Source organism: Amphiura filiformis, chromosome 6 (genome assembly GCF_039555335.1).
Source record: "Amphiura filiformis chromosome 6, Afil_fr2py, whole genome shotgun sequence".
Taxonomy (NCBI): domain Eukaryota; kingdom Metazoa; phylum Echinodermata; class Ophiuroidea; order Amphilepidida; family Amphiuridae; genus Amphiura; species Amphiura filiformis.
In genome coordinates this window covers 44,004,182-44,070,002 of record NC_092633.1, presented here as the reverse complement: position 1 = coordinate 44,070,002, position 65,821 = coordinate 44,004,182, and the positions used below count along the sequence as shown (strand labels likewise).

The window sequence follows — 65,821 nt, the reverse complement described above, 5'->3', positions numbered from 1 at the left end:
AGTCAGTGAGTCAGACAAACGTAAAGGACCCAAGACATGCCAAGTGTCTTGAAGGTCTATGTGTGTGAGTGAGTCAGTGAGTCAGACAAACGTAAAGGACCCAAGACATGCGAAGTGTCTTGAAGGTCTATGTGTGTGAGTGAGTCAGTGAGTCAGACAAACGTAAAGGACCCAAGACATGCCAAGTGTCTTGAAGGTCTATGTGTGTGAGTGAGTCAGTGAGTCAGACAAACGTAAAGGACCCAAGACATGCGAAGTGTCTTAAAGGTCTATGTGTGTGAGTGAGTCAGTGAGTCAGACAAACGTAAAGGACCCAAGACATGCCAAGTGTCTTGAAGGTCTGTGTGTGTGAGTGAGTCAGTGAGTCAGACAAACGTAAAGGACCCAAGACATGCGAAGTCTCTTGAAGGTCTGTGTGTGTCTGAGTCAGTCAGTGAGTCGGTCAAAGAGAGAGGTTTTTTTCGTCAAAAATGATGACTGTCGCCCCTGACATACTATGAGACGACAGCGGCTAAAACAGTACCTTTATTCTCATTCTTAAACACTCCAATTCAAATGACAATATTAATCATAAAATAATATTAAAAATTATAACGAAATTAAATTAAAAGATTTATCTACCGTGTCGTATAACATGGCTAAGAACCATAAGGAATACGGGGACTTTCTCAAGAGAACATAATATAGAACAATGTGAAGAAATTCTTAAATGTGAAGAAATGATTAAATGTGTACTTCCAATAACAGGCTCACTGGGCTACAAAGCATTGAGCTTTGAAACAGTGGCGTGCGCAGCAAATTGAATGTGTGGGGGCAGGTTGTTCGGATGACTGATTTCTCCCGAATGACCAACAAAAGTGGGGGCCGTGCCCCCCTGCCCCCCCTTTGCGCATGCCATTGCTTTGAAATACATATTTCACTGCGATATTTGCCATCTATAGGCATATTGTTATCAGCAAATACAACGTATCCTTTAAAACGTTTCTAAATGATTTTATTTAAACAAATTTAAAACGTTTCAATTAAAAACAACGCTTATGTCAAAAACAATTAAATGTAAAAATGTTATATTGTAAAATATTTGTTTGCGTTTAAAATCATTTTGTCTATACTTAAATAACATTATGTTGCAATGTTTTGAGGCAACTTTTCACAATGATTGAAAAACGGTTGTTTCTGGTAAAACAAAACAAAAGTTGTATTGCCCTTAAAGTATATTGTAATGTTTCTATAAAAATAGAGTTGTATGCATTTTCCACAGAATGTTAGTTTTTACTGTCAGATATGCCCCTTTTAATTGTTAGCCAAACAAATAAAGGTAAACTTATGTTTTCAAAGGGTGTACTAAACCCGGGTACTAAAGAGGGCGGGAATATGGTCTGGATTCCACAGGGAGGGTACCTGTAACCTGTAAGAGACACAGCCGTCGAAAAGGACTAGCTCGGATCGCGCGCCAATACGCGGATTTAGGATCTCTCTACCAAAAGTCAATTTGTGCCGAAATTCCTTCTCACAATGCAATATGCGTATTGCATAACAAAGAATATTGATTAACCTCCGAACTGTATCTATTATTATGCAAAACGCTTATTGCATTGTGGGAAGGAATTTTGGCACAAATTGACTTCCGGTAGAGAAACCCTAAATCCACGAATTAAGTTAGCAGTTCGGAAATAGGAATATTTTTTCCCAGCCTCAAAAAAAATAGGCAGAGATGGGAATCGAACCCGAGACCTACCGGTTAAGAAACAATGTATTACTACTAAGCCAACTAACTATTAGCTGTATGAAGTGTGGTAGTAATCCTTGATACATATGGAAAGGTTTCTATAGACGAATCCAAATCCACGCATTCCTACACCGGACTAGCAGCCTTTAGTTGGGTAGCCGTCGGCTACAATGCACCCAAAATGTGAAATGATTCGGCCTTGGCGGAAATTTTTAACTGCATTCCATCACCCGTTTTACACCTTCCGCGAAAACACAGGTAGACAAAAGAATGATTTAATAAAGTTTATAACACAATAGGCCCTATAGTTCCCATCGGCAAAACACACAGCTTCTACATGGTCTATTCGCTGTTGAAGTGACATAATAATCGGATTAACTACACCATATCAAACGCTACAAATGGATGTAGGCCTACTTGCGAACAAAAGGACTATGTATGAATAGATGCGCGGGATTACCTGCGGAATTAACCCTCCTCGTCCTTGCATCTTCTGTAGGTGTTAGGCGGCTTTTATTTGCACAATGGGGCGCTCAAAACACCAGGTTGGTGCTAGCGGCTACCCAAAGATGGCCGACCAAATCCTGACCATGACTTAGCTCGTTGGATTCGTCTATACAAACACGATTCTCTTATAAACCATCATGCGCACAGTTTCCACCTCGATACACCTGAGCACACATTTTCGTCCCAAGAGCTTCCAAGCAGAGAACAACAAGCAGCGAATGTCTCCGCCACAGTCTTTGATTACACTACACGGTTGAGTGCATAGCAATGTAGGAGCTGTGAAGCTTCTAGCTAAAAAATAACTTAAGAACTAATAACTGTTTTCACAATATTTCAACATAGAAAGTAGGATGATTTATTTACGCGCAATTTGACCAATTCTACCCAACAAAAAGCAATACTTACGTCATTTATCTGATCTCTACAAATAGTCGTCAGATTATCATCAAATCAATTGTAAAGTTAAACGTCCGTCACTAGGTCAAAGGTCATAAAGATCAACTTCACTGACTACGAGCTGTGCTCTGTGAGCACAATGTCTAGTTCTTTCTTCTACCAATCGTATAATGAGCCATCGTAGCCATATTCGTTTATCAATTTTGACCAAATTTGGTTACTAGGACCACTTTGCTGTCATTTGAAAAAAGTTACTCGCCCTTGTAGTACACTTCTCTTATACAGTGGCGGCGCCAGGAATTTTCGGGGGCAAAGTGAATTTCAGGGGGGTAAATTGGACAATTTTGCGCAAAATTGCTACAAAAAGTGGAAATTTACGTGATTTGGGGGTTTTGCCTCAAAAGTGGGGGGGGGGGGGGGGCAAGAAAAATATTTGGGGGGAAAATGCCCCCCCCCCCCGTAGCGCCGCCACTGCTCTTATACTGAACCTGCTTTTTATAAGGAGTATATCTGAACAATAGACTTACGAAAACTGAAAAGATAAAAAGACCCTTAGTATCGGAACGTGGACTTGGTGGAGCTTGGTTGTCAGTGCAACCACGCACGCACAGCACATGACGAACGGGAATTCCCGGCGGGAATTACGGCACATGTTAAATTGTTGTTTGCCTGCCCAGAATGCAGTTCACGCATACCAAGGTATTGGATTGCAAATTTTGCTATTTGTTCACATTTACGCTGAAATTGCATTCGTTTTTTCACAAACCTGCATAAAGGGGACGATATTTGATATTATATGTACTTTTAAAGACAATCCATATCCAAAACTAATAAGGTTACCCCTCCCCCCTTTAAAGTATACTTATTTGTAGTAATATTAGGTAAACAATCTTCACAAAGCCTTTCAAGGACAAATCTGTATTTTCCTTATTTGGCTAAGGGCCTCTTTCTGTCAGGTTCTCGATCCTTTTCTTCTTCTATCAATCGTTGAGTGAGCCATCAGTAGTCAGGTAGGATTTCCCGCCTCTTATTTCACGCACCCTTCGCTGACAGAAGATCTGTTGAAGGGTCCATATAAACAATGTTCGTATAAAGTTCACAATTTTACACTTTTTATCATCGATAACATTTTGAGTGATTTTTATCCATAAAACGATACAGGAATTATAATAGGCCTAATTACTGCAATACGGTTCATAGGATGAAGATTTGATTCTGCTATCAACATGTTCAATGCACTCACAACCAAATATATTGTGCTGTACTCAGTGGGGTCAAAACCGATAAATCGGCAATAGTTTGAATAGTTTGCTCTACGGAGCAGTTTTATACACATAGGCCTAATCGTGCATAACTCGCAAACACAAAATCGAAATCAACTAAATTTTGGGAATCAGCTTTTTTCGTGGATATCTACTGAAAATGTCATAAAAAGAGGATGCTAGGATCACAAAATCCTCCTTTAACTTCCCATTGTTAATTTCTTTTGTATAATCAAACAACCAGACTACACTCCGAAATTTGGTAATATTTTTGCCATGGTAGTGGCACTCATCTTACTCATGTGGAATTTGCACTTAAAATATAGGCCACTTGGGTGCTATGTGGGTCTCTTATCTTATCTCTTAAGGTTACGGAGGGTGAAAATTCCACTCAACTTGTCTTTTGTTTTTTAATTTTTATTTATGAAGTATATGTATATATTAAACATCTCAGAGATGTAGATTGAAAAATTGTATCAACAAAGTATTTTTTAAATTATTTTTGTGTATCAATATTTGCTCTAGATATCCCACAGCACTAATTCTTTTTTAAAGACAGTTCTTGTTTTAAGGGGACACTACACTAAATCCTTCCGCATTTGGTGTAACTCATGGAAGAAAGAGAAGGTGTGAGGGGCTATCATTTTCTTTGGAAGGGGGAATCCCAAATATACATGGGGGCCCGTGGGTTAGATTTTAAAAGGTATGCCAACATTTCCTGTCATCCTCCCCTGGCCCTGCTCTCGGCCAGCCTAATTTTGCCAATGTGGAAACTTTAAATGGCCTAGATATTATGATGCAGATTTGAATGTTTCTGTAGTGTTTCCTAAGCCTTATAAAGATGCACTGTAAATGTTTGCCAAAAACTGCTCCCCCCCCCATTCTACCCTCCCCAGGACTCATAATTATTATGCACCTAGTTACTTTATTGTATTTTCACATGTATTTCAATGGGACATTTATTTAGTGATGTGCCCCTTATAGTGATTATTATTCCAGTGCATGAACTGGCAACCCTATCATTTTCATTTGATTGCTAAAATCACTGAAGCATATGCACAGTGGAGCATGAGTATTCAACCAGCACTATACTAGACAAAATCAATAAAATAAGTACTATCACCTTGGCCCTGGTAACACTAACTAGCATTGTAAACAAGTTAGCACATGGTTTGAACATGATAATAGATAGTGTGGAAGTTTTGGCAGAAATTTGTCAATTTCTGCAAGTTTTGTGAAAATCAATTGATACTTCCCATGCAGTAAGGATTATCAGTAGTAATACAGGAGCACTGCACCTGGAATATTATGGGATTGTGAATTGATACTGTGAAATAGCAGAAAATGTGAGTACTTGAAACTAAATGTGTGGATATCTCAGAACTCCATTTTGGACCATTTGGCCTGATATGCTGAGATGAAATAAATTATTTTTAATGTTTCCTGTAGCTGATTCATAAAATTTTGATATGCATGTGTTAGCTGATACTTCAAAGAAATAATGTAGGGAATAATTGTGTCAATATATTGGCACACTAAATTAATATTGTTGTTGCAAAAAAGACGGCATTTACCCCATCATTTTCATTGACATTCTGTGAACATGTAAGCTTACTGTTTTAAATCAGGAGGACCTATCGAAAGAATAAATAGGTACATTATTTCATTGGTTTGTTTGTAACACATATGCAAAATCGCAATGAAATCGGACCCTCTCCCCATATTTTCCTGGCCTCTTTCCCAAAAAACCTCATGCTCATGAAATTGAACACAAATTGAAACACTTACAAAGTACATTTGTGTATGAGCTATGACGTTAAAAGTATTACAATAATAATCATTAGAGTGTCAACTTTAAGATGAAGTATGATTTTTAGGCCTGCCATGTTTATTTTTTGAAAAACAAAATATTTTAGGTGGCTACGTGCAGCCAATTTGCCTACACAAAAGTTCAAAATCCTGTATAACCTTAATTGCTTTATTCATTACACCCAATGTTGGCGGAATTTATGTCTAATAACATCTTTTTGGGCTCATACTGCTATTGTTGCCAGATTCATGGCAGATTGGCATGGGAATGTGCTTAATTTGCATATGCATGAAATTGGGTTTGTCATGATAGTTGACAAGCTTGGCACGTACATGTTTGTGCCTATGCTTCGTCCTGAATTCTATTCAAGTTCATTCATGCACGCCAAGCCATGGGATTCGCTGACTAGTCTGCTAGAATGCATGATAACCATGAGAAATAAATGATTTTCGCCAGCAGTTTTGTGAAGATTAGAGTAGGCCTAGGCCTATAGTAGCGGTGACTTTGTTTATTTCATGATGCAGTCATGTCTACAGTAGAATTCAACTCGACCTTTGCAGGACTTAAACCCCATTAAAAGCTATTAAACCAAGATAACACTCATTGAAAACAGCTCAACTGATTAAATCATATTTTCTCTGGTTAAATACAAACAAAAACTACAAAAACGAGTTGTTAGGACGTGCACAAATTCTTTGTGGCTCGCCCACACTGACCCACTTTTCCACCAATTAAATGCCCTTAAGATCCATGACATTTTCAAATTTCAAACAGCATTTTTTATGCATAAATTTCATTACAAAATGCTACCAAATGAAATGACCTCTACGACAACTTCTTTACTACTAATGACGACATCCATACACACGATACCAGACATTCTAAAGACTTTCACATCCAATTATTTAATACGGTTTTTGCTAGCAACACCATCAAAACACATGGTGCTCTCCTCTGGAATGATCTTGACCAATCCCTTAAACTCACCCCGTCTCCTACAGTATTTAAAAAAACCATTTAAACAAAACCTCATCAATGGATATTTACATGATGATGTTTAAAGTGCTTTCTCCTGCATGATGGATTTACATGCGCTGCTTTAGTTCGCATTTTATGCTTCATTGATTTTTCGGACTTTATGTTGTCTGTCTATGGCATTCATAGAATTTGTAACCTTATAAATATCGAATATTGTATTTAAGCTATAGACTTGTCTGTAACCTTCAAATGGGTGCCACAACTTTACACGCTTTGCGTTTCTGTGGCATCCACATCTCTCATACCACATATTAAAATATTATTTTGTAATATTAATATTGGTATCTCAATTATAAATTATTTGGCATTGCATTGTTACTAATTTATTACAAAATGTTTTTTTCTATATCATGTTATTTATATGTATGTGTGTTGAGATGAAAATAAAACTGAACTGAACTGAACATAATGTGTCTGCTTTACACGTACAATGGAACAATGAGCTGGGATTATACTTTCAGTTGGGTGAACGATTATAAAGCGAGCGCTAGAGAACAATTGTGTGTGGTCTTTGTTTACGAAATGAGACAATACGTGCTTATTGTTAACCAGCGTTCTTGAAAATGAGAAACATGGTGGTTTGCAGACTTAACACGGTTTGGAAATAATTTCTTCATGTTTTTTGGTGTTATCTGTCGTTTACATATTCTTCCTAAAACACCAAAGTACGCATATTTCCAAACATCTAAATTAGCTAAAAATTTAGGACATGTTACAAAACTATATTGTCTAGAATTTAAGAAGAGTACCGTACTTTTAATATTGGCCGGTTATTTTTCACACAGCGACGTTAACTAGGCAATGTACTATTACCTATAACATTAACTAAAACACCAAAGTAGGCCCTACGCATATTTCCAAAAATCTAAATTAGCTAAAAATTTAGGACATGTTACAAAACTATATTTTCTAGAACTTTAGAAGAGTACTTTTAATATTGGCCGGTTATTTTTCACACAGCGACGTTAACTAGGCATATCCCCATACTTTTAACGTAGGCTATTTGTAGAGGTCACGCGTCAATGGGAAAGAGCACTGTGTATTGTGTATAGGAAAACGGACAGTAACTGCAGTATGTTACTAGAAGAATTTAGGCAGATATGAAATGTTCTGGATATGTTCTTTAGTTTGTGGATGAATTTTGCTAAATCTGGTGCATGACTCAATTTCAGTCCTGATTGACACCAAACACGTTCAAATTAGTGTTAACATTTTAATGAAAATATGATATTTTCTTTGAAGTAATGTTTGCACGGTATTTTTTTTCCTCCTGTCAACAATAGCAATGTTATGTAATATTTTAGTAGTCGGTAGTATCCTTCTTTAATGCAAGACCACTAAGCAATCAGCAATGATCACAACATAGGGCCGTGCTCTGTGAGCAGCACAATGTCTAATAGTTATTGTACTCTATCGATTCTTCTGTCCACGACAGGTGGTGGCCGCATTGCATTCTCTAAATTCAGTAAATTTTCATCGTCAACCGTGTAATTGAATGGGATTATTTTGAAATTTTAAAACGCTTGAAATATCACAAACATTTTACAAATAGGCCTATGTTGATAAATAATATAAATACAAGCTAAAACCGTTGGGGTTCGATAATGAACTCCCAAAACTAACCGACTATATTGGAAAATGCCATACGGCCGGGCGGTTTCACAAGTTGCCGGCTCGATAATGTCATCCGCCGCCTGGTCCACGAAACACGGTCATGACGTCACATCATTAATATTAATAACCTGCTCTACATTGTGACATGATTGTGCCGATGACAGACAGCTAGCCACCATATCGCCCGTAAACATGGTAAGCTTAAGATTAAAAATGATACATTGGATAAACAGGTAATTGAACGCAATTGCCACGAAAATTATTTGAAAATTAACATTGTTTATTTGATGATTTGAGCGAATTGATATGACTCAGTATATCATGGTATATAGTACAACAATTACAAGTCATAGTCTAGATATTTTCTCAATTTGAATTTTGTCCACCCAAAAAACAAAATCATCGATCGTGCGTATAGATCCCTGTAGTAGCCTACAATGTACTATAGTAAGAATTCAAATTGAATGAACGCAGCTTTTAACAGCTGCATTCGATCCAACCGCGATCGTATTGCGCATTTCAAACTACAACGCGAACGCACGACCTTGGATACAATGAATGCTATCCAATCACAAGTGCGTTGGCATGGTTGAGTTCACTTCCGCGTTACATGCACTGCCACAGTCGCACACGCTGGCGTACATCGCGCAGTGTACGCAAAAATTTGTCACGCTGTTGAAAGCTGCATTCATTCAATTGGAATTCCCACTATAAAAAAGACTCATTGACTCAGTTCCAATATTAAATTGAAACTCCGACCGGGAGTTCCAACAGGTGCTGTGTATGTGTCATGTGTCTGTATACATGTGTTTAATGTGCATTCACGTTTGATCGAGAAATCTATCTAGACTATCCACGACGACACGATAGTTACTGTGTGGATAGAACTATAAAAGATAGAGGGTGCTAGTACTAGTAGTATAACACGGTCAGTCATCATATCGTCTTCAGTTTTTTAAACGCATTAAAAAAAAAATTTAGATTGTCCAATTTGGCTTCAATTTAGCTTTTTTTATAGCTAACATTTATATATGTATCTACTCTAGGCTATAGCTGAAGTGTTTGCTTACTTTTAGCTGGAAACACAGGCGCTGAAGTACAAATTCCGACCATATTATGAGTCTGTTTAATTCTGCAACCTTGCTTGATCAAAGTTGTTTTGGCAACTATCAACTCCGGCCGGTGATTAAAGATTTGAGAAAATACAGTGCTGGGCAAATGATCTCAAATCGATCCATCTCCCGATTTGCAAAGGTTGACTTGTCATTGCAAACTGATGGTGATACCCTTCCGGTTCTTGAACATGTGAGCCCAGCACTACACGTGTTGATCATCTATTACAATGGGGGACTGTGTGATGTCTGGCGATCACTCGAGAAAAATTGACACAAAATGACGTTTTTCGTGAGTAAAGTCATGGTGAATTGACGAAGGAATATAGCACATGTGTCACTAATATGTCAAGAACAATTCGTAGTGTCCACTCACAAATGAGGGTCAAACGTTAAAGTACGCCCAATTGGGCTTAAACATGGTAAAAAAGAATTCTCAATATGATGGGAACATAGTCAAAAGGATCATCAGGGGTCAAACTATATCGCTATCATGCTGCTGGTACTGTAGGCTACTCTCATGGCTACAGGAGTCTTCCCAGCTACAGGTGCACTAGTTTAAACACACTATGTTCCTGTGTTGTATTTGTATTACACAGGCTTTGGATGTCGACATTTTCCCATATGCACTGCATATTTTGACCTCTCCCCAACAAACGCTGGAGGCGCAGCGTACAGTAAACGTTCGCCTAATGGTGCACCTGGACTCCTTTGCCTTGAGGTAAATTTCATGTACAAATCGAGCTCCCTCCTCTAAAAATCCCAACACGAATTAAGGGTATGTGCCCTTATTTACTGGGAGGCCACTTTTAGTTTGTGTCTAAAATTCCAGTTATGTCAAGGTAGCCCATAGCGCCATTGGGCGAACGTTTACGGTATTATGAATCAACCGAATTGATGCTTCCAATTAAACTTGAATATATATTTTTCTTTTCACTAATTTCAGGATATTCCAGGCAAGAGGAGAAGTTTACCACCCTTAAACAATAGTGATGGAGGTGATTATAATTTGTGTACACCCATATCAAAATGATGCACTTGTCGGCTGCTACATGTGTCTCATTTCATATAATACATGTAGCTAGGACTAAACACCAGACTCATATCAAGTGTAGATCACTTCAAATCATCCCCAAGTCAAATTGTATAATATAAGGAATGTTCTGTGTATTCCTAAACCATGTGACTTGGAATGATTTGAGTGACCTCGACTTCGGAAATGAGTGTGGTATTTGTTCCTAGCTATTATGTGAAATGAGACACATGTAGCAGCCGACAAGTGCATCGTTTTGATATGAATGTACACATTTATCATTTAGCAAGTTCGATATTTCATTGGGTCAGGTTTAAATTTCATAGGCCTATTAGTTACAATTAATTGCGATTTTCAAGTTTATTGTCAATAGAGTTTTGATATCTTATCTAAAGACCATGTGGACTTAGTTCCGATGGCAGAGCACTGCCTTTTTTTAAAAAGAATGTTGCATTTAAAGAACTTAACAAATTTAAAGTTATGAACATTTAAAGTTATATTTCAAGCTTTACTTTTTAAGATTCCTTACAAGTTCCTTATGTGGGCCCCACTCAGATGGGGGAGTTCTGTCAATTTTTTCAAGACAGCTTTATCGTAAAGAACTCTATCTCATGATACAGTAAGTATGTGTCTCAGTTTTCAAGTTATGAGCTTTTGAAGTTGAAACTTTTACATTCAATCTTTTCATGTCATGCATTTTGTTTTAAAAGAAACAAAAATAGCTTGTTTGGGCACTTAAAAAAGAATGCCCTAAAATCCATGAATACCACCAGGGGCCCTAAGGTGGGTCGGTCCCTGGACCCCACCCGCAAGGACTCGCTTGCTCGAAAAATCCTCCCTGATTTCAAAATTCAAATGTGGAATAGCCCACTGAGGCACAGAGCTAAGTACTTTTAAAGCTTAAGAACATGTCTTTTAATGTTTACAGATTTGCCATCACCAACAAAGAAGAAGACAAGGAAGAAAAGAACGCCAACGGGTAAGGGTGAAGTTATTAACTTTTTCACACGGATCTCGACTGCAGACGACAAGTTTCAATTTCTTTTTTAATTAAAAAAATTTCTTATTATTTGGATTCAGCATGAAAAATTCATTAAGGGGGTACTACACCCCTGCCCAAATTTGTGCCTATTTTTGCATTTTTCTCAAAAATTATAGTAAGATATGTATATTATAGGGTCAATGACTACAACTACTGCACTGGAAATTTTTTTTCAAGTCAACACAGACAACAGTTGTGGAGTTGCAGTCAAAAATGAGGGAAAACCAATATTTGATCAATAAATCAATAACTACTTGCCTTGAGTTGCCGTATTTTCAGTGCAGTAGTTGCAGTCCTTGCCCCTATAAGATGCATATCTTATTTGTCACTAATGCGCTATAATTTTTGAGAAAAATGCAAAAATAGGCACAAAATTGGCCAGGGGTGTACATGTAGTACCCCCTTAAACTTAGTACAAACAAGCCCTGTATTGGTTCAGTAGTTCTTAAGATAACTTTCCTTATATTTTGAGTGACAATCTTAGACTTAGACTTTGTATGTTGAAGTCTATGGCTAGCATGGAGAGCAGGGAGACATAAGGAGCAACAGTGAGTTATTGGTTCATTAAAAATCAGTGGAAAAAATTAAAATCGGTCAACAATTGTCAAAAAAGTTTAAAATACCACAATAATGATGTTGTAGTCACGCCACAGGCTGTCATTGAACATTCTTTGCTGTAGGAAATTCCATTTCATGATGAACCACCGACCGTATATTATATTGTTATTTTAGCCTAAGTTCCTGGGCCATCATCACGCAGCAATATAGCAGAGCAGTGTCTTAGCTAGCCACCCGTCTGGCCGTCATTTTAGACGGGAGTTTGCTCTTGGGACGGGGAAAATTAATGCCTTTGACAGATGTGCTATATAATTGTAGGTGTTGAGAAAGGCTATTGACTTTTTTAGTAGACTAGATTAGCAAAACAAGGTTATAGCAGCACATATTTGAACTCTTTGAGCCCCCAATGGGCTGTAGGAGTCTGATAAATGTTTTGAAGGTCAAATTAGGACGGGCTATTCTATTCAAATGACGGGCAACCCTCAATTTCTAGCTAAGACCCTGTAGCAGAGACAGTGTGCGTAGTGCCTACTGCTGTTTGCGTATTATTCACCAAAGTATTAGGGGTCCTGCTATTGCTCAATTGCAACAACCCTCCCGGTCCGGTTTGAAAATAGAATGTAACCCAAATTTGGTATTGTCACCGAAACACAAATCACGATCGATTACGCTAAATTTTGATTATGAAAATTGGAATTTATTATACCAGTACTGATGTAGCCAATGCATGTCACTCCATCGGTTATGCTACTGCTAGGTCCTTTGATGTGTGTATAACCATGTATGCTACTGCTAGGTCCTTTGATGTGTGTATAACCATGTATACGTATGTACTGTGTTATGAACATTCTGTATGCGTCTAATAGTTAAATAATTAAACTTTATTCAATCTTTGATTTTGACAAAACTACAGCACCTAAAGTCTTGATTTTTGCAGAGTATATAATAAGTAGTTTAATAAAGTAGACAATCATGTAAAAAAACAGGATTTTAAAAATATTGAGGGCTTCCTCCTCTGCAAATGTTACAATATGGCTTTAAATTAAAAGTGTCCCATGGCTTAGCAAATGAATTATGGTCACATTAAATTATATGTACTGCTAGGCTAATTTGATCATGATATATACATGTATAGACATACCAGCCCATCCTTTGGATGGAGTAGGTTTTGTCTTTTCTTGAGTTCAGATTTGTTATGCCATGTAGTATAATTTTGTTTGTGTGTGGGAGGCTCATGGATGTGTTTACATCGATGAGTCTCTCACACACTCTACACTGGCATCTCCATCTTTGGATAGAGATACATGTAGTTGTGTATGCATTTGGTTTCAGTGTGCTTTTTGTTATATGAGATTATTAGTGTCATTTTTATTATGTAAAACTGTATTTTTATCTTGCTGTATGTTGATGTATTGATGATGCCGGTGTGAGGTGCACCGACAGTCCCCCTTGGGGATTTTGTCTGTGGGCTTCTCACTGGTATTACTCTTGGCATTCTAAAGTTGTTTGCTTGCAGCTGGTCTGCTATTTTATGCATAGTATTGTTTGTATAATTCTTAAGTTAAAATCATATATTGTAAATTAAGTTTGTTAGTTTTTAAATCTGTAAAGCGCATTGAGGAATCTGAGATTCACAATGCGCTATATAAATACTGTTTTATTATTATTATTATTATTATTATTATTATTATTATTATTATTATTATATGTGTATACAGGTACAACTGATGCCAGTGATTCTCAGCAGTCTGGTGGAGTTGGTAAGCATCAAAATATGGATGGTATGAATGGCAGAGGAATAAATGGAAGCACAGAGAATCTAGTTCCAGATAAGATGCTGCAAACGAAGAAAACCAAGAAGAAAAAACGCAAAAGTGCTGCTCTTACAATTGAAAATGGAGGTGATGGTAAGATATAGCTCTTAAAGGAGTATTTCATGACATTTTTCAGTAGATATCCACGATAAAAGCTTATTCCCAAAATTTCAGTTGATTCCGATTTTGCGTTTGCGAGTTATGCATGATTATGTGTATTACACTGCTCCATAGACAATGTGTTGTAATTTCGTTCTGGTATACCAGAACCACAGTTATGCATGATTATGTGTATTACACTTCTCCATAGACAATGTGTTGTAATTTTGTTCTGGTATACCAGAACGAAATTCAAATTTCACGATATCTTTGCAAAACGAATTAATCTGCAAGAAATTTTTGTACATTAACATTGTAGCCAGAGGTTTCCAGTGATATAAAAATCTCAACTTTTTTTGAGAAAAGTGGGGGGATGAGGCTGTGGATCACGAAATGCTCTTTTAATCAGAGCCTTTGTGATTTGATGTAAGTCCAGCCTAGTGACTAGGGACAAGCCATGCACAAACCCTCTGATCACCACAGCCCCTGAGACTGCACCTCCCCTCTGATCACCAAATATTTAGTGACCGCTGCCAGCCGAGGCACTGGCACATCTAGAGTCAGCGCAGAGAGGGTAGGTCATGGGTTTTTTAATTTTGTTTTTTTAACTTAACAAATTTATTGACTTATCAAGGCTCAGAAGCTGGGCTAGGTAAGATATACCATTATTGATTTAAGCCAAAATGTACAATAGATCTTTTTTTTTTTTTTTTTTGGGTTATTTGTAGTGTTTACACATGCCCCAAATTACACCTACATACATGTATGGAATCATCCAAATTCATTGTTTTCTAAGTCAACAGAGCAATTCTGATTTCAATATCATACTTGCGATATTAAATCACCCCATAGAGCTCTACGTTAAACAGCATGTTATCATCATCATCATCATCACCCCTTCCCGATAATTATTACTAGCATTATTTCAGCATTTTGAGCATATAATAAAAAATTTAAAATTTGAAGGAAATCCTACATTTAAGGCTTTAATAGAGACTTGATTTTGTACCATCCATAATTAGATACAGCAGTAGATGGTGATGCAGAAGGGGAGGGTGCCAGTGTTGCTAACCGAAAACCATCGCCAGGTGTTACTAGAAGAAAACGAGGTAAGTAACTCTGAATTTATTAATTGACCTTTTTGTTAAATCCCATAATTCTTAGCATTTAGACCTGTGATGTTGTCACGCCAATGCGTTCATTGTTAATGCACACTTCATGGCTTTCAAATCTGAAGCAACAATGTTCGCTAAACGACGTGCACATCAGAGTGACATCAAATGATGACATCTAAGGTCTAAACCGCAAAGAATTATGGGATTTACCATGAAAATGTCAATCAAACATTTTGCATGAGGCATTGATTGTACATGGTCAATGGGATCCAATGCTAGAATTTTGAGAATCAATCTTGATTCTTCAAAAGGAATTTTGCAGGAATCAGTTGAAAATAATATTGCTTTTGAAAATTTATGAGATTCAGTTTTGATTCCGGCAATTATTTTAGCAAGAATCTTTGCTGAGAATTATGTATTTGCTACCAAATTATTTTAACCCTATGACCCATGTTGTTGATTTGTCACATTTATTACTGGCATTTGAACTAAAATTTCATCATATCGGGGGTTGAGAGCAAAGGCTGCCAGGTGTTATATATATGGAATGCAGAAATGAGTCGATAGTGACGAGATGTACCTCAGTGAACAGAGCACATCCAGATCTTCGAAAATATATTTGTTTCTTGACTATCAACCCATGTTTAGCCAGTCTATTGTCAACATGAAAACAAAGGAAACCTATACAAATGTAATGAGAGTGTCATTTAATAGAATGAGGGGATGGATGATGTTGCAAAGGATTCTGGGAAGGGTATGATATCTTCTCTGGTGGTCCTATAAGAGCTAACAGTGAGCCTGATAAACTCAACTTATGTTTGCAGTGGATTCATTTGATTTAACATTCCACATGTTTTCAGTTCTGTTCTCAAAGATTGCTGTGTTGTGAGTTTTCTGTTTGATCGTTTAGATCATTTTCATCTTTTGTAATAATAATTAATCTTTCATTATATTCATTTAGGTAATTGAAATGGTTATTCATGTCATAGAAGTGGATTTGTCTTCAATTTATTGAATTTAAATCCAACTGGATTTTATCTACTTTTTACATAATTTTCCACTGGGATATGTGCAGGGGGTGTACAGACTTTAATTGGAATAGCCCAATGCTGGCACCTTAACCCCCTGAGCACTACTTGTCGATCGAACATTGCCTCTGATTGGTCAATTACATGATATCTTCACTTTAATTACCAATCAAAATGGAGCTTTGCAAATAATTCACCCCAATTTTTTTGTGTGGTGAAATTATTCTACCAATGTTGCTGATTGGTCCAATTGATAATAAAAACTTCTTTTTGGCCAATCGGCAGGTAGTTCTCATGGGGTTAATAAGGGAATAGAATTGTGACTGTAACTGTTGATGTGTTTGCTGCACGCTGTCTACTAATCCATTCTTGCACAGAGCACAGACAATCTAGAATACCCCGTTCTATAAGCGATGAGGTCTTGCAGAACTTAGAACCGCCACCGCTACCGCCGCCGCAATCCCTTAATACTACATCTGCAAAGAAAAAGGGGCGACGACCGCAATCCAAAATGTATGCTGGTAAGTGACATGGAGCTAATTGGTGGGTGGTGGAAGTAGTAAGTGTTTGTAGGTTGAGGCAGTTTGTGGCCATACACTACAAATGAGCCGTAAAGTCTGCACATTGTATTCTGAATTACAGTGTAAAATGGTACCTCAATTTGGTGCGACATGATTCTCATTTGATAGCACGAATCAATCTTCTACCTATTTCTATAGAATCCTTATATAGCTCTAGTCTTTGTTTGCTTTGGCTAAATCCTGTTCAAGTGGTGGATTACAAAGCATTACATTTTGTCTAGGTATGTATAACCAACAATTAACAATGAGAGGACATTGGGACATTCCTGAACCTCATTGACTTGGGGATGATTTGAAATGACTGCCAATTATGACTGTTTGATATTTATTACCAGCAGTGTGGAAAAAGAGATACATGTAGAACTGAAAAAGGTACCATTTTATTTGTTGAAGGAGCAGAGTTCAACAAACCATAACCTCGCTTCTGGATATCGTTTGAAGTCAAATGACATATACCATTTTAAAGCTTATGATATGTATTTTCTAAACACGAAATAAAACAAAATTGACGGGGCCAACTTTACGGCTGATTTGTGGTGTACGATCACATTTGAAGAAGTGCTCCCTATCCTAACCTTGATTTGATCACAAACAAGATTTTCACAGCATCCCAGAATACACCATGTGTTGTACATGCAGATCTGCAAACTGTCCCTCATCATTTTGAGGGACAGTCCCTCATTTGGGATTTACCAAAGTGAAAAAGAGGGACAGTCCTGCTCTCTGAAAATTTCAGTGATGACAAATTTATATGTAAGAACAGTAGAAAATTATACAAATTTCACTTTAAAATTTTGTTAGTATTCTCTTTAGTCTATTGTGATAAATTCAGACCTGCAAAACCTTCTCTGAATTCTGAAAGTATTGCACATCTCAAGTCTTTGAATTTGTCGGTACCTGCTGGTTGGTGTATAAGGTTTTGGTCTCAATGTCCCTCTTTCTGACTTTGGTAGGTTGGCAGGTCTGTACATGTCACTTTTGTGGAATTTGAACTTTTTCAGTCAGAACAAACATGACATATTTTGTCTTTTGCAAAAGCATGGTGCATTGTGGTGATGTGGTGATAATCTTCTTTGATCCTACTCCTAAATATTCCTGCTGATCTGATCCTATCCTACCTGTAATCAATCATAACCATCTAGTAGAGTTTTGGAATTAAATCTAATACTGGAACTTACTTTTTGCAACTATTGCGATGTTGCCTCTGGAACCACCAGACTTAATCAGGCAACTGACCCGCTGGGCTTGTCACGTGATAGACGGCTAGGTATCGTCCCGATGGCCCGGTCCCATGCATGAGATAAGTTAATGGTTGCTCAATGCATTCCCAAATGGCTTCTTTTATGCCTCTCCTATGCCATTTTTCCTCCTGATCAAGAATAACGACTTCCTCGTTCTTATTTGAGTGTTCAGTGCCCTTTAAATCATGTGACTAGTCAAGCGGGTCAGTTGTCTGATGAAGTCTGGTGGTTCCAGACGCAAAGTCGCAATAGTCGCAAAAAGTATTAAAGTTCCAGTATTAGATTTAATTCCAAAATTCTGTTTGAAACTACTGGATGACTAAGAACATTCACTCATAACCATCTAGTCTTAAAGGAAGTCTCTGGCAATCACAACATTATACTTTATATGTAAGAAAAAAAATTATCAAGCACAAATCACATGGTTTTATTCAAAACAAGCTCATAGTAACCATAAAAACAAATAAAAACATACGTCTCTCAAAATTCCCGGGTGCCGAAATTGTCGAGTGCAATGACGTCCCAGAATACAATGAAGGCTGACAACAATTGAGCACAAATAAATTTCGGCATGGTCTCCCTGGAAGACCAGTTAAAGAGTTTCCAAAACAAGAGGAAATATTTTCTTTGTTTGGCTATATCTTAAAATCAATATTTCCAACTTCTGACTGATTTTGCTTGATCACATCACATTCGAGGGGGTATCAAAAAGTTTTTCAAATCACCCAGAAGTGAAGGGGTTATATAGATGAAATTTTGTCAGTGTAATCACTGATCCTTATGTACATTATGGTCCAAAAATGGTCTCATTAGTATGTTTACTTTTGTTACAGGTGGCGCTAGATGGGCGGTAAGCGCATGACCTGCAAGATGGAGAAAAATGAGGCACACAGCAAGGGTTAGGCCTACAATGTCGTAAAGTCAATGATGAAATGAATGTTGTCTACGGTGATGATTGCCCATCATATGGCACTGTTGCTTTTTGAAAAAGGAATTTCCAAACTGGCCTCATGTCCCTCACAGAAAAGCCAAGAAGTGGATGTCCATCACTTCGAGATAATGCGGCCACAGTGAAGAAATAGGAGGATCTTTACTTTTAAGGTTATGCGCTTACCGCCCATCTAGCGCCACCTGTAACAAAAGTAAACATACTTATGAGATCATTTTTGGACCATAATGTACATAAGGATCAGTGATTACACTGACAAAATTTCATTGCTATAGCTCCTTCACTTCTGGGGGATTTCAAAAACTTTTTGATGCCCCCTCGTATATGTAAAAAAAGACATGTACCCACACCCCACACACATGTATATATGCAGTCAGGGAAACATTATCATATATTTCTTAAGTAATGTATTTAATGTGATTTGTTGTCCTTTAGATGATGGTATGGAAGGAGATGGACCACTTGGAAGACCACCCCCAGGAAGCGGAAGACAGAGGAAGAAGAAAAAGATGGCAAGGTATTTCAACAGATTTGCCCTTTTTTGCCAACAGAATATTAAAGGAGACCCTGTGACCTTATAATATATAAAACCTACTCCCAGAGGCGTAGCTAGCTTTTTTGGTCGGGGGGGGGGGCAAAATAAATTTCGGGGGCACAGACAAAAAAAAATTAGTTGCATCATACAATACAAAGGCTTTATTGGGACGATGTGCACATGTAGCGCGCAAAAATTTGGTATTTAACACTATGTTCGCCCATTATCAGGATGGAAAGGGCTTTATCTTTACGATGTTCTTAATTAACTGCATAATTACTTACTTCTTTACTTAGGCACTCATATTGGCCTGTAATGCATAACAAAAAAATCAACTTTGCAATTTTGCACAGCATAAATCTTAAGTGTGTGGAGAACATGAGACAAATGATTAAATTCCTTTGACCTTAAGGATACTCAAATGTGTATAATTATGTTTCTCTCACCACTAAGGGCTATAATAAATACATGCTGTTAATTTCTCTTCCATAGGATGCCAACTTCTGGTGATGAGAATTATCATGCGGATGGTGAAGGTAAGTACCTACTGTGTCCTGAAATATATTTGAATTGTTTGTTTATTAATCTGTTGTTTGTAGTATATGTACAAAACTGGAGCACCCTGTGTTCTTTTGATAAAACAAATACTGCTTTTATATTGAGGTTCTAGTTAAAACTATGGGTCCGAGGTGAGATCAATATACGCATAGTTTTAACCTGAACCTCAAATATTAGAGTTTGGTGATTATGGCTTGGGTTGGGAATATCATAATGGTTGTAAGTGGTGATCAATATGCTAAATATTTTTGCTTTTTTTCCCTCTTTATAGCTCAATTGATAAGGCGTTCAAACTATAGTGCGAAAGGTTGCGGGTTCAAACCAGTGGTTTAATATGCTCTTGTGGAAAAATTGAGTCAGCTTGATATTCCCCTGATCAATTGTCTTCTTGTAACCGGTATGAAACTCAGGGAGCTGATCCTGGCAGTGTAGGTCAATTCTCGCGTTTCACAATACAATGCGACTCCAGCGGTCGCTGGGTCGAGGCCAAAATAAGCAGTGCATCATGGGAAAATGAGTCGACATCCAAACCCCGCGTAATACGAATACAATACAGGAACATGCATCATTGTGGGACATTATAATGACATTTAAAAATGTCATTATAATGATGTTACATGCAAATGCACACTAAAACAACAATTTACAATATCCATTTTATATCTATTGATCACAGGGAATCCTTCGTGGAGCTGTTTTCAACATATTTATTATCACACTCGCGTGAAAATTCAATAGTAGCTAGAAACGGCGATGTCGACTCTGGAGTCGAGAATTTGACTACCAGAAGCATCCGCTGGCGGCGCATCATATTGTGAAGCGTGAGAATTGTGGAATGTCTAGGGTGCGCAATCGTAAGCTGCAAAGTCCCAGATTTGTTGTTTATGTGGTTTATGGAATGATATGGGGCTGCTAGTACGGTAGTGGTCAGCGACAACCTATAACATGTGCTGAGGCTTGTGGATCAACATCTAGGCATTGTGCCTGTGCGTAGCGCACTATAAATCACTATGCTCTTTATTTTTATTTCTAGCTATGTCAGTAGACATGATGCTAGCAGCAGAAGATATCATTACTGGTGATAAACAAGCTGATGAAGACGAAGAGACTCAGCAGCAACAGCAACAAGCATCTCAGGTAACAGTGTTACCAAGCCAACCTGTGGAAAGACTATTTATGGAAAGAAAGAGTGAGTAGAGCCTTATAACGGGGCACTCCACACGGATAATGTGCATCAATGTGTACTTGCGTGGCCTGTATAAATACTGAATGGGCATAACGTGATGTGCATGGTGAATGCTTAAATGTTATATATCTCGACTTTACTTTTGCATTTATACGAGGGGGTATCCAAAAGTTTTTGACATCACCCAGAAGGAAAAGAGCTATATTGATGAAATTTTGTCAGTGTGATCACTGGTCCTTATGTACATTATGATCCAAAAATGGTCTCATAAGTATGTTTAATTTTTTACAGGTGGCGCTATGATGGGCAATAGGCGCATAACCTTTTCATGATAAGATCCTCCACTTTTTTGAGTTTCTTCACTGTAGCCGCATCATCTGTAAATGATTGACGTCCACTTCTTGGCTCATCTGTAAGGGACATGCGGCCAGTTTGGAAATTCCTTTTTCAAAAAGCAACAGTGCCATATGATGGGCAATCATCACCGCAGATAGCTTTCATTTCATCATAGATTTTCTGAGCATTGTAGGCCTAACCCTCCAAATGCAGGAACTTAATCAATCTGTGTGCCTCAATTTTCACCATCTTACAGGTTATGCGCCTACTGCCCATCTAGCACCACCTGTAAAGAAAGTAAACATACTTAGGAGACCATTTTTGGACCATAATGTACATAAGGACCAGTGATTACACTGACAAAATTTAATCAATATAGCTCTTTTCCTTCTGGGTGATGTCAAAAACTTTTTGATACCCCCTCGTACTTATCACGGCGTAAGCGATTGCAGACGACAATTAAAATGTTTGAAATGTCACAAAATACATTTTTAGAACATCCATTTATGTCAATAATTATTGTTTTAAATTAATTCATCACCGAAAGTTAATAATCGAGAAAGATAAATTAATTAGCAAAATAATAGATCCAGTTGGTTAGAAATGATTGGTTGATGCATTCACGTGTCAAGCGATATCGCTAGGAAGTTGAGATTTCTTTAACTCGCAAAAGCAACGTCGTGTTTGCCTCGGCGATTTGAATCGATTGATCGGCTTGACTCTCTGGAAATGTAAGTAGATACTGAGCATGCGTGAGAATCGCTTTTCTGCGAAAACGATTGAGTATAAATTCAGCTGAAGACAATTGTGTGTATTTAATGCTCCTTGCAGGTGGTTTCACTAGTGAAGACAAAGGTAGATTAGCTAAGAGAAGAGAGAAAGAACAACAAAGACAGCAGCAACCAGAAGTTGAGTCAGACATCACCACAACACAAGCTGCAGTGGTAGGTTCTCATAGCATAGGATAATACAATTTGAAACAAAATGTTGATAATACCGGTATGATTAAAGTTTAAACTTTTTATCCAAACACAATTAAGTTATTCCTACCTCTCAGAATTTGAGACTGTGGTCTAAGTTCACAAAATGTCCAATGTGGATGTGGTTTGAAAATTGGTCTTATTTAAAACTTGGTCTTATTAATAAATGCCCCCCCCCCCCCTTGTGGAAATTTGCAAAGCCTCATTTGGTTTATTACAATTCATAACGATATTCTGTTTCTTTTCAGTCAACACACAGAACTTTTCTGACATTCGGTCTGTTCTGCCATGGTCTTCTAGCTGGTTTTGCACTCTGGCAGTGTGTTATAGTGTACATGTTAAGCGATCCCATCCCTCTGTCAGATAAGACAGGTGATCAGCAATTCTTAGAGCAATATAGTCGCATGGGGCAACCGGCACTCTCTATGTACTACTTTCTACTTGCCATATGCACAGTTTCTGTATTTGATAGGTAAGTTTCTCACATTACAATAATAAACAGCACTTTAATACTATAGCATATTTCCAAAACCTGATTAAAGCACTTTACAAAAATACAAAATAAAATACCTGATGAATATTGGAATCCGAGATTCACAATGCGCTATATAAATACTGTTTTATTATTATTATTAAAACAAACAAAAAGGCCTAAATACAGCAGCAATCAGTACAGGTGAGTTTTTAGGTTACTCTTGAAACCATCCACAGTGGGGGAAACTCTATTTAGAGGGATGCGAGCCTATACACTGAAAGACCTATCACCAATTAATCTGCTGCTCATGGGTACAACTAGATGAGTTACGTCTTTAAGGCCAAGCGTAAAGCCTCTCTGGTTGGGATATACATTGCAGGTCTTCAAACAATCAGACAGTGGATTGGTGACAGGTCAATCAGTTATAAAATTATTTTGAACATGATTCGTTTTTTCAATGGGAAGCCAGCGTGAGTCAAGCGGTGATGAAGGACTTGGAATACAGTGCGTGCAGCTCTGTTCTGTAAGCGCTGGAGACTAGCAATATCTGTAGACCTGCAACCAAGGCATTAGCGTAGTCTAATTTGAAGAGAGTTTCTTGATCAATATAATGACAAATTGTGGAGATATTCCAGAGAAAGAAATTCAAAGATAAACATCAGGAGGTTTCATGAGATGGCATGTACATTGCTGAAGATTACACCCAGTTTTTTTATTGTAGCTGAAGGTGTTATTTCAGTACCACCAATATGATGTAAATTGTGGTGTTGAGAAGCAGCTGCATGTAATTTGGGGATGCAGCTATGAAAAAAAAATCAGTATTGGAATCATTGAGTTTGTTTTGTGTCATGCGGCAACATATTTCTTCCACACAGGATGACAGTTTGATAAAACACTAGCAGCTTCAACTGGAATACTGGGATTTAATGTGAAATGCAATTGAATATCATCTGCATAGCGATAATACATGTACCTACTAAGATGAGTACGGATTATTGAGCAGACAGGTTGAGCATATACATTGTAAATGCCTTTGGACCAATGACTGATCCTTGTGGAACACCATAATTCAGAACATAAACGTCAGATATTGACCCATTGATACTGACAGGAAATGTGCAGTCATATATGATTTGACCCCACTAAGAGCTGTGCCTTTGATACCAAAGGCATGTTCAAAACGATAAAAAATAATGATCAATGGTATCAAAGGCAGTAGATAAGTCAAGCATGATCAAGAAGGCTACATTGTCAAGTGCACTGTCAATGTTGTATTTGACCTGCGATAATGCGGTCTCAGTACTGTGTTTGTTTTTGGATTAAAGGATTAAAAAGGATTTTAATTTTTTACACTCTCGCTGGCATCACTGAATGGGCCTTTAATCATAATTCTATTATTGTCTTGCAGGTTTGATATAGCAAGACCAGACAGACAGTTCTTCCGAGGCTTATTAACATTCCAATCAGGAGCTGTATCAATACTAAGTAAGCAACCTGTATCGGGCTATTCCATTTAAAATCCACACTACCCCTGTGGAAGATTTAGCTAAAGTCTGCTACAGAGGGAGTATCAATTTTGAATAGAACAGACAATTGGGTAAATTCCATTTGAAATACTTACTCCAGTTGTTGAAGATATAGGTAAAGCCATAATACAGGGGGAGTATGGGTTTCAAAATGATTAACTCTGACCAATTACATTTGAAATTCATACTCCCCCTGTGGAAGATATTTCCAAAATCTTCTACAGGGGTAGTGTGGATTTTAACTGGAATAGCCCATCAATCTCAAGTAGTTTTAAACTTTCCGGAAACTAATTTATAGTTTGTGTTAAGGCCGGCGTCGACAGGTCCTCTGTCGGAATCCTGTCGACAAAGTGAATTATGTCAATATATCGACAGAACTCCGTCCATGGCGACATAGTGCAAAGGCAATGGCCTAGTAAAACTTCGTCAGGCAAGCTCATTTTCACTCAAAATATTGGCCATTTCCAATGTATTTTCAACAAAATGCAATGCCAAATCTTATCTTTTACCTACTATTTCACCAATTTTTCATGTTATTTGCCTTCAGGGGTCATACTTTTGCCTTGTTTTCTGGTGTAAATTGTACACTTTATCGCTACATGCTCGCTATGAAGACGGCCATCTTGGAAATTGCTGAAATTGCCGATGGTGTTTCTAGATATTTTTAGGTTAAAATTTTTAAAATATTCCTAAAATCAAGAAAAAAAAGTCCTGGTATTTTTTCGGAACCCAAATGTATGTCGACAAACTGTCGACGTCAAGATACGAAATATGTCGACATCAAAAAACGGTGCCGACGCCGGCCCTAGTTTGTGTTTACAAGTTTGGCCTTTTAAAAATAGGTAAAATCATGGAAAAGTGCAATGGAAGCTTGATATTTGTTATGGTATTTCAGAGAAGGATTCAAAGTCATGGAAACATTCGTCGTTGGGCAGGAAAAACCTCGTATCGTATATATACGGTGTGCAAAAAGTTTGTTCCGCCCTTATGCCTGGTTTGCCCCAAGCATATCATCACTATAGTTAGAGGGCCATCAGCCTTTGCCCTCTGGATTACTTGCTATGAATGTTCTTAAGGCGTAAATGGTGTAAAAAATTCTCCAGGCATTTTGAATTTCCTGTAGTGTGGACAGACGTCTGTTTTTAGGAATTTAAAGAACCACAAACCTCAGAGAATTTAAGGATGACGTCCAAAAAACCCGACTATGGCTTGTCCAAGGAGAGAGAAATTGCTAGAGAATGGAGGAAGAAAGGTCTTAACCCCAAAGGGAAATTGTGGTCTATACTCCTTATTGCAAAATCGTAACACAAATTGTAGATAAAGTCCAGAGTGTATGACCAAGCCTGGACAAGAATAAGGAACTTCTTGGGCCATTTATAGTGAACAGTATCTGGGGAAAGTGTGATTTGAAGGTGATCATGTGATTGACCACCAAGGATACCATGACTTCAAATAAATTGGTTTAACATCTCTACTAATATACCAAAATAACAAATAACAAAATATATCCTAAGATGTATTGTGTAAGTTTAATTTTGAATACATTATAAATGATTGGGGGTGGGGCGAAACAAACTTATTGCACACGGTATACTTGTGGCCCTTGAACATGTTTAAAACAAAATTACGAAGAGGTTACATAAATGTAAGAGATTTTGCTTTAAACATGTTCAGGGGCCAATGACACATGGGAGGTTTTCCCTGCCCAACGATATGAAATATTGATTGTGGCTTTCGATATTTCATGAATAAAGGTCAAGTCACGGAAAAGCAATGAAAATCCTTTTCCAAAGAGAATGTGCTAATTCGAAAACTTGAAAATGTGAACGAGAGATTTGCACCCAGGGAGGCACTTGTATATCATGGTGTATATCACCCGTATACAGAGACCTTCAAAAAGTACCCAAAGCAAGTATTTTTCATTAGTTTAAAATAGACCCAAAGCTAATACTGTATGAAGTAGTTATCCTACCCTAAGCAAGTATTTTACTGCTATGAGTCACGATGAACATACCTAAAACTCCTGAAGAAAAATTAATGAAAAAGCACACGTTTTGAGTACAATTTCACCATAATTTAACCTTCATTTCAACTGATTTGTTCAACTGAGTAAGGGTATACGAAGCAGCCAAAAAACAAACAAAAAATCGATTTTCATTATCTGAATCAATATATTATTGAAAAATAACACATTGGTGTTTTGCAAAAGTTCATTCTACAAATCATATACTTTGAAAACTTGCTTAATTTATTGTTGTTAATGAGTTATGTACGTTTTACAAAAGTGTTGATGTTTCAGCCCTCTTTACAACATAACTCAAGAACCACATGACCTACAAAAGTATATCTGTGATATTTGAATTCTTCCACATGCATGCTCGCTATGAATTGAGCAATACAATTTTTGCTAAAGCTCACTACCATTCGCAAGATGCTGAACTACTTTTTTTTCTGCTGCTTTGACCAACAATGCATCGTATAACCTTAAGGTACACTTTTTCATTATTTTTTGATACCCTTAACGAGATACTCACATATCGCACCCAGCCATTAAAGAAAAGACCCTTTTTACATATTTTTTGTACGTGGGTGATATGTACAACTTGAAATACAATATAAAAACATAGAGGGCAGTGTTTCAAGTCAGTAGCCTCTTATACATCATTAATTGGGATCTTTTATCGTTTTCTCCTCAGTTTATCTTATATCACTGATCTTCTCAGTCAGCATAGCAGCCATTGATGATAAAATTAGTTTATATTTTAAAACACATCCAACATATTGGTGAGTATCTTATTACAAAATTTCCATGACAACAGCGATCCTGATTTTAGACCACCCTCGCTATATAAGGACTAAATTTATACTTTTGCATCAAGGTTTAATTTTGCGTCAGGGTTCAGCAGTTGCCAAACACTTTAGTTTCAAGGTTTATTTATTTATTTATTTAATTCTTTATTTAATTCTTATTTAACTTGGGGTGACCAATCAATGCACTGGCACTGTTCTCCCTTGGTTCCCAGGTTGAATGTAGTGGAAGGAGAACAGGGCTTCGATAAATGAGGGAAATTATGGTGTAAAATACAAGGTCAAAACAACTTTTTTAAAACAAGTGAAAGCCACTATTTTTCTTGGAAGTTTTTGTCTCAGAAAATAATTTTCAAATAATCAGAAAAGCAAGAAACGTACCTTTATAAAATCAGCATCACTTCTGTCACATGAAAAGATGATCAGATTTCTATGTCCCCTGTGATTCCCACGAGGGGTCAAAGGTCATTATGGGGCCAAAATTAAAATTTTGTTCTATCATGTTGTAATATACCTCAAACTGTTCCTCTCATTGCTAGGAATAAAAAAAAGTCAATTGTCATTCTGCACTAGAATGCTTAGTTCAGGAGTTATGGAATAAACTAGGTCAAATGTCAAATAACTCATGCACAGAGGCCAAATTTTCAAAATGCAATGATTTAATCGCAAATTGTCTCAAATTACTTCTTTCGGTTCCACTAATGTAGGAACAGAAAATCCCAAACCCATAGCACCCTGTACTAACGTTGAATAAATGCAGAATTGCGTCATGCAGTACAAAATACCAAACCCGCTTGAAAATGTTATGTAAACAGCAGTGAAAACAAGTGAAGTATGTCAAGCGCTTGTGTTGTGCGAAAGCTTTGAAGCTGGCATTACCTGTTTTCTGTCAAAAATAGCTATAAAACAGTGACTTTTGGAACAAAATAAAGCTTATTTGATGGAATAAAAGGTATATTTGTACAAACAGTACTGTTAAAAACATGTTTTTAACCTTGTTGCGAAAGTATAATGTGATAAATTTTCGAGTCAGACATCAATTTTTCCTGGGGATTCGAATAGTGATTTGGATTTTAGTGTGTTGTTTATATCATGCCTTTGTTCATTATATAGATATTTACTCTGCTATTCTGTTTTTCTTATCAAGTGTAATTGCTTTATAATGTTTTTAAATGTGTTTACTATAATTTGTATTGGTTGTATCTGCCTATTTGAATATGTACTTTTGTAGTTTTTGCATAATGTATTTGTAGGTTTAGTATCTCTGTTCAGCGCTTTGAGGCCTGGCATAATGTGCTATATAATTTGCTTTATTTATTTAATTTATTTATAAATTAGCAATTTAACCTTATATAGCTCGGGTGATCTAAAAGTCAGGACACCCCATGTTAACAAGGCGAAACATGTGTTTAGAGGATGTGCTAAATCAATAAAATGACCAAAAATCAGTATCAGAGGATGGTGTAAAATTGTGGTAAAATTAAAGAAAATTAAAAGTTCAATTCTACTAAATCTAAGTAAATGAATGCAAATTTGGCTAATAAGCCCAATCGCCATTCTAACTTCCGGTTTTTGAGAGCAGTTTTAGGACACTTTGACCTCTGACATATCGGGAAAATTTACGTAATTATTATTAATTTTCTTATTATTGTCACAATTTTGATCATTAAAAATACCAAATAATTAATTTTAAAACATTTATATTTTTTATATTTGTTTTAAGTATTGTAAAACATTTTAGAGTATATTTTGAACGTAGAAAAACCCAATATTTCTGAAAGGTCAAAGGACAAAGTGTCCTAAAACTGCAAAAACTGTCCCACAATGCATTACAAACTTCCAATGCCGATTGGGCTTATTGTTTGGTAATGTTCCCGACTCGTTCTGCTTGATTGTATCACATTTTTGTACTGGCTGCAGTTGTATATAACTTTTGAGATATGACAGTATGTGATGCTGATGGCGATATACAGCCATTGTAACACGCATTTTGTACGCATTTCATATTGTAGCATTATTTATTTATTATTATTGATTTCCCCTGTGCAGTGAGGAGGATTGTCCTAATGGTGGAACACTATGGTAAGTATATACATGTATTTGTTGTCAAATCATATTAAATGGTAATCTTGCACAAGACTGCTTCCTGTCCTCATTTGTCAATTGTCTGGTTTGACTACTGAGAAACTAACTTATGTGTTAAAAAGTGGCAGACTTTGCAACAAGATTCTTGATGCATTGTACAGTTGTGTCCAAAGTGATCTTTTGTCAGTGTTTGTTATTGAACACATATTTATGAAAAGTGCAAGTTTCATCAGCCTATAAACTGAAATGTAATTAAGATATAGATGATGTAATGCATAATTTACATACCCTAGAGGAACCTTAACATGGTGATGAATTATTGAAGTGTAAGTATCATGAGCAGAATCAGTTTTGATTGAACTTCACTATATCTTGTCCAATATTTTAAAACTCATAGCTCGAGCAATGATCATATTTAGAACCAGTATGAAAAATGCATTAAATGAGTAAAAACAAGCCTAATATTTGTTCAGTGGTTCTTAAGATAGCTCTTGATATTTTGAGAAAATATATAAAGACTTTTTGAAGCCTATGGCTAACACACAGAGCATCACATTAGTTGTAGACACAAACATTGTATAATGACAGTCACAAACTGTAAATTGACAAGTTTTTGCTTGAAATTTTCAGGGAAGACACAGGTACTATAGCTCAACAATTAAAAATCTGGCGGATAATCAACCTAATTAGAGCCATCGGAGCGGTGCTGGGATGGCTGGTTTTATCACTTGCTCCTACCACTGACTTCACATCAGGTATGTAAGATATGTAAGAAACTAAGGTGCATTCAGGGTGTTAGTTATAGCCACATGTCCACATGTCATTTTGGACAGGCAGTTTGCTCCTGGGACAGGCAAAATGAATGCCTGTGATGTATCAAATAAAGCTTGAATAAGTTCTGTGAACTCAAAACAAAGTCAGACTAATAAATGAAGGCTATATCAATAGCTTTTTGAACTGTCTGAACCACCAGAAGGAGTTCATGGCCTGGTTCATGTTTGATCAGTTTAAATTTTGGACTGGCAGTTTTGGTGAAAATGACGGGCCACTTGTTAAATCCTACCTAAGACCCTGGGTATTTTATTAGTGTCCTATCTCTTGCATACAAACCTGCCAACAGGCATGCTACGATTGCTGAAGTGTGGTGGGGCTGAGAGAAGCATTTTCTTTTGGGGGGTCAGATTTTGTGAGCTATTCTTCGCTTCATCTGGAGTTTGGTAGTGATGTTATTGCTTTTACGGGGTGTGCCACAAGAGTGCCAACAAACTTGTGCGGGATTAGGTTAGCCCAAATTGAAGACAAAAACTGCCCTTTTCAAAAGTCACAAAGTATGCGTATGCTTGTCACCAAAGTTGATTCATGGCTTGTTACTAATGGGAAAAATCCATGTGGTTGAGTGCAGTTTAAAATCCTCACCAAGTGAACATTGATGCTAATGTGTATCAATTCTTGATCATTCAACCATGCAAATCCCCTTCTTGGTGCAGCGTTCAGCACAGTGAGTTGCAAATTGACCAGTCCCATTCCTTTTCCCAATACACATTGCAGTTAACAAGCATAGGCCTATTTTGTGAATTTTGAAAAGGGCAGTTTTTGTCTTTAATTTGGGTTCATTCAGCCATGAAGTCATGGACATCTTTCATTTCCACACAAAACTTAGTAAACAGTCATTATTTCAAAGATAGTTTTATATTGGTACAAGGTTTTATTTTATGCTGTTAATGTTATGACAAAATTTTGAGAGGGGGACTTATTTCTTGTGATCAAGGGTGAAATAAAGCGGGAGACGGGAGCCGTTTGGCCCCCAGAAACTCTGCAATGGCCCCTGGTTCCATCTCATTTGTAGTTGACCAGGGGACACTTTTCTCACGACACTTGCCCCCTGGATAGTGAACCAAAAATATCAAGTTATAAAGCAAATAGTGCTTATTTAACCCATCCAGCATTATCAGCATATCTTTATTTTTATTGGCCCCTTGGTAATTGGAAGTGGCCCCTGGTTTCTTCAAATCTAGGGGCCACTTTTTTCTGCCGAAGTGGCGCCGGGGTCAAGCTCTATTATTTTCACCCTTGCTTGTGATGTGTTTATCTGCATATCCTGGTGTTCTTAATCTTTTGGCTCATTGATTAGACAATAACTACGCCCATATGTTTTGAGGTCATTTTTGATATAAAATTGATCGGTTGAGCCCATATTTATTGAAATGAGCTATGAGTTTTAAAATATTGGACGAGACGTAGTCGAGTCCAATATTTTACAACTCATAGCGAGACCAATAAATATTACGTAAAGCATCCAATTTTATCATTATTATGTTTTGGATCCAATATTATCACAACTTGGATCCATCAAAACATAATAATGTGTGAAATTGGATAGGTTTGTGTAAGGCTGAATGGCTGAGGTAATTTTCAAAGGGAGGGTGAGCTCCTGAAGAAAAGTACAAAAATACAGAGGCCCAACGCAAACTTCATGCATCTCATATATATTTTTTTTAAAGCGCAGTGATTTATAGTGCGCTACGCACAGGCACAACGCCTGAACGTTGATCCACAAGCCTCAGCACACTTTACAGGTTGTCGCTAACCACTACGGCCCACATCATTGTTAAAACAACAAATCAGGGACTTGAGTTTTGTACGAGTTACGACAAGACAATTAGCAGTAAGTTCCTTGTCCAGGGGAATTTCAAGCTAACTCAATATTTCCACGAGAGCGCATTAGGCATCACCAGGGTTTGAACCCACAACCTCTCGCACCCTAGTCGAACGCCTTATCGACTGAGCTAACTTGACTGTTACTATTTTTTGTCTTTGCTACAGAACATTTACATGATGCTGATGAGCCTTTATGGGATGAACAACAAGATTTAGAGTTGAACAATATGCACCACACCAGTCCTTGATCTTCCTGCTTTGATGAAGTAGGGGCTAAGTATAAACAACGAGAGTTAGTTGATGAACAATATGCACCACACCAGTCTTTGATCTTCCTGCATGGATGAAGTAGGGCCGAAGTATAACAACAAGAGTTAGATGATGAACAATATGCACCACACCAGTCCGTGATCATCCCTAAGTGGTCTTTGATGCTTTCCTTGAAAATCGTAGTCTTGTTGTTGGATTTAAAGTGCTGGAAGTGAGTTCCAGTCGTTGATTGTTCTAGGGTAAAAGGAAAACGTATTAACGTCCATGTTGACTTGTTGTTCTTGGTAACTGTTTGGATGGCTCCGTTTGTTTATCTTTGAGAAAAACAACTCTTTTGAAGCTTATAAAATAAAACAAATACATGTACTAGTATGTATCAGAATTATGAAAATTAAACTAAACTCCTCAACAAAAGTTAGGAAAGTTTTTTCAAGCATCTATATCTCAGATTATTTGTGACATGTTCATATCGTGTTGCATATCAATGGATAGCTACATTAGGCCCCTTTACAATGATACCACATTTGAAGCAATCACCTTTTTCACAGCTGAGTACACGCCTTGTGAATGTAATGGGGTCTCAAACAGAGAAAGTGCCAAATTGACCATTATTCTGTGCAGCAAGCTGCAATCCCATATCTTCACAATGTGGGACCTAATGCAATCCAACAAGATGACAACGCTCGCCCCCATAGAGCCCGGATAGTCAGAATATGGCAGTAGAGAGAATGGAATGGCTTGCCATCAGCCCAGACCTCAACCCGTCTGAACACTTGTGGGACAAGCTTGGTTGCGCTGTGCGTGCCAGAGTAGCCAGTGCAACCACATTGAATGACCTGCGACGAATCCTTGATGAAGAATGGAATGCTATCCCACAACAACAGTGGCGTAACTAGACATTTTCATTTGGGGGGCAAGCGGGGGCAAACATAATAAATGAGGGGGCAGGAATCGAGCACCTTTTGGGGACAAAAGAAGTGTATGGCGCGAAGGGCACGAAATTTGTTGGCATATTGAAGCTAAACTGGTGACATATGGTAAAAAGTTGAATAAATGCGCGCAAAGCGCGCAAAAATTTCTGTTTTTAAGGTTAAAATGACCAAATACGAGGTTAATTAATAACTCTCAGAAGTAGGCCTAACTTTAACTTTTTCATTTGGGGGGCAAACAGGGGCAGGGTTCAAAATGGGGGCTCCAGCCCCCTGCCCCTGCTGGTTACGCCACTGCACAACAACATGTGACCAGGCTGGTGAGCAGCATGAGGAGGAGGTGCCCATTCACAAAGGACTCCCAAGTTGCGACTTCACGCTCATTTCGTGGGAGCAGGTCACATTTTTTATCTTAGCTTTAAAACTTCTTGGATGAAACACTTGGCCAAAGTTGTTTTTATTTTAGTCTATTTTGTAAAATAAATTAACTACCAAATATTTATATAAATTATGTAATTTATTCAACTTGTATTATTATGTACAAATGTATATTTATTCAGTATTCTGAAATATGTTTTGAAGTGTTTTAATAAATAAGTTATTACACAAAAATATGATCAAAATAAGTGTGCTTTATTATTTTTTTCCACAAAATAGTTACACACTCCTTGTAGAAGGGTAATGAAGGAGCGATATTTTCCCATTCATGTTCACTGGATTACTCTAAAACCTAAGCCTAAATATCTTTTGTTCCTTTTGTTTTAAATTAAAGCCAAACGCATAAATTAGCCATTCTGTTGAGTTTTGAATAGGCCAGTTTGTCACTTTTAAAACTGGACCCCAGTTTAAATAGTGCATCTATTAAAAAAACAAATTTACCCCAATATTTTTCAGTTTGGAAATTGTGATTATTTTTCCAAGTGTAAGGATACTTTATTGGTGCAGTATATAACATAACTCTGGAGTCTGCTTGATCCATCACATGAGAAAATTCATCTAGCCAATTATTTTCACAGTTAACAATATTGGCGACATAGCCTCAAAGACCTGTTGGAAAAATTTAAAACCTATATTGTGATGTTTTATACTTAGGGCATGATACCAGCAAATGAACAGTACCTATACTGCGCCAAAAAAGTATCCTTACACTTGGAAAAATAATCACAATTTAAAAACTGAACAGTATTGGGGTCAATTTGTTTTTGTAATAGATGCAATATCTAATCCTGCATATTATGACACCACATTGAATCCAATGTGACCTCAAGAAGTAAAGTTACCAGCAATTGTAAAGGTCCCGTTTTAAAAGTGACAAACTGGCCTATACAAGGCGCAAAAAGATTCCAACAAGCGCAACAAAGAGACAACGCAGTTTCTTCAATGAAGCTTTATTTAAAGCAGTATTTATTTCAGTTTTTACTTCTCTGTACTTTTCATAACTTCCATTTTATTTGTCAGCTCTTTTGTTTCAGTTTTCTTTTGTTCCGTTTGTTTTAAATTAAAGGCACGCATAAATTAGCCATTTACCACTCTCAAACCAGATGTCTAGTCTGTGGAGTTTTGAAAAGGCCAATTTGTCACTTTTAAAACTGAACCTTAATTCGTCTAATCAAATGCTTGTAACTTTGTTTCTTGAAGTCACATTGGATTCAATGGGGTTTCACAATGTGCCTTATTAGATAGTGCATCTACTAAAAAAAACAAATTTAGGCCTACATGTACCCCAATATGGTTCAGTTTTGAAAATGTGTAAGGATACTTTTTGCAGCAGTATAATCTGTTACATGCGCGCATGCTTAACGAGTAGGGAACGCACCTTGGCTGCGGGCTTGGCTGGCGACATGGAGGAAAACAATGCATATGCATAATCAGCTTTATTGTTTTATCATTCCTAGGCATGTTACAACCTCTATGCCCACACATTTTAGAAACTAACTCTTAAGATTATTTTCACCCCTGCCCAAATTTATGCCTATTTTGCATTTTTCTTAAAATTATAGCGCATTGGACACAAGTAAGATATGTATATTATAGGGGCAAGGACTACAACTACTGCACTGTAAATTTTATTTCAGCACATACAACAGTTGTGGAGCCTACAGTCAATATTTGATCAATAAATCAATAACTATTTGCTTTGACTTGCTGAATTTTCAGTGCAGTAGTTGTAGTCCTTGCCCCTATAATATTCATATCTTACTTGTCACCAATGTACTATAATTTTTGAGAAAAATGCAAAAATAGGCACAAATTTGGGCAGGGGTGCAGTACCCCCTTAAGTATAAGTTATTATTAATAAAAGTCATTTCTTTTTGACGAAACAAGTCTGAATACGAGTTGAGACTACTACGGGCGACACAGATTTGGCATTTTGAACACTTTATCGGAGAATGTGCCTCAAGGTCCCTGAAGATGAAAACATCAGGTCTCTAAAACTTTTCCAAATATTAAGTTTTTTCTTAATATCTCAAAAACAATTATTTTGATGGAGTTGGGCCCTTCTTCTTCAGGTATTCATTATTTACACTCTTACTTGCATTGGCGATGTTAAAATAAAAGTCTACTCTCAACATAAATACATGCATGGTCCAACCAAAACAGCACACTAGAAACTTTCGCTTAAAAGTGTTTGACCGTTAGTACATTGACCCTGGTCATAATTTGTCCATATGAGTGAAATGACCCATGGTATTGGTCTTAACACCTGTAGAATTTCAAGACAACCTTTTCTTTCATTGCAATGACCAATTATGCGTTTACGTCTTCCAAACTTTTCTGTTGGAATATTTCCGTGATCGTTGGTTCGGTCATTGAACATGGGTGTTAAACCTTCTTGTGATTTTTGCAATTGATCATTTTATTGGTATCTTTTGAAGTTGGGCAAACAAATTGTGTTGGTGGTATAATGGATACAATAGGTGGAGTCAGCGTTGGACCTCTAATTGCTTCAACGCCTTCGGGCAGGCTTAATACTTTTTCACAAAATGCGCCTGTAAGACAATTTATTCACAAAACGTATCCAATATTCTGTTTTCTATCTAAAATAACAAAGATTATCTTTAAAAACAAAATTGGGGTTGTTTGGCGCTAATTTTATGAATTTTAATATAGCATAGATTTAAAATGTAAATGTGGAGATAGGCCTTAACAGTAAACACGAATTTTCAAGATTCATTTTTATCCCAGTGTTTGGTCTCGGCATTCGCATATAGAGGGTTGTCGCGTTGATATATTTTGAGGGGGAATTTAAGGGTGTGGCAGGGGACGACTGGAGTTAGTCGCCAATCGTAATTCACGTAACACACACAAAAAAACCGCCCATAGCGGGTCAACGACCGAGCGACCACCCGTTTCGTGCAAACGGAACATCGCGGATACAATCAAATCTTAATTTTTGCCCATTTTGTGCATATTTTTATATTTTGCTGCATATTTATAAGTGATTTCAGGTTACGTGCAATAGGCCTACAATCGTTCAAATCATGTTTGGCAGAGTAGGCCTACCAGTCCCGTACGCAGGGTTGTTACTTTTTTTTGGCGGGGGAGGGGTGCGGTTTTTGCAAAAGTGGACTTTTTTCCAGGACCCTGACGGAGGGGGCGATTTGATGAAAAGTGGACCTTCTTCCCAAAATTTGGACTTTTTGACCAAAAAACATAAAAACATGATTTTTGATCATTTTATAACTTTTGCAGCACCCATTGGGAAAGGGTCATTGAACTTTGCACAGAGGGTCAAGTTCAACATTACTCAAACTTGTTCAAATCTCACACCATCGTGATCCACTGGTAATATAAGTATTCTGAAAAATTATACTTTTTGAAACCAAAGACAATTACAAAACTTGGAACGAAACTTGCTCATTCCCCGGGCTCATTCTTGGTTTCAAAGTATTATATTTTAAATTGAGCAAATAATGATAGTGTTTTAATGCATATTATTCTATTGTGATTTTAATCAGAAGCATCAAATAATTGGACTTTAATTGTATTATAAATAAACTCTTGGTATATAATTCACTTGGGAAAATGATGGTTAGGTTTGCTGGAACCAAACGGATCAGCAATTATGAAGAGCAATCGGGTTGTTATACCCTTTTTGTTGTTGTTAAGGCCAATTACAATTGATCCTTAGTTTCCTGTTTCCCTCGCGCGTCCAAAATCAAGAATGGAAAAATATTTAATTATTTTATTTTTATTTAGGTATTTTCATCTTTTAATTGACTTTGTAATTACTTTTATTTGCTAATATCTGTTTTTGATCATCTCAACTTTGATTATGAATATAAAACAAGAACATTGTAGGGTCCCTACTAATATTAATGTAAAAATCAATTATAAAGGTAAAATAATTAAATCCGTAGTCTTAGTCAAAATGACCAAATGGACTGTTGATAATAGTCACGACCACATTTTCAAAATAAAGAAAGTAATAGATAATTAATAATTAATAATTAAAAGTCGCCTCGTCCTTTATTTTCAAACTTGAAACAGGAAACTAAGAATTAATTGTGAAGGGCCTAATGGTTCGTTTCATTTTGGGGCCAGAGGCGTGTTGTCCTCCTCCTCTGATTGCATGCCAACTTTGTACATGAATACAAACCGCGCTGTACCATTATCGTAAACTGCGCCCGCCATCGACTGAGCACTATTACCTTTATTTGCACAAAAAGTGTATTGTGTATTATTCCCTATTATTATCTCGAATTAATGTCCCTTTTTATCTTTAGTAATTGCACGTGTATTCATTCAGTCGGTCTGTTCGCTATACTAACTCGATAATTGCCCTCATTTGCTCCGTATGAACAAGAGGAGTTGTTGTTTGAGTGTATTTATTCAAAAAATACCAATTTTCTTTTTATTAAATAGCAGTTTAGATGTTAGCGATGATAAGACCGTGCCGGTCATTTTGTGAGAAAGAAAGAAGGGAAGGAAAGAGGGAGGAAGGAAAGAGAGAAAGATTTTCCACCAAAGTACGTTTACCTCTTCGATCGTTTTGTCGCCCTTTTATAACACATTTATTTCGTAAACTAATGTTGCGTCACGTATGATGATAGCGAATTGCACTTTTGCTAACAATTAAATCATGGATTTAATCATTTACTCATGTTTTGTTAAAATAATTAAATATCTGCTGATGATAGTTCATTTGAGCATATATATCGTGATGCGACGTACATTAAATATTAATAGACATACTAAACATAAAAGGAACATTTTCTAAATAAACATGAAATGTTGCCTTATCGGGCGTGTAGGCCTATACGTGCCGACATTAAAAACAAAACTTCTGGTATTTTAATACCAGAACTAACTTTAAAAGCCCGCCAAACATGCCAAAGAGTGTTTGTTTGTTACTAGTGCCAGCTATGATATAAAATTGGATCGAATGAGCCCATATTTATTGGTCTCACTATGAGTTTTAAAATATTTTAAAACTCATAGTGAGACCAATAAATATTGGGCGTAAAGCATCCAATTTTATCATTATTATGTTTTGGATCCAATATTTTTACACACTTGGATCCATCAAAACATAATAATGGTATATTGGTCTCGTTTACGGTCCGGGTTTACAGTATTTCTGTGTTTAGTTTTAGGACTCTTTTCCTGACTCGTTAAAATATTTGCTATCTTCAGTAGACGAAAGTCAATTGCGGGTAGGTATCCGTGTTACTATAAACCCAGATGGAGTTGTATGATTATCATACCCATCCAGACCATGCACGTGAGGACCATTTTACCCCCAATTTAGTCTATGACATTATTTAAAATATATCGAGGATAAGATTAAGAGTTGGTATAACTTTAAACGTATATCGCTTGCAAAAGAGAGACATGAGAGAGAGAAGAGCTTGATTGATTTCTCTCCTTGTCTTTGTTATCTTAGGGCATTTCGGGATCCATAGCCTCATCCCCCCACTTTTCTCAAAAAAAGTTGAGATTTTTATACCACTGGAAACCTCTGGCTACAAAATGTTTATGTACCAAATATTCCTTACAGATGAAGTCGTTTCGCAAAAATATCGTCAAATTTGAATTACGTTCTGGTATACCAGATTACAATACATTGTCTATGGAGCTTATATACACATCATGCATAACTCGCAAACGCAAAATCGGAATCAACTGAAATTTTGAGAGTAAGTTTTTTTGTGGATATCTACTGAAAAATGTCATAAAAAGAGGATGATAGGATCACGAAATCCTCCTTTAATTTCTTCTTTCGTCTTTATTTGTCTTCTTTCTTTCTTTCCTTTCCCTCGGTCCAGGGGTGCAAATTGTGATTTCTACCTCAGGAGCAAGGATTTTAGGCTCAAGATTTCCTCAATCATACCAGACATACAATATGTTTGTTCTGCACTTAGAAAGATAAGAATGGTAATATAGGATGTTTTGTAAATCTTCGAGCTTTCAAAAAGGGTTTTATTTGGAAAAATGCGCGCGCACGGCGCTCAAAAATTTGGTATTTTATATTGATTTGGCCCATGATTGGTGTGAATTTTGCTGGAAAAACAGGCTCCGTTCCTCCACCCCGATTTTCTCAGTCATTATTTGTCAGAGAGAGCACTTTTCTCTTTCATTTTTGTCGCTCTGCCACCCCCCCTTCTGATAACTTTTCCTTATCAAGAAATTCCTCCTCTTTTTTGTGTTTGGTCTTTCTTCTTTTGAGTGTTCTTTATCATTTGAAAGGTACAAAGATTGAAATATTTGCTTTGCAAGTTAGCACTAGCATCTGCTTGCAGCATGCCCTTTTTTAACTTCCTCAATTTTTGCATCAATAGGGAATCAAATTTCACTTGCTGATCCTTAATTGTATCTCCATTTCTGTTACTTTGGTTGCTTACTGCCTTTTTATATTTACCTCTTACAACTTGTTCAGTTCTTTATGTTCTCTTTTTAAATTCCCTCACAATTTTCCAGGTCGTCATCTCCTCACCATGCTCACTGGCACTTCTGATTGTTATAGTATTGATACACTGAATATTCCTTTATGGCCTTTTTTCATACAATCCTCATTGCCTTCACTTTATAAAATTCCTCAGGTATGTGCCCTATTACCACCCGCCCAATACCTCCTCTGATGATAAATATTGTAAATTTCCTCAATATGCATTGTTACTCATATCCATACTCTAACACCAACGCCTTCCTCTTTCAATATTTAAGGCTCTTATTTCCCCGTTTATTTCTTGAACAATCATATGAATTCCTCAATATTTTGCACAAGTGTCTTCCTCTCTTCCATTGTGTAGCTTCACTGCTTCACCTATTAACTTATTATCTTTTGCTGAGACATGTTTTCCTCTTCTACCTCCTCCTCCTCTTCTTCTTTCCTCTTTCCCTCTTCCTCTCCTCTCTTCCTCTTTTTTCCTCGCTTTCTTTTTTTCTTCTTAAGGAATTATTTCCTCAATTTTGACTGTCATTTCCTAGGAGCGGTGCTCCCCGCTCCCGCACAATTTGCATCCCTGCCTCGGTCTCTCTCTTTCTTTCCCTTTCTTTCTTTCCTTTCTCTCTCTCTCTCTCTCTCTCTCTTTCTTTCTCTCCTTTTTTTCTTTCTCTCCCTCCCGCTCTCTCTTTCTTTCCCTTTCTTTTTTTCTTTCTTTCTTTCATTCTTTCCTTCCCTTTTCTTACTTTTTTTACTGATTGATTGATTGATTATCTGGTTTTTACGGATTTTATTGGCTGCTCAAAACTTTTTGAATTTTTAAGATAAAAAAAGCTGTGTGTTGTCTCGTGATGTCTGAACATTAAGGAATCGGATATCAACGTTTGCACACGGTGTTTTCGTGGCACCTGAGAGCACATCAGATACGCCAAATTGCATTCTGAATACGAGGAATGTCCTAATGATATCAAATAATTTTTAATGGCAAATTATTAAAATTTATATTTTGTATATTTTCAAATTTAACAGTCCTCGAAGTAAACTTTATAAATCTAATTATACGCATTTAAAGTGTATGTAGCTGGGAGGAAAAGCCGTCCATCATTTGAAAATCTTGACATTGCGTATTGAAGATTTACATTTTTTTCTCAAAAATTAAAACCTAACATTTTTAGGCCTTTGGGGGAAAAATGTATAATTTCAATACGAAAGATGACAATTCTCAAATTTTCATCCCAGCTACATACACTTTAAGTAGCCCCCCCCCCCTACATATCATTAGATTTATAAACAGGGGCGTCGCTAGACCAATATGATTCGGGGGGGTGTACAGTATGGTTTGCCGACGTAAATTTTTTGTAATTTGTTGACCCAAATTTTTTTACCCAGGACGGCGCTCAAAAATCTAAAAAGTCACACCCCCATCCCCCCCCCCCCTCTAGCGACGGCCCTGTTTATAAAGTTTACTTCCAGGGCATTTCAAAAATTATTTGATATCGGAAGGCCATTCCTAGTTTTCAGTGTATCTGATGTGCTCTCATGTCCCACAAAAAATACTGTATAGACGTTGCTATCCGATCCCTTAAGCATTTCGTCGTAATTTTTGGCAGTACTAATAAGTTATCTTCAGTAGATAGCATTTTGCATCCATGATTACACTCCATTAGCAGGTTATTCATTTGTTAATATTTCCAAGTATTTATTTCTATAAACATGATAAAGTGTTTGTAAAGTTACAAACACTGTGATGTGCCCTGAGTAATTTGATTTAATTTAATTATTTAACTTTGTTTACAAGCTGAAAGTATTTCATGAGATGGGAAACCCCCTTGTATGTGCAAGATAATGGTGTGGAAAGTCGTTTTGAATTCCCCAAATTATTGTAAACAAAGTCAGAGCTATGTTTGGAACTTGGAAAGCCCCAGTTCATTATTGCACCATCAGGAAAACCCCCCAGGAAGTGATGTAATGTGAAAGGTGAATGTGTATAATTAATCTTGGGAAATCCCAAGATTGCAGCAATGTTGTGAAAATGTGATTGAAGTAATGGTTTATTAATAGATGATGGGTTTTTGCATGAGGACTGATATAAAAAGCTGAAGGCTTTTGTTGGGACTTTACAGAATGCCATGGGAGATTGAGATATTCCACATGTGTGTGATGGTCTTCGTGCTTCAAAAAAGAAGTACATTTTAACCAGTTTATATAGCCAATAATTGAGCTAATTATAATACAGCAACGAAGAAGACAGCGAGCACACAAAAGTGCTCTTCCTCATCAAAGGATTAAAAGTTCTTCTGTCAAATTGCTGGAGTTTGCTGGGTTTGTGAAGGCCACGCATCTGTCAAAAACAGCGGAGCTGTGTTAAAGAACCCTGTTCCTGGAAAAGAGTGAGTGGTGAAAGAAACTCCATTTTGCAGAAAGCAGCGCAAGGAGATAGTTTTGTGGAGAAAGCAGCGCAAGGAGATATATTGTGGAGATAGCAGCGCAAAGGAGATTGGAGAAAGCATCATCATTTTCGTATGAGGATTTTATACGCAAGTGTACACTGGACTTCGCAGGACAAGCGAATAAGGATATATTACATCAGTCGTCCAGAACATTGCAAGAACTCTAGGATCACCAACAAGAAGACAGCTGGTTAAGTAGTCATAGAGTAAAACTGTCATTGTGTGATTTTATTGTATATGCGATATTGTTATTATATGTACCAATCATACTCTGTTTTCAATTAAAGACTTAGATTTTGTTAGCTTAAATAAACAGTGTATTTGTGTTGTGCATTCGTGTGAGTTCGGGTAAAAGGTGATTTTGGCCTTGAGTCAAGTACGACTCGTAACAAAAATTGGGGGCTCGTCCGGGAAATACACTGTAAAAAAGTTAACATTAATTTACTAAAGTCTTGAACGTGAAAGTACAGTATGGCAGAGTTTAAAGCAGAAGAGTTTCTTGAAACTATAAATTGGGAGAAGTTTGATGAGTTGAAGAAGCCTGATTTATTAGCATTTGCCAAACATTATAACTTGAAAGTAAAGCAAGCTACAAGAAAGCAAATAATCAAAAATGCATTGATTGATGTTTTGGTCGGGGAGGACATTTTGATGAATCCTATTTGGCAGAGAAACTTGACGTAGAAACTGAAATTGGTGGGGACTCAGCATTTAAATTGAAAGAGTTGGAAATTCAATTAGAACTGAGGAAAATGGAAATGGACCAAAAGAAAATAGAAATGGACCAAAAAGAAAAACTGGAAATGATCAAGTTAGAGAATGAAAATAAAGAAAAACAAGAAAGGCTAGACATTGAAAAACAAAAACTAGCAATGGAAGACAAAGCTCGCCAAGACAAGATGGCGCTTGAACACCAAAAGTTGGAACTTGAAGAAAAGGAAAAACAAACAAAGCTGCAAATAGAAGCACATTTGAAAGAAAAAGAAATTGAGGAAAAGTACAAGTTTGAACAAGAGAAGTTGGCAAAGCTAGGTGACAAATACTCATCAAGTTTCTCCTCAAAGTCAGGGTTTGATGTTACAAAGTATGTAAAGCTTGTGCCTAAATTCAAAGAGAAAGAAGTTGACGAGTACTTTCAACATTTTGAAAAGGTAGCTACAAATTTGAAATGGCCTCCAGAGCATTGGACCCTACTGTTACAAAGTAGCTTTGTGGGGAAGGCCAGGGAAACTTACTCAGCTCTACCAATAGAGAAGTGTAATAATTATGAAGAAGTCAAACAGGCAGTCCTTAAGGCCTATGAGCTGGTGCCTGAAGCATACAGACAAAAGTTCAGAGATTCAAGAAAGCAAGCAGATCAAACCCATGTAGAATTTGCTAGAGTAAAAGAACAAATGTTTGACAGGTGGCTTGGGTCAAAAGAAGTCAAAGATGATTTCGGCCAACTTAAGCAATTAGTTCTTATAGAAGAGTTCAAGAAATGTGTCCACGTTGACATAAAAACTCATTTGGATGAAAGCGCTAGCAAAATTAAGACGCTAAATGAGGCGGCGACAATGGCGGACGACTATGGCTTAACTCACAAATTGAATGGGAGTAGATTTGGTCATAACAGAAGTTATTCAAACAGGTTCAGCCATAATCAACCTAGAACAAATCAGGGTGGTACACAAGAATGGAGATCTCAGTCTAATTCACAGCATAGTGCTGGTGGTAGAGGGACCCCAGGGAGTTCAGGTAACAGAGCAAAATTTGGGACTGAATTTAAAGCCAAAGTAACTTGTACTCATTGTAAGAGACCAGGGCATACGATGACCCAGTGTTATTTCTTAAAAGGCAGACAAGACGCACAAAAACAGCAGCAAACTGCTAGTAATACTGTAGGATGTGCAGTGTCACTTGGGTCAAAGAAACAAGTCAGTCAAATCAAGAAACAAGAATTCCCACAAAAGGGAGGTGAGACAGACAAGGTGTGTGAAGAATTTGAACCATTTGTGTTAGAGGGAGTAGTATCACTTGGTGAGAATGGTAGTCCAAAGCCCATCAAGATTGTGCGAGATACGTGTTGTGCACGGTCTATGATTCTGGAAGGAACTTTGCCCTTTAATGAGGATAGTTCAGCAGGTAATGCTTTGATCCAGGGTATTGGAATGGAAATAATTAGTGTACCTCTCCACAAAATTAACTTGACATCTGACTTGGTTTCTGGTCCTGTAACCATAGGAGTTAGACATGAATTGCCAGTCAAGGGAGTGTCCATGTTGCTAGGAAATGATCTGGCAGGGGGAAGGTTTTTCCTGACCCAATAGTCACAGATAAGCCCTGTATACAGGATGATAATAGTGAGGAAGAGGAGATATTTCCTGCATGTGCAGTGACACGGGCAATGAGTAAGAAGGCCTCATTAGAAACAATTGAGGACAACCAAATTGATGACTTAGGCTACAATTTGGAAGACACATTTGTGTCAAAGTTGAATGAGAAAGAAGATCAACTTCCTTCTCCTGGGGATAAAAATACCCTAAAAATGACACAGCCTCTGAGCATGATCAAATTGGGGAAACCATGAGAGACCCATTAAGTCATGACAAGCTAATTCTGGAGCAACAAAATGACCCAGAACTCAAAGAGATCAATCAAAGGGCATTGACCCTAGAAGAAGCAGAACAAAATTCTGTCTGTTTTTACAAACAAGATGATGTGCTAATGAGAAAATGGCGCCCCCTGGATGTACCTGCCGATGAAGAGTGGAAGGTAGTGCACCAAATTGTGGTACCAAAAGTATACCACACTGAAGTAATTAACATAGCACATGACAGTCCAATGGCAGGGCATTTGGGTGTTAAGAAAACTCATGAAAGAATTCTGAGACATTTCTGGTGGCCCACTCTCAGAAAAGATGTTTCTGAATATTGCAAAACATGTCACATATGCCAAGTAGTAGGGAAGCCAAATCAGAAAATACCTCCTGCTCCATTGAAGCCAATTCCAGCCTTTGATGAACCATTTAGTAGGGTTATTATTGATTGTGTAGGCCCCCTACCAAAGACTAAGTCAGGTAATCAGTACCTTCTGACAATTATGTGCGCGTCAACACGCTTTCCTGAAGCCATACCCTTGAGAAATATTAAAGCAGTGACTATAGTGAAAGCTTTAACCAAGTTCTTCACATTTGTGGGGCTCCCCAAGTCCATACAGTCAGACCAAGGATCAAACTTTACTTCTGGAGTATTTCAGCAGGTCATGTATCAATTAGGTATAGAACAGTATACCTCAAGTGCTTACCATCCAGAATCACAAGGTGCACTAGAAAGGTTCCACCAAACATTGAAAAACATGATCAGAACATACTGTTTGGAATTTCAGAGGGACTGGGATGAGGGAGCTTGTTGTTGTTTGCTGCTAGGGAAGCTGTTCAGGAAACCTTAGGATTTAGTCCTTTTGAGTTAGTGTTTGGACACACAGTGCGCGGGCCCTTAAAGTTGTTGAAAGAAAAGTGGCTCAATGAGAAATCAGATATCAATTTGTTGGATTATGTCTCCAATTTTAAGCATAGGCTTAACAGAGTAACTGATATCGCCAAAGAAAACTTGAAACAGGGTCAAGCCAAAATGAAACAGTGGTATGATAAACATGCCAAAGAGAGAGTGTTCAAACCAGGTGACAAAGTTCTAGTACTGTTTCCAATTCCAGGACACCCATTACAAGCCAGATATCATGGTCCATGTGAAGTGGAGTCAAAAGTGGGTGAAGTAGATTATATTATCAAGACTCCTGGTAGACGCAAGAGCAGGCAGTTATGCCACATAAATATGCTCAAAGAGTATGTTGAAAGAAGTGACAGTGGCATTCCAAAACCTGTGTGTACAGTAAAACATGCTGATAATGTAGACAAACATGCCGATGTAGACAAAATCGCCAATGTAGACAAGAGTAAAGATGACAATTCTGATGTCACATTTGACCAGGATAAAGAGCTGGAGCACAAGGAGTATAATGTAAAATTGAACAATTCTGATGTGCTCACTAATTTGGACTCAAAGTTAGGTCATCTTTCTCAAGATCAACAAAGTCAAATTGCAAATTTGATTCACAAATTTGACAATATATTTCCTGATACGCCAAGTAGAACAAATGCTGCATTTCATGATGTAGATGTTGGTGATACAAAACCAATCAAGCAGCATCCTTACAGAGTCAATCCATTGAAAATGGAACATCTCAAAAATGAGATTAATTATATGCTAGACAATGATATCATAGAACCAAGTAATAGTGAGTGGAGTTCACCATGTATTCTTGTTCCCAAGCCTGATGGTTCATACCGATTGGTCGCAGACATGAGAGCTGCAAATGTTCATTCAAAGACAGACTCGTACCCAATTCCAAGAATTGATGATTGCATAGACAAAATTGGGAATGCAAAATTTGTTAGCAAATTTGATCTTTTGAAAGGGTACTGGCAGGTTCCACTCACAGACCGTGCCAAAGAGATTTCTGCTTTTTGTACACCATTTGGTCTTTACCAATACAAAGTTATGCCATTCGGGTTGAAAAACGCCCCAGCAACATTTCAGAGAATGGTGAACCAAATTGTGGCAGACATAGAGGGATGTGAAGCGTATGTAGATGATTTGATTGTTTACAGTCAAACTTGGGAACAACACATGGAACAACTCCATCAATTGTTTGAGAAGCTGTCTGAAGTACAGTTGACAGTCAATCTGGTAAAAGTGAGTTTTGCCATGCCACAGTCACATACTTAGGATATGTTGTAGGTCAAGGTCAGGTGAAACCTATCAAAGCCAAAGTTGAAGCAATTGAGCAATACCCCACACCTGTAAACAAGAAGGCACTCATGAGATTTCTAGGAATGGTTGGCTATTATAGAAAGTTCTGTCCAAACTTTTCAGAGATAGCAAGTCCTTTGACTGATTTGTTGAAGAAAGATGCAAAATTCATTTGGTCAGAACAGTGTGAAAATGCTTTTCACAAAGTCAAATCAATACTCATGAGTTCACCAGTACTTACTGCACCTGATTTTCAGAAGCAGTTCAAGTTGACTGTTGATGCCAGTGACATAGGCTGTGGAGGTGTTGTGATGCAAGAGGGTGAAGATCAAATAGATCACCCCATTTGTTACTTTTCAAGGAAATTCAACAAGCACCAGAGAAATTACTCCACAATTGAGAAGGAGTGTCTAGCATTGCTATTAGCATTGCTACATTTTGATGTGTATTTGGGTACCACAGTATGCCCTGTGCTTGTTTTCACAGATCACAATCCCTCACCTTCATCAACAGGATGAAGAACAAAAACCAAAGACTGGTGAGGTGGAGTTTGACCTTGCAAGAGTACAATCTGGACATCAAACATATTAGGAAAAGACAATGTAATGGCTGATGCCCTGTCCAGAATTGCATAAAAAACCTGATAAACAAAAAATTCCTTTTAAAGGGAACGTGTGTGACAAGTAGTCACTGTGTATGATGAGTTAAACACTCAAAGTTGATAAAATGTTGAAGTTGATGTAAAAGAAGAAAACATTTAAGAAAGTTTTCATTACATTCGAACTTTCTTCTTTTAAGGGGGAGGGTGTGATGTGCCCTGAGTAATTTGATTTAATTTAATTATTTAACTTTTTCTGCAAGCTGAAAGTATTTCATGAGATGGGAAACCCCCTTGTATGTGCAAGATAATGGTGTGGAAAGTCGTTTTGGAATTCCCCAAATTATTGTAAACAAAGTCAGAGCTATGTTTGGAACTTGGAAAGCCCCAGTTCATTATTGCACCATCAGGAAAACCCCCCAGGAAGTGATGTAATGTGAAAGGTGAATGTGTATAATTAATCTTGGGAAATCCCAAGATTGCAGCAATGTTGTGAAAATGTGATTGAAGTAATGGTTTATTAATAGATGATGGGTTTTTGCATGAGGACTGATATAAAAAGCTGAAGGCTTTTGTTGGGACTTTACAGAATGCCATGGGAGATTGAGATATTCCACATGTGTGTGATGGTCTTCGTGCTTCAAAAAAAGAAGTACATTTTAACCAGTTTATATAGCCAATAATTGAGCTAATTATAATACAGCAACGAAGAAGACAGCGAGCACACAAAAGTGCTCTTCCTCATCAAAGGATTAAAAGTTCTTCTGTCAAATTGCTGGAGTTTGCTGGGTTTGTGAAGGCCACGCATCTGTCAAAAAACAGCGGAGCTGTGTTAAAGAACCCTGTTCCCTGGAAAAAGAGTGAGTGGTGAAAGAAACACCATTTTTGCAGAAAGCAGCGCAAGGAGATAGTTTTGTGGAGAAAGCAGCGCAAGGAGATATATTGTGGAGATAGCAGCGCAAAGGAGATTGGAGAAAGCATCATCATTTTCGTATGAGGATTTTATACGCAAGTGTACACTGGACTTCGCAGGACAAGCGAATAAGGATATATTACATCAGTCGTCCAGAACATTGCAAGAACTCTAGGATCACCAACAAGAAGACAGCTGGTTAAGTAGTCATAGAGTAAAACTGTCATTGTGTGATTTTATTGTATATGCGATATTGTTATTATATGTACCAATCATACTCTGTTTTCAATTAAAGACTTAGATTTTGTTAGCTTAAATAAACAGTGTATTTGTGTTGTGCATTCGTGTGAGTTCGGGTAAAAGGTGATTTTGGCCTTGAGTCAAGTACGACTCGTAACAACACTTACACTGAAAATTACATTAGCTTCATGGGTAGCCTACTGTGCTTCATGGGTGTACTGGCCTGGCCCCAAAATACCCTTTATTTCAATTTGCATGAATGCTATTCGATGTTAATGACCTTGTTCACTATGATATTTACAAGAACATAAATAAACATTTATAAACTAGATCAAAATTTATAACTTTTTAATTCATATGCCACGCTCTGACGTGACGGTACCTAGGCAAGACGCTAAGTATGCGAAGGAATTTCACCGTATACTGCAGCAGAAAGTATACTCACTCAGTCACTGGGGGAATCAGTTTTCATGTTTTGCTGATTTGGGGACGATAAATATTTCAGATCTGTCCTTTCCTGACAGTTTTTCTTGGCATCGCTTCGGCACCAAGTCCTGTAACTTGACCACGCATGGGCCAAACTGTACCATTCCGGTATTTGCGGACTAACTCATGACCGGAGTAACCTTGACAATGAAGTCTACCGGTGTAACTCATCCGAGTGCAGAGGAGGTCCAGATGGGAAAGTACGTCTCCGTCTCATCGCCAAGGTCATTGATCTCAAACAACATCACATCACCAGCTGGAAAATCTGGGTAGATGGATGGTGCTAGTGACGGCAAATCATATTGGTCGCGCTAGGCTCCTTGCGTGCGTGGGTCTGATGTGCCGGCCGATTGCCTACCTATGATACACAGAGCAGAACACCGCGTAAGAATAATGTAACAGATCAAAATTGACAGTCCATATCGTGTAATGATCTGCCCTAGCTAGACTAGACAACATTGCTTGTTACTGTATTATATAGGCCTATATTGGAACGAACGAACGCCGCAATCAATATGGTCTGCTATTATATTTTATTTTTTCTGATGATTAAGAATACTGAACTAAAGGATAGAAACAAAAGACATGCCTACTTTAATATTAAAGACGCCGACAAGCTATTGGATTGATTTTGCTATTAAAATTTCCATTTCAATTTAGCTGCGAAAGCATTACCATTCTAGTATAGTATTAGTAGTAAGTATTGTTTACTGTTACTGTCTACATCGTATAGTGATATAGGCACTACCTTCCTCTTGATAACTGAGCGTGTATGGCCTATTATTGATTAAGAGCTCGACTCTACACTACATCTCATTAAATAATTTAAAATAATTTAACACCGTCATGTGGTTGAGCTTGAGGTATGCTTTGAACAGGGAATCATAGTTGATGGTTGTTAACTCGCAACCCAATGTTCAACGTTGTGCATGGAACTAGAGTACAGGCAATGAAGGTCTAGTTCCAATATGGTGTGAAATAGGGGTAAAACAATTTCTGTATATTTTAAAATTTGACACATTTTAAAAACTCGCGATTCGAAAGAACTCACAAAATGTAAACTCACAACTCACAAATTTAAACTCGCAAATTTAAACTCGCAAATCAACTCGCAGCTGCCCTTGGCAACTCGCAAATACCAACTCGTAACTCGCAAATAAATACCAACTCGCAAATCCCATTGGCAACTCGCAAATTTCATCTCGCAACTCTCATCCCGCAACTCGAACTCGCAAAATACGTTTACCCGTCGCCGCTATTATGAATTCCGTATATCGCGATTTATCGTTTATCGTTATCCAACCTGCTACCACGTCCAACAATCCAAAGTCGTCGCTCTTGAGCCGCAGCAGTTCTTGTTGTTTTGTTTAATTAGGGACCGTTCACAAACACTTGTCAGGGGGGGGCCTGATGCAAAAAGGGGGACCTTCCAAATGTTGACCCTCCTAAGCTAGAGGGGCTGAAATAAATGACCACAAATTTTCCTGGGAAAATTGAGTTTATATGCTTTTCTATGGGGTTGACCCATAATTTTCATGTCAAAAAGAGCGGCCCTGGAATTTTGAGGTCTGAATTTTTTTTGCATCAGGCCCCCCTAACAAGTGTTTGTGAACGGTCCCTTAATGCAATTTTGTTTCCAAACCTTGATCAAATTGTACTGGTTTAGATGTCCCATTGATCGTGATACATGTTTCATGTTGAAGGTTAATTATAATAATACATGCACATGCATCCCCCGGATGTATCCGCTCCTCATATTAAGTATCCTAATTTGTTTGCAATAGTCATTTTCATGACCCAGATATAAAAAAAAAAAAAAAACCAACTCTCATGGCATTCAAAATATATAGTTGACTTGTTTACGCACGTCAAACTTCTGACATGTGGATTAATAACGTAGTAAATTACGTTTTGTTAAAGTTGACCGAAAATCTATATAGGCCTATATATAGAACGGGTAAATTAGACTAGGGAGTTATGGCCTAATTTGAAATCATGACTGTAGATTTCCCAATTGGAGCACAGGGGCAACTGGGGTTATGTGACCCCTCCTTTTCGCCCACCCATCATGACTTTAGGGTATGTTACGTGGTAACTTTGAGGCGTGGAGTTGTAATCAACAAAACTGCGTATGTTCTGGAATTGAACTCTTAGCATGTTCGGATCAAGTACATCTACAGAATCACGTTTAAAGGGGCATTTCGTGATCCACAGCCTCATCCCCCCACTTTTCTCAAAAAAATTTGAGATTTTTATATCACTGGAAACCTCTGGCTACATAATGTATATGTACAAAATATTTCTTGCAGATTAATTCGTTTAGCAAAGATATCGTGAACTTTGAATTTCGTTCTGGTGCACCAGAACGAAATTACAACGCATTGTCTATGGAGCAGTGTAATACACATAATCATGCATAACTCGCGAACGCAAAATCGGAAGCAACTGAAACTTTGGGAATAGGTTGTTTTCGTGGATATCTAATGAAAAATGACATAAATAGAGGATGCTAGGATCACGAAATACTCCTTTAAAGCACTAGGATCCACAACATGCTCATCTATCAGGGGCACAGTTCTTAAACCCCAATACATTTGTACATTCATTGAATGACCTTTGAAGATTTGGGTACAAAAACTCATACTCTGCAACTTGAGGTCAAATTTTGGACTATGATTATGTTTGAATTGAGGTTATTGGACTATGCCATTGTGATGAGGCTTTTGTGGTCCATAGTGAAGGTCTATCAGTGATCCCAGCGGAAGTGTAACAAATTTGAATTATGCATAAATATCCTAAAAGTGAAGAAGGATAAGTCATAAAATTGTAATTGTAGGTCTTTTTTGAAAAGAAAAAAAAAAAAACGGGGAAAACAGTAAGGCTATTGACGAAGTTGAAGCACCATTCAAATGGGCCCTACATGTAACCCTGCATGTAACTAATATTCCTGTAAAATGTCTTATTTTGTCTTGAATACACGGCTAAACACAGGACTTTGAGCAACTCACTGAATAGGCCTTTTAAATCCAAGCCAATGCAATGTTCTCCGTACGCAATACGCTCAGTACCATCCATACCAGTATGCAAATTGGGGCAATACATGGTGTGAACGTGAAAAGTGAATTCGGGATCTAAATATTGATACTTAGAGAACATCATTATCAAGGCAACTGTGTATTTCAGACATAGCAAATTGTCATAATTTTGTAATTATTCACGCAAAACATATCAATTATACATTTTTTTAATGCAAGACATCAAGGAATCTTAATAGGCCTAAATAGTTGGTGTAAAAACAACAGGGTAATTCCATGTCAATTCAACAAAATTTTCAGAAGTCTCCCGTACTACCCTCTCAGAATTTCTTTTAAAAATCATATTATGACCATTTTGGGGGTCAAAATCCAACTTAGATTTTCATATTACTTTATTTTGTAGAGAAAAGTTTCTTTTGTAATATCCACCATGTCCCAGGGAAGGTATTTGCCTCATTTATATCAAACGAAAAGGCCAAAGTTGACACTAAGATAGTAAACGATTTTTGCCGAATTCAGCAACCTTTCACTCAAATTTCGCAAAATATCACCTGAGACGAATATATAGGCTTATTAGTTATATTCGTCAGACGAATACAGAGCATACGCAGGGGGGGGGGGGGGGGGGGTGCGGTCTCAAAAAAATCCTGCGTACGGGGCCTGGACGAATATATGTAGGCCCGATATTCGTCTCAGATGAGAAGTATTTTCAGCTGATTTTGACAACAACAAAAATTCACTCTTACCGAGTGGAATCATCATCATCTGAAATGCACTCACGCAAGAATCTATGAGACACGTCAGGTGAAAAAAAATTCGGCAACTTTAGACTAAAAATCAGTTATTTTTGTTTTCAACTTTGTCTGATATGAAGGAAGCAAATACACGTACTGGGGCATAGTGAATATTACAGAAGACACATTTTTTCTACAAAATAAAGCAATAAAATGAAAATGGCTAAATATGACTACATTGGATTTTGACCCCTCCCCCAGGAAAAAAAAAAAATCTGATATTTTCGACTGTGAGGGCGCTGTTCATAAAGTAAACCACCGGTATTCATACAAATCTGTGACATTTCAAACATGATATTAACATTCATTAACAATAAAAGGATCAATTTTGTCAGAGAATGTGATTTTAGGGGGTCAAACTTGCATTACTGCACACAACATTTAAAGGTTGTCGATTGCAGTGATTTGCAACAAAGTGTCAACTTTAGCCTTTTCGTTGATATAAAAGTGGCAAATACGTACCCTCGCTGGGATATGGTGGATATTACAAAAGATACTTTTCTCTACAAAATAAAGTAATAAAAATGAAAATCTAAGTTTGGCAACATTGGATTTTGACCCCCCCCCCTGGAAAAAAATATGATTTTTTTCCAACTTTCATATGTATGTGGTAAAGAAATTGGGAACTTTGGCCACTTATAATTTCATTGCCATTTGGTTGATACGAAAACAAAATTGGACAGGTGTTAATCCAAAAGAAAATATCCTATTTTCGTCCAAATTTGACCAATTTGAATATCAAGTTGGGTGTACATCTGGACTGAAATGACTTATTCGCTAGATTTCGTCCTATCCAGCGATTTCATATCTGCCTATTCTCTTCAAGTAGAATAAACAACCTCATCTCTTTTTCAAACTTACAAACATTTTGAAGTTCATCACCAAAAAGTCATGCATATGTAAAATGCAACAAATTCCTATTGCCAACTTGGTAAAATATATCCTCGTAGCACACTGCCCACCCTGACCATCGATACGCAGAGCGATACGTCTCCGTGTGCCGAGCGACTTGGATCAATGTGATTTTATTATCACTATCCACGAGCCCAAATCACACAATTGCACACTCCAACTAACACGCACATAAAGTAACCACACCCACAAACGAACATACCCCTCACGCCCATCTCCCACCACCCCGCCCCACCACACACCACCCTACACTCACATTCCTTCCATGCACATTTGAATTGCATCTTCTTCTTGTAGGCTACTGCACAAGAAAACATTTTTGCTTTACTTTTTTTTTTATATAAATTTGAAACCCGGGATTTGAAAATGCATACTTGATGACAGTGTCCTTAACCTTTTGGCCGTGAATCTGGCGATCAATTCGGACACTCGGACAAATAACTGGACTTGTAATTCCATGAAAGCCCCTTGTCCGAAGATTTGATAATTCCCCATATGCGATACAGACTTTATGCGTCATGCAGGATTTCGAATGGCATTGAAATGAAACCATATACATGAGAAATGTCAGGCTAGCTCATGATATAGCTATAGGCCTACGGTTTGACGGCGATCTAAAACTTAGAATATAGTGTTAAGGGATATAACACATCGTATGCCCTAATGATTTCAAGCTATAGCCAGATAGCTGGATTTAGGTGTTTTTATCCATAGTGGTCATTACATTCTGTCAATTCGGTGAGAAATACGATCCGCTGGATCTGTGTAATTTCCATCGCAAGTTTGACCACTCACATGAATTAAATACAGCGCTTGAAAAAATGTAATCTTTGTTCTTTTTCGTTTTTTAAACATTATATTTAAGCTATATAAAAACAAGAACGTTTTGATATTGATACAATTTAAGGGTACACACGGTTGTTGGTCGAAGCAACCAAAAAAAAACTCCGATTTTCAATTTTTAAATCAATAAATTATTGAAAAATAACACTTTAATATTTTGCAAAAGGTTATTCTAAAACATATACTTTGAAAATTTGCTAGTTAAGAAGTTCATGCTACAAATAATATATACTTTGCTTGCTTTCTTGCTGTTGCTGAGTTATGTACGTTTTACAAAAGCGTTATTGTTTCAACCCTCTTTACAACATACCGCGGTAACTCAAGAACCTTAGGGCCTACACAAGTATGTGATATTTGAATTCTTCTACACACTCGCTGTGAAATGATCAATGCAATTTTTGCCAAAGCTCACTACCATTCGCAAGATGCTGTGAACTACCAAATCGCAACAGTTTGAAATAGTTGCTAACCTTAAGGGGGTCGACATTTCGTGATCCGCAGCCTCATCCCCCGCTTTTCGCGAAAAAGTTGAGATTTTTATACCACTGGGAACCTCTGATTGCATGTTTATGTACAAAATGTTTCTTTTCAAGATTAATTCGTTTAGCAAAGATATCGTTAAATTTTAATTACGTTCAACATAGTGGTCATGGAGAAATGTAATACACATAATCATGCATAACTCAAAATTAAAATCGACTTAAGCTTTTTTTGTGGATATCTACTGAAAAGTTTCATAAAAAGAGGATGCTAAAAGCCGCGAAACTGCACGTATAAAACGGTCTGGCAACCCACCGTTATTGCGCTATCTACTAAAATTTTCATTGTCTAAATCAATATATTATTGAAAAATAACACTTTGATATTTTGCAAAAGATCATGCTACAAATCATATACGTTGCTTGATTGCTTTTAATGAGTTAATGTACGTTTTACAAAAGCGTTGTTGTTTCAACCCTCTTTACATCATAACTCAAGAATCATAGGGCCTACAAAAGTATATGTGATATTTGAATTCTTCTACACACTCGCTATGATCAATTTTCGCAAAAGAAGTTGAGATTTTTATACCACTGGGAACCTCTGGTTGCATATTAAATGTTTATGTACAAAAAATTCCTTGCAGATTAGGCTAATTCGTTTAGCAAAGATATCGTCAAATTTTAATTCGTTCTGGTGTACCAGAACGTAATTCAACACAGTGGGCATGGAGAAATGTAATACACATAATCATGCATAACTCATCAATATTAGAATCAACTTAAATTTGGGAATAAGCCTTTTTCGTGGATATCTACTGATAAGTTTTATATAAAAAAAAGAAGATGCTAAAAGCCGCGATATTGCACGTATAAAACGGTCTGGCAACCCACCGCTGTTGTGCTATCTACTGAAGATAACATATCGCGCGAATTCTGCTCATAGCTTACTGCCAGTTCTCCTCTATTATTGTTCCATTTTGATTTTAAATATCATGATCAGCTGGTGATAGGGTATAAGTTTCTAAACTTTGTTAACTTATTCATAAAGAAGAACTTAAGTGTGGCGTTAATTGCGTTATGTAATAAATTAAATTGATTCTTAAAAAGCGCAATTCTTATATAGAGCATTGTTTTAGACCATTTATATATTTGGAAATCAACATGTAAATGCCATGTCCAATGAAGTTGAAGTTTTAATATAGTCATCAATGCAAGGTTGGTCAACAGTGTTCGAGCGCTGCAGTCTTTGGCCTGCCCACGTAACATTATGACTTGTCTTACATAATAGAAGTTGTTTAATGGTGAAAATATAATAGAGCTATAATTGCTATCTGCCGAAGATAGCGATTAATGATATAATTACTAGTATATTGAATGTGAAGTATGCTAAAGTATTGATACAAGTGATAATAATAATACATAATGAATGTAAATGAAAAAGCTATATCAACAAAAACGCTTTGATATGTGAGACAACTTTAATTCATATTAAGGACTATTAGGGAAACGAAAAACGAAACGTCCGACCGACCCACCCGCACGAAGCCGCGATCCCTGTGTATAAAATAGTGCGACATGCATGCCGCGTGACAACTCGCTTGTGTCATCTACTGAATACTAGTATACATCGCGGTAATTTTAGCCTACTGCTAGGCCTCCTCTTCTGTTGTATCTTTCCACTTTTTTTAAAATTTCGCGATCAGCTGATGATAGGGTATACGTTTTCAAACTTAATTTGGTTAACTTATTGAGTAAGAAAACGCGATACTTCATTTTCCGAAAAAACAAACAGAAACGAAAATTATCATGTTAAAGTTACAGTATTCTTAAAAGATATCTTGGTATATATTTTAATTCTCAAAATTGCGATAATGAAACATGAACTAAAATGGTCGACTACGGTGTATGTTTTTTAATTCCTTCGATTACAGCACCCAATGGAGACATTTTAATAAAATTTCAAATGTGAAGAATCCCGGTGAAGAATGCTCGGTGTTTTCCATGTTGACGTCTCGTGTATGCGATAGGCGTGGAATAACATTATACTCCGGACCGTGTATCAACCCACCGTTTAATTAGATCAAAAAATTGCGTCCTTTTGATGAGACCTGGACCCGCTCCACAGCACACGTGACACGTTATTAAGCCTTACAAATTAGTCTTGATAGTGTTTATTACTTTTCGCTTGATACCATGATGATGTAATGAAAGGCTTTACGGCTATCAAGGTATCATCTTTATGAATTTTTAAATTTAAAACTGCGATGCAACCTATCTTGTTTCTATAGCGTGGATAAATTGGTTTTTAAAACCCTAAGTCGAAATCATCTCGCTTAATTAAACAGATGTGCATTGATCTGCAAATCAATAATGTTCTATGAATAATATAACAGTGTTTAATGCCACTTAAGATATTTATAAGATAATTATTAATGTTTACATAATTGACCATTTGAGCGTATGGTGGGTTGACCTATACAAGTAAGCGGGTGGATTGTTTGATGTCCAGTGAACATTTAAAAATATATACTACTGATAGCCGTAAAGCCTTTCATTACATCATCATGGCATCAAAAAAGTGTGAACTGTGGAATGTCTATTTATTGAAATGTTATATTGGTTCTTTCTTTGCATGTTCTTTTTCTTTTATTTGTTCAGTTTGTGTAATTGTATGTTGTAACTTAGGGTAGTGTAAGGGGGGGTGTGCTCGCTTCAGGCCTTTGGGCCTTTTGAGCATCTCCTCATTCAAATTGTGTGTCTTTTATATAAAGTCTGCACAAAAAGTAACTCAGCTGTTATAAATACGCATATAGATTCAGAACTAATAATTGTTTTCACAATATTTCAACATAGAGAGAAGGATGATTTATTTACACGCATTTTGATACCCAATTCGTCAAATGTCGTTCAATATTAACAACACAGTAGTGCTTTTACAGAAAACTACCCGAATTTAAAAGTTGCAGTTTACAGTGATCAATGGTTATAATGCCAGCACTGTAAACACGTAAAGCCCGCCATTATCTTCGCGCTTACTTCCGAAATCAATACAAAATTGCAACTTTTAAATTGGGGTATTTTTCTTTCAAAACACTGCTGTATTGTCAATATTGAACAAAATTGGACAAATGGGGTATCAAAATGCATGTAAATAAATTATCCTTCTTTTTATGTTAAAATATTGTGAAAACAATTATTAGTTCTAAATCTATAGGCGTATTTATAACAGCTGAGTTAGTTTTTGTGCCGACTTTATATTTTGTATGTTGATTTGAATGAAATAAAATAAATGATGATGATAAATGTTCACTAGATTAAAAACGGGTTCATGTTTATTTTTCAAAATGTATAAAACCACGCCGAGTATTCCAAAATTCCAAGGACGACGAGCTTGTTTATATATCTTTATAGTCTAATTTTTTTCTTTCTTTCTTTCTTTCTTTCTTTCTTTCTTTCTTTCTTTCTTTCTTTCTTTCTTTCTTTCTTTCTTTCTTTCTTTCTTTCTTTCTTTCTTTCTTTCTTTCTTTCTTTCTTTCTTTCTTTCTTTCTTTCTTTCTTTCTGGTTTTCTTGTTTTCTGGTTTTCTTTCTTTCTTTCATTCTTTCTTTTTCTTTCTTTCTTTCTTTCTTTCTTTCTTTCTTTTTCTGGTTTTCTTTCTTTCTTTCATTCTTTCTTTTTCTTTCTTTCTTTCTTTCTTTCTTTCTTTCTGGTTTTCTTGTTTTCTGGTTTTCTTTCTTTCTTTCATTCTTTCTTTTTCTTTCTTTCTTTCTTTCTTTCTTTCTTTCTTTCTTTCTTTTCTGGTTTTCTTTCTTTCTTTCTTTCTTTCTTTCTTTCTTTCTTTCTTTCTTTCTTTCTTTCTTTCTTTCTTTCTTTCTTTCTTTCTTTCTTTCTTTCTTTCTTGCTTTATTTCTTTCCTTCTTTCTTTCTTTTTTTCTTTTTTTTTTTCTTTTTTTCTTTCTTTCTTTTTCTTTTTTTTTCTTTCTTTCTTTCTTTTCCTTTCCTTTCTTTCTTTCCTTTCCTTTCCTTTCCTTTTCTTTCTTTCTTTCTTTCTTTCTTTCTTTCTCTCTTTCTTTCTTTACCCATAATATACAGATGGTTACCGAAAGTAAACCACATTTCATCAAACAATTAATTTTCTCACTTATCTTTTTGTTATTTTACCTAAAAATTTAAAAGCTCTGAACAGAGAATCGTCTTCCTATATATGCCTCAAGGACTTATACGATATCCCTTTTCACCGCGAACACTTGCTATTCCCTCTTTAATAAAAGTTTGTGCCACATTTATCACATTAGAACTCCGTATAGTAAGACATCTGGTTGCAAAATTAATGTCTTATCAATAACAATACCAAGCTCACGTGGATGGCCAAGTCATTTACCCCAAACTTTGTTTACTGTTTTACACAATTCAACACTTTCTTTGTCTCAACTTTCTGCACCATTGTCCCGATTCATCGGCAACACTTTCAGGCCTTATTGTCTTTCAAATTATTCTTCTACAAATACAAATATGAAGTCAAAGCAATTTTATACAACGATTAAGATTTTATTTATTCCTTAAATGACCGCAGACAGTGCGACGACGCTCAAAGTGACCAATGCCCGAAGGCTTACTGGTACCGGTTCTGCCCCGGCCGCGCCAAACTGAGGAACCCCTTTAGCAAGCAATCCGCCGGCATATCTACCTCTCCGCTTAGGTAAAACTTCCCTCGAGACCTGATACTAGCGGAAACCTGCTAACTCCTACAACAAGTTACAACTTGGGGTTGCTTTAGGGGGTCCATAGTAGGTTGGTCAGCCCGTGCCAGCCGCCGGACTGAGCACAATTCTGTATAATCACGCATTTTTACAGCTGTGAGAAATTTGGGGTGCTTGTGAACTAGCGAAGTATCTTGTTTTGAAACCATTGCTAGGTCCTCCATCTTATCGCTGACAGTTTAACCCCTCTCCGCTTGTTTATACTGCTGTTGCCCCCTCACAGTCCCAACTGACCACTATAACCATGAGACCTATACTTTCGATTTTCTGTGGCCACTGCAGGACATGACAAATATTTTCATCGATTAAACTTTATCTTTCTCTAAAATTTAAAAGTGTTTTCTTCTTCATTTTGCCACAAACCGCCTGAATAGTTAAAAAAGTAAAATCACCGAAAGCTTTAACTTGCTACACATCTTAACTTGGGTGTTGACTACACCGATAATTTTTAATTCAAAAATTGTACATATTGATGACCATATTTGGAATCGGCATGAAAAATGCATTAAAATGAACACAATTTACACATAAACAAGCCTAATATTGGTTCAGTGGTTCTTAAGATAGCTCTTAATATTTTGCGAAAATATCTCAAAACTTGGGACTTCATTTATGTTGAAGCCTATGGCTGGCACGCAGAGCATATAGCTATCTTCTTTTAACCCAATTGGTGCGATTCTGTTTCCGGTCAGAGATGGAAAGAACAACCTAGGTGATGACGCAGAATCTTTTATAAACCACGCCGAGTGTATTTCAGATGTTTTGTATTGTTTTCTATTAATTTCTTTTACTATGATTATAATTTGAGGAAACAAACTTGTTAAAAATTTGCTTAGAGTCGAATAATTACAGCGCAAATATGTGCTATCTACTGAAGATAGCATGCTATCTACTGCTGATAGCATGCTATCTACTGCTGATAGCATGCTATCTCCTGACGATACCATCTACTGCTGATAGCATGCTATCTACTGGAGATATCATATTATCTACTGAAGATAGCAGGATATCTACGGAAGATAGCATGCTATCTACTGAAGATAGCAGGCTATCTACTGAAGATAGCATGGTTTTTGGTAATGTCTGTGGTGGAAATAGGGGAAATAGCTGTCAAATGAAATTCAAAAAGCTGCTTGTTTTGTTTGAATTTTGAAATTGAATATATCCATCTGCACTGTGAATCGGAAAATATATATTCTGTGTGTACACCTATGCAATTTCTAACAATTACATGGCATGGTCCTACAAATTCAATAAGTCAGATACATGCAAACTAACTGATTAGTTATTAAACATAAGAGAGATGAGAGATAATTTTTCCATAATTCACAACAAAGTATAAATTTTTAAAAACAAATAAACGAAAGCAATATCAAACAAATGATTCATGGAGATGACTAAAGGGCCAGTTAGGCCAGAGGAAGTCAACACCTTTAAAAAAGAAATGTTATCATCAAAAGAAGTAAATAAAATGACAGGATTTTTTTCATACTTGACTAGAAAAATTTCCCAGCAAACAAGAAAATGTTTGTGACGCGTTACAAACGTCAATGTTGATAATGATGTTGTGCCTATACTGTTATATACTCCCTTAAAGGAGTATTTCGTGATCCTAGCATCTTCTTCTTATGACATTTTTCAGTAGATATCCACGAAAAAAACTTATTCCCAAAATTTCAGTTGATTCCGATTTTGCGTTTGCGAGTTATGCATGCATGTGTATTGCACTGCTCCATAGACAATGTGTTGTAATTAACGAAATTCAAATTTCACGATATCTTTGCTAAACGAATTAATCTGCAAGAAATATTTTGTACATAAACATTATCTAGCCAGAGGTTTCCAGTGAAATAAAAATCTAAACTTTTTTTTGAGAAAAGTGGGGGGATGATGCTTTGGATCATGAAATGCCCTTTTTTATGTCAAAAGCGAACTCTGTTAAAACTAGTTTTTTCAAAAAACTTTCCTGGCGTATTAGTTATTTTCATTCATAGCATTTAAAAAAAAACGTCTTATAGTTCATGTAATATTATTCCAAGATGACAATATTATGACACATAGTGTATTTTCTTCACTTTAGTTGATTGATGGTGTGGATCTGGGGATTAGATTAGCGTAGTCCTGTGATGTCCAGTGCGTATAAGAGAGGAATTAAGGGATCACAATGGACACAGTTAAGCGGGACAGAACGGGGATTTACAAATGTGACAAAAACGGTCCCACATTATTGGACAAGCAGTGCTCTTATTATAATAGGAGACCCGTATGGATGCGATGATCCAAAAGATAGGCGGTTACCTGCATATGCGCACACATTACCGCTGGGGAAGAATGAACAGTGAAAGTTTTGCTTGGTTACCGAGTCTCTTATAGCAATATTTAATGCTCTGCGTTTTGAGAAATTTTCTCAAAATATCAAGAGCTATCACTGAAACTAGGCTTGTTTGTACTCATTAATACATTTTCATGTTGATTCCCAAATAATTATGTTCGTGAAAATTTACCAAATTTAAAACTTGTCGTCTGCAGTCGTGGAGAGATTTTTAACAGCTTCAAAATGTTGACTTGGTTGTCACTCATCAAATAAAATAAAAAGTATTATTGTTTTATTAATACTTCACGATAACACAATGATGCATAGATCTCACAAGTTTACAAAATCGAAATCAGTGTTTATAGGAATGAAATACTTTCTAATCGCATTTTTTAAATCAAATTGTTAACAATGTTTAATTAAAACCTGAAGTGTAATTGAAGTTCCGTTGCAATGAAACTTCAATTCCTCTGTGACGGTCAATGCATTCTGCTCACACACCACATCTCGATCCGAAGTAAGCGTTTGCTACGAACGAACGAACGGCAGGACAGGGGTACCGCTCAAGTTTGAGCTGGCTTCACCACTAAAACCGATTCACGAAGCTAGGCTATAAGTGTATTGTGCATGTCACGAGTATCTCTAGTTCTTCCATGTTTGGACATTATAATGTGCAACACTTTCATCCGTTAATTAAGCTTTCATATTGATGACTTTACTTTTCAGCACGTGCGTTAGCTTACGTCCAAACGTTTCAGAAAAAAGTGCATATCACATCAACGCGAATAACCATGTTGATCTTGCGTTTATTGACACGCACGCTCCTTTCCCAGACCAGCAGATTTCAGAACAATGCCAATCAAAACTTGTATTCATAGATTACTTAATTTGAAATATTTACCTCTGAAAGCGGTCAAGGGAACAAGAAGTACTGAATGGCAAACACCCCGAGGGTAGAGAAATGGGCTGAACTTGGGGTTTTGGCTACGGCCAACCTAATGGAGCCCACACAGCGCTTGAAAAGTTGTTGAAGTGCAATTGGGGGTGCATCGTAAACAAACGCGGGACAGACATCCGTACTTTTTTATTCCGCGCCACTCGTTGCATAGGCATGATAGGCAACGCTATGGTCAGCTTTGGACACACAAAACAATTTTACCATTCTCGAGGGGTATTTTAAAGTAAAATAGTTTTCAAAGCGAATTACAATTAGCATAAAACTGTTACGAGTTTTTGACGCCCAGGGTCCCATAAAATGACTTTTTGTCAAAGCTCAGTTTCGACGCTAGCATTGACGAAGACAGAGTCAGTGACCGCACACATGTGAAAAGTCGGACATCAATTCCTGTGCGACTTGACCATGTTGACGGGCCTAAAAAAGGGTGAATGAACTGACGGTTAAACGGGCGGGATTATTTTAGCCAAGTCACGAGTATACGCAGCGTTTGTCAGCGGAGAGCTGCGTTTTTGCCTCGGGAATGAAACGGACTAATACTTTTGTTTTGTACCAAGAACAAGTTCTCAACATCTTAATGATAACAGTGACCACAGAACTATATCCGCATTTGTTGCTGGATCGGTTCAGAGGTGATCGGTCTTCAATTGCACTAAACATGCTAAATGTCGCTACGAGAGAGTACCATACGAATACATCTTGCGAATAAGAAAACTTACATTTTTAAGTATTTAGGTGGTACTACACCCCTGATCAATTTTGTGAATAATTTTGAATTTTAAAAAAAAAATAACTACACACTGGTAATACAAAAGTTATGTATTATTATTGGGGCAAGGAATGCAATTATTTCACTGAAATTTCAATGATTATCAAGACAAGTAGTTCATTATATATAGGCCTATGTTAAGTAATGAGGTACATAGGCCTACTAGCGGTACCTCTTTTCTTATCATAAATAACGTACCGTTTGTCTTGAGTCACTGAAATTCCAGTGTAGTAACTGGATTCCTTGCCCCTATACAAGAGAAGATGTATATACTGTACATAACTTTTGTTACCAGTGTGTTATTATTTTTGAAAAAAATGCAAAAAAATGCAAAAATAGTCACAAATTTATCAAGGGGTGTAGTTTATTTTATTTTATTTATTATTTTATACCATCTTAAAAGCCCAACTTAATCATTTTTATCAAAACTTGTAATTTGATTTTCATAACTATTTTAGTCCTACTCAACTCACAATAGCAGTTAATGCCCCTCATATTTTAATGAATACAATAATATAGATCTCACGTTGCTAGTTGATATAGTGGGGGAGAGGGGGTGTGGAAGGGATGTCATGGATGTGGTCCGGAGAAGTCTGGCTTTGCTTCAGCCGCAAATCTTTAACAATGATTGGTTGACACATTTAGCATGTATGAGCTTGGCTCTGATTGGACGAGATATGACAAAATGGCCCTTGGGTGCCTATACAACAAAAAGATAGCGTATTTGCAGTGGTCATCATAATGACAGCTGACCAGCTGAAGCAACGTGGTCAATTACATCTCATAAGGAGAAGTGATCATCATTGATAATGATGATGATGATGAAAATGATGATGGCTATGATGGGACAAGCTCATTGATAAGGAGTCGCATCGGCGCGCCCACGCTTGTACGCCCAGTCGCCCATATACGTATTGACCAATAGGGGGACCAGGGATTTTGTCGAGTTTGCTGGAGGAATATGCAAATTAGGAGATTGATGTTTGCATCAGTAACGTCATTTTTTTGTCAAAATAGTGTGACGAACGTTACATCTTCTGACTTTTACACTACTGTTATATTGTGAAGTAACATAAATTAGGCCTATTTTCTGCTGATGACCCCATGCAGAGAAGATGAGAGATCATCTTCTCTGCCCCCATGTAATTGACATTGTCTAAATAAAATGTTCGCTCGAAAAAGTGACAATAGTCTTGTCGGTTGCTATTTCGCCATTTTTATTTTCACAGGTGAATTGACCTTTTGATGTCATCTATCAGACTTTCTTACCAGTCGTTTTTGATATCCTAACTACAGACAAACAAACAAACAGGATGGAAAG

At 37.0% G+C, this 65,821-nt stretch overlaps 1 protein-coding gene across 2 annotated transcripts; it reads left to right on the top strand.

Moving 5' to 3' along the window:
• Window positions 1-8,478: 8,478 nt before the first annotated feature.
• On the top strand, window positions 8,479-32,884 carry LOC140155465 (uncharacterized). Of its 2 annotated transcripts, XM_072178325.1 has the most exons (16): window positions 8,479-8,551; window positions 10,415-10,466; window positions 11,430-11,480; window positions 13,820-14,008; window positions 15,037-15,123; window positions 16,535-16,678; window positions 19,364-19,445; window positions 19,956-19,999; window positions 21,055-21,210; window positions 22,375-22,487; window positions 22,772-22,995; window positions 24,407-24,483; window positions 27,221-27,308; window positions 29,382-29,414; window positions 30,048-30,172; window positions 32,241-32,884. In XM_072178325.1, exons 1-16 carry the CDS (start codon window positions 8,549-8,551, stop codon window positions 32,321-32,323), a joined length of 1,551 nt encoding a protein of 516 aa, XP_072034426.1. In that variant the 5' UTR covers window positions 8,479-8,548; the 3' UTR covers window positions 32,324-32,884. The 2 variants fall into 2 exon arrangements, with proteins under 2 accessions (XP_072034426.1, XP_072034427.1); XM_072178326.1 differs by lacking the exon at window positions 16,535-16,678.
• Window positions 32,885-65,821: the final 32,937 nt, after the last annotated feature.

What these genes read in the sequence shown, in the direction of transcription:
- LOC140155465 (XM_072178325.1), top strand. An exon ending in TTATCATGCGGATGGTGAAG is followed by an intron (nt 20,000 to 21,054) that starts GTAAGTACCTAC and finishes TTTTATTTCTAG; the next exon opens with CTATGTCAGTAGACATGATG. An exon ending in AAAACACATCCAACATATTG is followed by an intron (nt 27,309 to 29,381) that starts GTGAGTATCTTA and finishes TCCCCTGTGCAG; the next exon opens with TGAGGAGGATTGTCCTAATG.